Source organism: Nicotiana tabacum, chromosome 17 (assembly GCF_000715075.1).
Source record: "Nicotiana tabacum cultivar K326 chromosome 17, ASM71507v2, whole genome shotgun sequence".
Classification (NCBI taxonomy): domain Eukaryota; kingdom Viridiplantae; phylum Streptophyta; class Magnoliopsida; order Solanales; family Solanaceae; genus Nicotiana; species Nicotiana tabacum.
The window spans coordinates 129,738,852-129,810,586 of NC_134096.1; the positions used below are offsets into that span (position 1 = coordinate 129,738,852).

The 71,735-nt window shown below is 39.5% G+C and overlaps 5 protein-coding genes and 1 non-coding gene across 7 annotated transcripts; 4 read left to right on the plus strand and 2 right to left on the minus strand.

The window, feature by feature from the left end:
* Window positions 1-11,836: 11,836 nt before the first annotated feature.
* Window positions 11,837-13,535, plus strand: LOC142171447 (tetrahydroberberine oxidase-like). Its single transcript, XM_075233805.1, has one exon. The coding sequence runs from the start codon at window positions 11,839-11,841 to the stop codon at window positions 13,429-13,431; it is 1,593 nt and encodes a 530-aa protein (XP_075089906.1). The 5' UTR covers window positions 11,837-11,838; the 3' UTR covers window positions 13,432-13,535.
* Window positions 13,536-16,674: 3,139 nt separating this feature from the next.
* Window positions 16,675-19,598, plus strand: LOC107771118 (tetrahydroberberine oxidase-like). The gene is made up of 4 exons (XM_075235888.1): window positions 16,675-16,695; window positions 16,764-16,821; window positions 17,343-17,689; window positions 17,975-19,598. The coding sequence occupies exons 1-4, from the start codon at window positions 16,675-16,677 to the stop codon at window positions 19,478-19,480; spliced, it is 1,932 nt and encodes a 643-aa protein (XP_075091989.1). The 3' UTR covers window positions 19,481-19,598.
* Window positions 19,599-19,781: 183 nt separating this feature from the next.
* LOC107771116 (DEAD-box ATP-dependent RNA helicase 16) lies at window positions 19,782-26,780 on the minus strand. Of its 2 annotated transcripts, none has more exons than XM_016590441.2 (15): window positions 26,429-26,780; window positions 26,196-26,357; window positions 26,019-26,108; window positions 25,775-25,903; window positions 25,443-25,543; window positions 25,138-25,252; window positions 24,350-24,481; window positions 23,759-23,824; window positions 23,463-23,642; window positions 23,200-23,295; window positions 22,642-22,779; window positions 21,912-21,994; window positions 21,098-21,135; window positions 20,805-21,019; window positions 19,782-19,968 (listed from the first exon to the last, which is right to left on the minus strand). In XM_016590441.2, the coding sequence occupies exons 1-15, from the start codon at window positions 26,576-26,578 to the stop codon at window positions 19,879-19,881; spliced, it is 1,785 nt and encodes a 594-aa protein (XP_016445927.1). In that variant the 5' UTR covers window positions 26,579-26,780; the 3' UTR covers window positions 19,782-19,878. The 2 variants fall into 2 exon arrangements, with proteins under 2 accessions (XP_016445927.1, XP_016445928.1); XM_016590442.2 differs by having other exon boundaries at window positions 26,196-26,353; window positions 26,429-26,567.
* A 3,879-nt stretch (window positions 26,781-30,659) lies between these two features.
* LOC107771115 (berberine bridge enzyme-like 8) lies at window positions 30,660-32,497 on the plus strand. Its single transcript, XM_016590440.2, has one exon. The coding sequence runs from the start codon at window positions 30,720-30,722 to the stop codon at window positions 32,319-32,321; it is 1,602 nt and encodes a 533-aa protein (XP_016445926.1). The 5' UTR covers window positions 30,660-30,719; the 3' UTR covers window positions 32,322-32,497.
* A 6,266-nt stretch (window positions 32,498-38,763) lies between these two features.
* Window positions 38,764-38,870, minus strand: LOC142172242 (small nucleolar RNA R71). The gene has a single exon (XR_012701616.1). It is a non-coding gene; the product is annotated as a small nucleolar RNA R71 (small nucleolar RNA).
* A 1,168-nt stretch (window positions 38,871-40,038) lies between these two features.
* On the plus strand, window positions 40,039-40,758 carry LOC142172113 (uncharacterized). Its single transcript, XM_075235889.1, has 2 exons — window positions 40,039-40,192; window positions 40,301-40,758. The coding sequence occupies exons 1-2, from the start codon at window positions 40,039-40,041 to the stop codon at window positions 40,756-40,758; spliced, it is 612 nt and encodes a 203-aa protein (XP_075091990.1).
* Window positions 40,759-71,735: the final 30,977 nt, after the last annotated feature.

Consider the following 71,735-nt stretch of genomic DNA (forward strand, 5'->3'; position numbering starts at 1 on the left):
TATGCCGTGATTACAGGTATTATTTCTGTTTGTGGCAAAGGTGCCTATGTATTATTTGATCCGGGATCTACATATTCATATGTGTCATCTCTATTTGCTCCATTCTTGGGCGTTTCTCGTGAGTCCTTGAGTACTCCTGTTTATGTGTCCACTCCTGTGGGCGATTCTGTTATGGTGAGCCGGATCTACCGGTCCTGTATTATTACATTTTGTGGTTATGAAACTAGAGCACATCTCCTATTGCTTGAGATGACCGATTTTGAAATTATTCTGGGCATGGACTGGTTATCTCCATATCATGCTATTCTAAATTGTCATGCCAAGACTGTTACCTTGGCTATTCCAGCATTGCCTAAGCTGGAGTGGAAGGGTTCGCCTGTTAGTTCATTTAATCGAGTTATTTCTTTTATAAATGCTCAACACATGGTTGAGAAGGGTTGTTTGGCTTATCTAGCCTATGTTCGGGATACTACTGCAGAGACTCCTGCTATTGATTCAGTGCATGTAGTTCGGGAGTTCCCCGATGTATTTCCGTCAGATCTTCCAGGTATGCCACCTGATCGTGATACTGATTTCTGTATTGACTTGGCTTCAGATACCCAGCCTATATCTATCCCACCGTATCGTATGGCACCGAAAGAATTGAAAGAATTGAAAGAACAGCTTGAAGAGTTACTAGCCAAAGGGTTTGCCAGACCGAGTGTGTCGCCTTGGGGTGCACCAGTATTGTTTGTGAAAAAGAAGGATGGAACAATGTGGATGTGTATTGATTATCGTCAATTGAACAAAGTCACTATTAAGAACAAGTACCCGTTGCCGTGTATTGATGATCTATTTGACCAGTTGCAGGGTGCTAGGGTATTCTCTAAGATCGACTTGAGGTCGGGGTACCATCAGTTGAAGATTCGGGATTCAGATGTTCCGAAGACTGCTTTCCGTACTAGATATGGTCATTATGAGTTTCTGGTAATGTCTTTTGGTTTAACTAATGCACCGGCAGCATTTATGGATCTGATGAACAGGGTATTCAGGCCATATATTGACTCATTTGTCATTGTCTTCATTGATGACATTTTGATCTACTCTCATAGTAAGGAGGAGCATGAGCAGCATATGAGAGTGGTGCTTCAGACATTGCGGGAACAAAAGCTATATGCTAAGTTCTCTAAATGTGAGTTTTGGCTAGAGTCTGTAGCATTTCTGGGAAATATCGTATCGAGCGAAGGTATTAAAGTTGATCCCAAAAATATTAAGGCAGTTCAGAATTGGCATCGTCCTACTTCGGCGACGGAGATCAGGAGTTTTCTGGGTTTGGCAGGTTATTATCATCGGTTCGTGGAAGGTTTTTCATCTATTGCAGCACCTTTGACCAAATTAACCCAGAAGGGTGCTCCATTCCGATGGTCCGATGATTGTGAGGTGAGCTTTCAGAAGCTCAAGACATCATTGACTACAACACCAGTGTTAGTGTTGCCTTCTGGTTCGAGGATGTATACAGTGTATTGTGACGCTTCGCGCATTGGCTTGGGTTGTGTATTAATGCAGGAAGGGCAAGTTATTGCATATGCTTTACGTCAGCTGAAGCCCCATGAAAGGAATTATCCGGTACATGATTTGGAGTTAGCTGCGATTGTTCACGCTCTTAAGATTTGGAGGCATTATCTTTATGGGGTGTCTTGCGAAGTTTACACTGATCATCGCAGTTTGCAGCATTTGTTCAAGCAGAGGGATCTAAATTTGAGGCAGCGCAGATGGCTGGAGTTACTAAAAGATTATGATATTACTATCTTGTATCATCCGGGCAAAGCAAATGTGGTTGCAGATGCCTTGAGCAGAAAGGCGGAGAGTATGGGTAGTTTGGCTTTCATTTCAGCAGAGGAAAGACCATTAGCCTCAGATATTCAGTCTTTGGCTAACAGACTTGTGAGGCTAGATATTTCAGAGCCCAGCCGAGTTCTTGCATGTGTTGTGGCCCGGTCTTCACTATTTGAACAGATCAAGGCTCGCCAGTATGATGACCCACACCTGGTGGTTCTTCGTGAAACGGTACTACGAGGTGATACCAAGGAAGTTACTATTAGAGCGGATGGTGTTCTGCGACTCCAGGATCGTCTGTGTGTTCCTAATGTAGATGAACTGAGGAAAAAGATCCTAGAAGAGGCACACAGTTCTCGATATTCTATTCATCCAGGTGCTACTAAGATGTATCATGACTTGAGGCAACATTATTGGTGGCGACGAATGAAAAAGGACATAGTTGAGTATGTAGCTCAGTGTCTAAATTGCCAGCAAGTTAAATATGAGCCTCAGAGGCCAAGTGGCCTACTCCAACAGATGACCATACCAGAGTGGAAATGGGAAGGAATTACTATGGATTTTGTAGTTGGGTTGCCGCGGACCTTGAGGAAGTTTGATGCAGTTTGGGTGATTGTTGACAGGTTGACCAAGTCGGCACATTTTATTCCTGTTGTGACTACGTATACTTCAGAGAGGTTGGCCCAGATTTATATTCAAGAGATAGTCCGGTTGCACGGTGTGCCAATTTCCATCATATCAGATAGAGGCCCTCAGTTTACTTCACATTTCTGGAGAGCAGTACAGAGTGAGTTAGGGACCCGTGTAGAGCTCAGCACATCTTTTCATCCGCAGACCGATGGACAGTCAGAGAGGACAATTTAGATTTTGGAGGATATGCTCAGAGCATGTGTGATTGACTTTGGAGGTCAATGGGATCGTTTCCTGCCTTTGGCTGAGTTTGCTTATAATAACAGTTACCAATCCAGCATCGAGATGGCTCCGTTTGAGGCTTTATATGGTCGGCGATGTCGTTCACCTATCGGATGGTTTGAGCCAGGTGAGGCTAAGTTATATGGTACTGATTTGGTAAGGGATGCCTTGGAAAAGGTAAAGTTGATTCAGGAGCGACTTCGTACAACACAGTCCAGACAAAAGAGTTACGCGGATCAGAAAGCGCGTGATATATCATTTATGGTAGGTGAAAAAGTTCTCTTGAAGGTTTCGCCGATGAAGGGAATTATAAGATTCGGGAAGAAGGGCAAGTTGAGCCCAAGGTTTATAGGCCCATTTGAGGTGTTGAAATGAGTTGGGGAGGTTGCTTATGAGCTTGCCTTGCCTCCCAACCTATCGAGAGTTCATCCGGTTTTTCACGTGTCTATGCTCCGGAAGTATCATGCCGACCTATCACATGTGTTAGACTTCAGCACAGTTCAGCTAGATAATAGCTTGGGTTATGAAGAGGAGCCATTTGCCATTGTTGATAAACAGGTTCGCCAGTTGAGGTCCAAGAGGATTTCTGCAGTAAAAGTCCAGTGGAGGGGCCAACCAGTCGAGGAAGCGACTTGGGAGACCGAGGAAAACATGCGGAGCAGATATCCAGACTTATTCAGCACTTCAGGTATAATTCTAAACCCGTTCGAGGACGAACGTTTGTTTAAGAGGTGGAGAATATAATAACCCAACCGGTCATTTTAACTTTTAGAACCCCGTTCCCTAAAATAAAACTTTCTGTAGGTGCTTGTAATGATTTATGACTTGCGGGGATGGTTGGTTCGGGATTTGGAAGTGTTTGGAGTGTAACCGGAACATTTGGTTCCTTAAGTTGGCCTTAAAGTTCTAAGTTTGACTTCGGTCAACATTTTGAGAAAACAACCCCGGAATAGAATTTTGATAATTCCAACAGCTCCGTATGGTGATTTTGGACTTAGGAGCATGATCGGAATTGTGTTTGGAAGTCCGTGGTGAAATTAGGCTTGAAATGGCTAAAATAGGAATTTAAAGTTTGAAAGTTTGACCGGGGAGTTGACTTTTTGATACCGGAGTCAGAATTCAGTTCCAAAAATTTTAATAGCTCCATTATGTAATTTATGACTTGTGTGTAAAATTTGAGGTCAATCGGAGTTGATTTGATGGGTTCCGACATCGAATGTAGAAGTTGAAAACTCTTAGTTTTATTAAGCTTGAATTGGGGTATGATTCATGGTTTTAGCGTTGTTTGATGTCATTTAGAAGTTTGACTAAGTTTGTATGATATTTTAGGACTTGTTGGTATATTTGGTTGAGGTCCCGAGGGTCTCGGGTGAGTTTCGGATGGTTAACGGATCAAAAGTTGGACTTAAAAAGCTGCTGCAATTTTCTCTTCTACTGCATTTTCTGGGATGTGACCGAGCCTCAGATCGAGCCCCAGATATCGAGCCTCAGATCGAGCCCCAGATATCGAGCCTCAGGTCGAGCCCCAGATATCGAGCCTCAGATCGAGCCCCAGATACCAAGCCTCAGATCGAGCCCCAGATATCGAGCCCACGATCGAGGCCTGAGTCGAAGTCAGGGACGAGACTCAGTATTGAAGCCTCTATCGAAGGCAAGGCTTGAGGGCATGATCGAGGGTAAGGCTCGAAGGCTCAAGCTCGATGCAATGATTGAGGCTATGATCGAAGGCCCAACCTCGATACCCTGATCGAGGCCATGACCGAGGTCCAGACTCGAGCATGTGATCGAAGTCGCGGTCGAAGGTAAGGCTCGATGGCATGATCGAAGGTATGGCTCGAGGGCTAGGATCGAGGCCCAAACCTCGATGCCCTTATCGAAGGCACATGTTCGATGCCGCGATCGAGGTCATGTTCGAGGCCCAGTTCCGAAGTGCTGGGCAGTGTTATAAAAAGAGGGCATTCGTCCCATTTTGCCATTTTTGCCGAACTTGAGCTTGAGCAGAGACGACTTTTGGCAGATTTTCAAGGGAAAAATATTGGGGTAAGTGATTCTAACTCGGATTTGATCAATATACAAGAATATATCATTGTTTTCACAATTTAATTAGTGTTTTGAGATTGAAATTTGGAAAAGTTTAGAAATCTCATAGAAACAAAATTTCGAGATTTCGGTATCGATTCGGAGTCGGATTTGAGTGAAACTGGTATGGTTGGACTCGTAATTGAATGGGTTATCGGATTTCGTAACTTTCTCTGGATTTCTGAGATGTGGGCCCCGCGGGTGAATTTTTAATTAATTTCGGATCTTTTTTTTAAAATGTAGTATTTTCTTATAGAATTGATTCCTATAATATTTAGTGATTGTATCGAATTATTTTGGCTAGATTCGAGCCAGACAGAGTTGGATAATCGTGGAAAAGGCCTTATAGTGGATTAAATTGGAGCAAGATGAGGTAAGTCTCTTGTCTAATCTTGTGAGGGGGAAATTACCTCATAGGTGATTAAAATTAAATAATTGTTGCTAATTGTGGGGGGCTACGTACGCACGTGGTGACGAGAGTCCGTGCGTAGCTACTATTAATGCTAAAGTCCAGGTAGTTTAGGACTCAAAGCATGCCTCACTTGTGTAAATTGTATTCTTTGATTTATTTATATTAATTAATATCTATATGAATATATTGTGAATTGTTAGATAAAGATATTAAAGGATGGAAATCTCATAGGCTTGATTGTCTGTTTAAATCAATTAATTGTCAAAAGAAATTGTTCTCCTCCCAAATTTATCTTATAATAAACATATTGTCCTTCCGGAGGCATATAAGAAAATGCCCTCCTTTCTTGTGGAGCGGGCCGAACGCCTCGGCAGGATAGATGCATCTATGGAGCGCACCGCACGTCCCTCGGCAGTGTACACGACACTCTGGATCGGGCCGTACGTCCTCGGCAGAAATCGTGCTTAATAATATTAATAATTACACGATGCTTTAATAATTTATTTCAGCTTGTAAAGCTAATTAGTAAATTGAAAAATCTTTAAAATTTAATGAATTATTATTCTTGCTTGTTAAGGAATTAATTGTTACTCCTTTAAATGAGATTTAATTGATAAATTGGAATTTATTTGAATTAAAGAAATTTAATTAATATATTGAAAAATTGATACATTTGAAGGAATTTGATTATTTCCGCTGATTAAATAAATTCTGTAAATCACATTGATTTAAATATTCTAGATATATTTCAGTTATTGTTATTGACCTATAGTGAGTGTCAAAGTCGGCCATCTCGTCTCTACCACTTTGAGATTAGGCTTGATACTTACTGGGTACATGTTGTTTACGTACTCATACTACACTTGCTGCACTTTTTGTGCAGGATCTGAACAGGTACTAGTGGAGGACCTATCATCACATACCCACGTCATCCAGAGGCATAGTGGTGAGCTGCCTTTCTGAGCCGTTCTGCAGATACTAGTGTCTCTTCTTCTGATATTTATATTCTGTCTATTTTATTTCAGACAGTATTTGGAGTTTTTGTATAATCTACTAGATGCTCATTCACTTGTGACACCAGGTCTTGGCACACACATTGGTAGAGTTTGGGTTTATATTTTTTTGGTTTTAAATTTTATCAATATATACTTAATTTATTAGTTGGCTTGCCTAGCTGGAGTGTTGGGCGCCATCACGACCTACAGGTGAATTTGGGTCGTGACAAACATCAATTTGATACTTGTTTTTTAAAAGTTATATTTGCTCAAGATGTCAATTATGGTATTCTATAGTTTGATTATGCTTAGTCATGATAAAATATTAAATATTGTGGCGATAGAGTGAACTAGTTTGTAAGATTCCCTTGAAAAAAATAAGGAAACTAGATATGTTTTTTGCCATGCTCTGAATGAATACATTTGTATAGTCATTAGTAAAGTGTATAAATTATAATATATATTCGTATTCTGTGATATACTCTTTCTAGTTTCTATCTATAAGTACTCTTTTTTAGTTTATTTTTTTGCTATATGTATAGGTTATTCTTAATGGATAAGAGTTGGATAAACATATTGAATAGGAATGATCCTCTATATGAGAATGGAGCCAAAAAGTTTCTTCACTTTGCCTCATTAGATAGGCCTAATGCATCTGAAATCTTGTGTCCATGTCGGAAGTGTCGTAATATGAAATTTATCCCGAAAGAGTTGATTGTTGAACATATTGTGGTTGATGGATTTCTACCTAGTTACGTTAATTGAATTTTTCATGGTGAGACATCATCTTCATCAATGTCTGTGGATATATTAGATAGAGGTGATGAGATACAAGGCTTGGTGCATGATGCTTTTGGAGTTCTTCCTACTAGTGACTTTATTAATATGGACACTCGTGATGATATTTTTGGTGGGTCAAATCAACATAATGTGGGATTTGATAAGAAAACTGAAAAGTTTTTTAACTTATTGAAAGAAGCTGAGCGTGAATTATATCCTGGAAGCAAATATTCACTTCTTTCTTTTCTTGTTCGTCTATTACATTTAAAGTGTCTCAATGGGTGGAGTAACAATTCATTTTCCATGTTGTTAGAGTTGTTAAAAGATGTATTTCCTGAAATATTACCTAAGTCCTTTAATGATGCAAAAAGAATTATTAAAGATTTAGGACTTGAATACAAAAAAATACATACGTGTCCAAATGATTATATGATCCATTGGAGTGAGACAAAAGATCGAACTGATTGTAAGTTTTGCAAAGCTCCAAGATACAAACAATTTGTAGGTGAATCTGGTAGTTTGGAAACCTCAAAAATTCCAGCAAAGGTGTTTAGATACTTCCCATTGATACCGAGGCTTCAAAGATTATTCATGTCATCTAAAACATCTACTGATATGAGATGGCATGCAGAAGGTCACACTAAAGACGGGGTAATGCGGCATCCTGCTGATAGTATTGCTTGGAGAAAATTTGATGAATCGCATCAAGATTTTTCTCAAGATCCTCAAAATGTTAGACTTGGATTGTCTTCAGATGGATTTAATCCATTCAAGTCTATGTCTATCTCACATAGCACATGGCCAGTTGTCTTGGTTCCATATAACTTGCCACCTTGGTTGTGCATGAAGCAACCATACATGATATTATCAATGATTATTGATGGCCCTCATGCACCAGGCAACGATATTGATGTCCATCTACGACCGTTAATTGATGAGTTAAAAGAATTGTGGGTTGGTGTTGACACTTATGATGCGTCAAAGAATCATATGTTTCAAATGCGTGCTTCATTGCTTTGGACAGTCAGTGATTTTCTAGCACTAGGTAACTTATCAGGATATGGTGTGAAAACTAGATATGCTTGTCCATGTTGTCTGACCAAGACTAAATTTCTGAGATTGAAATATGGGCGAAAATATTGCTTCATGTCGCACAGGCGTTGGTTACCCCATGGGCACAAGTTTCGAAAAGATAAAGTTTCGTTTAATGGTTTTAAGGAGTTAGAGGCAGCATCTAAATATTTGTCAGGTATTGAAGTTCTTAAGCAATTGAAAGGTATTAAAAATAAATTCGGAAAACATCTATCGGCCAAATCCAAGAAAAGAAAATGGAAGAATTCTGATGATGTTGACGATGCCATGTTGCAATATTTATGGAAGAAAAAGAGCATATTTTTTGAGTTAGACTATTGGAAAGACAATATGATTCGTCATAATCTTGACACAATGCATATTGAAAAGAATATATTTGACAATATATTCTGGACATTACTAAATATTGACGGGAAAGAAAAAGACAATCTGAATTCTCGTTTGGATTTACAAGAAATGGGGATTCGAAAGGCTTTGCACCCTAAAAAAAGAGCTAATGGCAAATACTATCTACCTCCGGCATGTTTCACTTTGAGCAATGCACAAAAAGATATGCTCTTACAAGTTTTAAGAGATGTGAAAGTACCAGATGGATATTGTTGCCCTCTTTCTTTGAAGAATCAAGGGTGTCACAAGCCACTGAATCTTAGGAGCTTTGCTCGCCTTTTTCCCGTTTTTGGTAGTGAAATTTCGGCAGTAGATGTTGACATACTTCCTGATATCATCTTCCTTGGAAAGGTTGAAGAGCTTTCTCATCTTTGAGGCATGTTCTTATGAAAAAGCATCACAACTCTTCAGGCTCTTCTGCAGCTTACACTTAATCATGGAGTTCTATTTTTTAAACTTGTGTTTGACGATGATGGTGGCATTCTTGTTGCAGCTGTGAAGAAGTTAGCTTCTTTTTTCTTTTTGTTAATTGATAAGATTCTCATCAAGCATGATTTTACCCTCCTATATAAGGTATTTAGCCTATTGTAGAACCTGGAAGAAAGAGTAAGTTGAAGACTCTTGCCTACATGAGGGAAATAAAGATCTATGATTGAAACGCCATCATATTAGGAAAAAAAAATTATTATATGACTTTGTCCTGTTTTTTTATATCTTGTATTCACAATTTTCTAAGTTGTAAATTTTGTAAACTACCAGAGTAACCAATCTAATATTTCTTCTCAGGTTAACATAATCAAGAAGACTGGAGTTAGTGAAGTTGGCACCAAGAAAAAGAAGCGGGTAAGTTTGAAAAAATTACAAGGTTCTTGTTCCTCCTTTTCAAAGGGAGAAACCCTTCATGTTATAGTTTGCAAAACTTATATAACATTCATTAGTTTTTATCTCAGTATACCATTTGCGGAAACTAATATTTCAGAATTCAACCCTCCCATCTCCCACCCTGTTTCTGCCTCAGTCTCAAAGAAAAATTAAAACTAAAAGAGTAGGGAATGGTTTTCTTAAGTGCAAGATGAATTGAGAATAGCTGAACATTTTCTTTTCCTTGATAAAGGGTGAAATTGTAGTTTGTATTGAACACCATTTTTCTAATATAGAATCGGTGCTGAACTCTGATATGAAAGTGCATTATTGACTATTGATATAGCATTTGTTGCAAAAAATTTATTATTATCATAGAGGTAAATAGATTCTCCTAAGTGAGCTATCTCATTTAGATTTTGTTTCAACCTTTCTTGGACAGGTAGCTTTATGTGTGCTTACTTGTATTTAGCTTTTTATGCCTGATCGTGTTTATATTTATTTAAATCTTGCAGAACCTCCATCGGGTGGAGTTATGTTTTCTCCCTTCCTCTCACATCCCCCACAACCAAAAAAATATCAACTGCATTATGATATTACAATATTTCAGTTGTTGTTCGGTTTGGGCGGTTGCGTTCACTTTCTTGGATTTTTTGCTTTATATTATTTGTTTCTTTCTCTCTTCAGTTGCTAGTATTACATTGATTATCAATTTGTTTCTCCTTTAGAATATGAATCTGTTATTATTTTTGGTATTTCAATTGTTTTAGCGGAGGAAAGAATTCACTTTATTATAAAGATATAATTCTTTTTTTTCTTGTGACTTCTTGTACAACATTCCTGAAGGAAGCGATGTCAATTACTGGGAGTGAAAAGCTTGACTTGTGGAGAGTTGGTTTTATAAGATTTAGTCTAGAAGTTGAGAAAAATTAATTCGAATTAGGAGTGATCTTAAAGTACTTACACATTGATATTACTATCTTTTATTATTTAGTTACATTTGAGTTTTACGTGAGAACAAATCATTTGATTTGACATTATCTATCTTGTACTAAGTACGTTTTATATTGCTACTTTGTTCTTTGGTTAACTTAAGGAAAAAGATATTTGCTTTACATTTATTTCATGTTTGTTATAAAAGTTGATATTTGTGAATGTAAATGTGTTCATGATGAAAATAAACAAAGCATTATTATTTACATTCTAAAAAATATGATACCGACATTAATTTAAATGTCAAACATTTAATGCGACATTTTACTATGTCATAAAAGATATGTCACTAATTTTTTTAATGACATTCACATAAAGTGGAAACGACATTTTATATATGTTGTGAATTTTCTTAGTGGCATTTACCAATATGTCGGAAATTTCAATACGACATTTTATGATGATCATACGTAAATGTCGTATTTTTTTAGTAAAATTAATCTAATTGTCGAAAATTTTAAGTGACATTTCCTATATGTTGTAAACTAAATATCGTAACATTCTTACCGATATTTACCTAAATATCGTAAATTAAATGTCATAAATTTCTTATTGATATTTACCTAAATGTTGCAAAGTGTCGTAAATTTCTTATAGACATTTACCTAAATATCGTAAAATAAGTGTCATAATTTCTTATTTACATTTACCTAAATATCGTACAGTAAGTGTCATAATTTCTTACCGATATTTACCTAAATGTCGGAAAATTACCGACATTGAAATTAACGACATTTGATGCAAATGTAAATTAAATGTCGGTAAATAAATTTGTGACATTTAAACAGCTTAATGCGACATTTATTAAATGTCGTCATATCTCCACTTTCTTGTAGTGTACGTTGTCGATGTTGCTCAGACCATTTGTCGTTTCTTCCAAGTTAGATGAATTTTGAGATTCTGAACTTGATTTTGAAAGTTTGAAAGATGCTTTAGGATAATCTATTAAAATTTAAGTTGAATTATAAATTAAAATATCTATTTGAGAATCCCGAATAATTGAGTACACTTATAAAATAAAACTATTTTAAGAAGTTCTAACAAAAAAGTAAAAGAATTAAAGAATAAAAAAGTAACAAAATAACTTAATTGACCCCAAGATTAAAAAAGAAACAACAAAAGTAAAAGTGTGTAAAGCCGCTGAATGAAACAATCTCCAACGAATGTTCTATCCCTCGATCTTTCGTAAAGAAATCAAGCGCTATACCAACTGGCCAAGAAGCGCTTGATTGCAAATGATGTCACACTTAATGATTTTTGTAGCTTATATAGTACTTTGCAGATTATTTATATATACATTTAACAAAAATTTACGACGACCGCTTCACTCTTACTAGATCCGCCCATGTATGCATGCATGCTGAACTAAACTTTGCGCCTACAAGAAAATAAATTTTTATACCACGTGATCCTAGGGTTTGAAACTTATAAGCTTCTTTTCTCCCAAGCCAGAACTATAAATAGAAGTTCTTTTGTTTCCAATTTCACCATCAAACTTTGCAACAAGAAAACATGACTAGTTTCAACAAGTTAACAATCTTTCTCTTTTTTTCAATTTGCCTTTTATCATCATGTGTTCCCTCAGCAAGTACTCATGATCACTTTGTTGAATGCCTTTCTCACAAAACTATGAACTCAAGTTCAATGTCACAAGTCATCTACGCACCTACAAACCCATCATATTCTACCATTTTGAACTCTTTTGAGAATAATCTTAGGATAAGCTCCGACGTCAAACCATCAATTATTGTCACTCCTTTGGACGAATCTCAAATCCAGGCAGTTATACATTGTTCCAAGAAACATGGCATACAAATCAGAATTAGAAGTGGTGGACATGACTATGAGGGCCTTTCTTACATTTCTGAAACCCCTTTTGTCATCATTGATCTTAGAAACCTAAGATCAATCTCCATTGATACCGAAAACAAGACTGCTTGGATTCAAGCTGGCGCGACCTTAGGGGAAGTTTACTATAGAATCGCCGAGAAAAGTAAAACATTGGCCTTTGTTGCCGGGGTTTGCCCTACTGTTGGTGTTGGAGGACACTTTAGTGGCGGAGGCTATGGAATGATGTCTCGAAAATTTGGTACTGCTGCAGACAACATTATTGATGCTAAGCTAATCGATGCCAATGGAAGAATATTGGATAAAAAAACAATGGGGGAAGATCTCTTTTGGGCTATTAGAGGAGGTGGAGGGACTAGCTTTGGCCTCATTATTTCATGGAAGGTGAAATTACTTGATATTCCAGAAAAGGTGACGGTCTTCAACGTGAGACGAACATTAGAACAAAATGCAACTCAACTTGTCTACAAATGGCAACATATCGCGGACAAAGTTGATGACAATCTCCTCCTCAGACTCTTCCTAAGCAGGAGTGAATCTCCATTTCGGCGTGGGCAAAGGACTGTCCACGCCTCTTTCACTACCATGTTCGTTGGAGGAGTCGATGAACTCCTCCACGAAATGCAAAAGAGCTTCCACGAACTAGGGTTGGCAAAAGAAGATTGCATTGAGATGAGTTGGATAGAATCTATACTCTATTTTTTTGGTTTCCCAAGGGGCACATCACTTGACGTGTTACTAAACAGAAATATCACAGATAAAAAGGGATACTTCAAACGAAAATCAGATTATGTCCAACAACCAATTTCTATAAATGGTCTCAAAGGTATATGGAAACTGTTCAACCTAGTAGATGAAAACTTAGCCGAATTACAATTCAGTCCTTACGGAGGAAAGTTGAATGACTTGTCAGAATCTGAAACCCCTTTCCCACATAGAGCTGGAAATATATTCTCAATCCATTATGAGGTGATTTGGGAAAAAATGGAAAGTTCTAAAAAACATATAGCTTGGATTCAGAAGCTTTATAGATACATGGCTAAGTATGTTTCAAAATCTCCAAGAGCTGCCTATTTCAACTACAGAGATCTTGACTTGGGAGTGAACAACAAAGGAAACACAAGCTATGCACAAGCAAAAATCTGGGGAGAGAAATATTTCAAGAACAATTTTGATAGATTGGTACAAGTGAAGACTAAAGTTGATCCAACAAACTTCTTTAGGAATGAACAAAGTATTCCTCCTCTATCATCTTAATTAAGCTTAGTGGTAATTTATGCAGTCTGCAAAGCCATCATACCGTTCTCTTATGTACTAAAACTAATAGTGAAAAATAAATGGAGCCATGATGTTCCAAAAAAAAAAAACAATTATGTAACTATTTTTCGAATCATGATTAATACATTTTATATTAAATGTTTTCATTTTAGGATTTGTGAACTTGGACATACATATGTATTAATTTGTCACGACCCAAACTAACCCTGTCGTGATGGCGCCTATCGTGGAACTAGGCAAGCCGACTCATTTTCAAAACAAACCGATATTTTTATTTCAAGGATAAATTCCAAGGCCATTAACATAAAAATCTTCGTAACGGAGTTCAAATCAAAATAAAAGTGCGGAAAGAAAAGCCCGACATCGGGGTGTCACTAGTCATTAGCATCTACTACAATTTGTCTAATAATATCAAGGCTAACTCAGCCTGGAAAATAGCTAAATACAACTAGAGGAAGATAAGAGGGAGAAGAGCAGGGGCTGCGATCGCCAAGCAGCTACCTTGCTATCTCCGAGAAAAAAAATCTGCAACCAGAATGATCAACAACTGCTATCGTGCCCAGTTACACCTGGATCTGCACACAAGGTGCAGGGAGTAACGTGAGTACGCCAACTCAGTAAGTAACAATAATAAATAAAGACTGAGCAGTAGTGACGAACAATAAAGCATATAATGTTCATATCAGAAAAATCTCAGTAGGATATCTCATGCTTTTAAAATCAGGATTTGAATCAAAACATCTCGTTTAAACCCAGTTTCAGAAACAAAATCATTTAAAGATATTTTTCAACAGTTTTCAAACAGAGAAAAAATACAAATGTGAGCAAAAATGATGAAATCATAAACAGCCCCTCGGGCAAACCTCACAGTCACTCGTGCCACTCGGGCATACCTCACAATCACTATTGCCACTCGGGCATACCTCACAATCACTCATGCCTCCCAGTCACTCAGCACTCGGCACTCGGCACTCAGCACTCGCACTCAGTAGGTACCTGCGCTCACTAGGGGTGTGTACAGACTCTGGAGGGGCTCTTTCAGCCAAGCGCTATATCAAGCCAAATCATGGCATAAATCACTCAGGCCCTCGGCCTATATCAAACATGCTGTGGCGTGCAACCCGATCCCATAAATATCCTCACAAATTAGGCCCTCGACCTCACTCAGTCATAAACCTCTCAAGCCACTCGGGCATTCGGCCCAAAACAACATTTATATGCATCAAAATAGAGTCATAAAACTGAGTTATGCAGTAAACAAGTATAACCATGACTGAGTATAGATTTTCAATCTAAAACAATGAGAGGATAGTAAGAAAAGGAGCCTAAGGGTCCAAACAGCACTGGCAAAAGGCCCAAACATGGCATTCAACCCAATTTACAGAAACTCTTTCGAAAACATATAAGTATCATATAATTTCCAAAAATATGCAAATTTACAGTTGCTACGGGACGGACCAAGTCACAATCTCCAATACTGCACGCCCACACGCCCGTCACCTAGCATGTGCGTCACCTCAAAATACTAGAATGATACAAAAATCTGGGGTTTCATACCCTCAGGACTAGATTTAGAATCGTTACTTACCTCAAACCGGTCAAATCTCCACCCCGCAATGCTCTTGCCTCTGGACTCGGCCTCCAAATGCTCCAAATCTATTCACAATCAGTACAATACCATCAATATACGCAAATGGAATGAATTCCACAAGAAAAACTATCAAATTAGACCAAAACCCGAAATTGGCTCAAACCCAGCCCCCGAGCCCACGTCTCGAAATCCGACAAAATTTAAAAAACTAGAAAGCTCATTCACTCACGAGTCTAACCATACCTAATTCATCAAAATTCGACATCGTTTGGTTCCTCAAATCCTTAAATTAAACTCTTAAAAATTCCAAGCCCTAATCCCTCATTTTCACTAATTACATGATTAAACAACGGGGAAATCACCATATGTACGAGTATTAGGGCTCAAGTAACTTACCTCAATAAAAAAACCCCTTGATTCCCTCTTCAAATCTCTCCCAAAAGCTCCAAAACCGAATAGAAATGGTAAAGAATGCCCCAAAATTCGCAAAGTGTGCAATATGTACCTTTTGCCCAGGCTTCTCGCACTTGCGGCCTTTTACTCGCACTCGTGCGACCGCACCTGCGTAATTCACTTAAATATCCAGGTTCCGCATCTGTGGCAAACCTATCGTACCTGCGCTTGTGCACCTGCGCGTGGTGCGCCGCATCTGCGAAGCCAGCCTTCTTCCTTCTTTCCACATTTGCGCCCCAGGTCTCGCACCTGCGGGCTCGCAGATGTGATAGCCTTCTCGCACCTGTGCATCCTACCTAGCCCAGCATTGCCCACACCTGCGAACCCACATGCGCACCAACGGCCCCGCACCTGCGATCCTTCCTTCCGCAGGTGCAGAAATAGCAGAAGCAGCAGCTTCAGCTGTATTTTCCAACTTTTAGAAATCTGTTAACCATCCGAAATCACCCCGAGGCCCTCGGGACCTCAACCAAAAATATCAACAAGTAATATATCAACATACAAACTTAGTGAAACCTTCGAATCACTCAAAACAACATCCAAACACCAACATCCAACATTCAAGCCTAAGAACTTCTAAATTTCCAAATTCGGCAACCGATGCCGAAACCAACCAAACCACGTCCGAATGACCTCAAATTTTGCACACACGTCACAAATAACACTACAAACCTACTCCAACTTCCAAAATTCCATTCTGACCCCGATATCAAATTTTTCACTGCCGACCAAAAATCGCCAAATTTCTAATTTCGCCAATTCAAGCCTAATTCTACTACGGACCTCCAAATTACATTCTGGACGCACTCCTAAGTCCAAAATCACCTAACAGAGCTAACGGAACCATCAGAATTCAAATCCGAGATCGTTTACACATAAGTCAACATCCAATTGACTTTTCTAACTTAAGGTTCTAAATAAAAGACTAAGTGTCTCATTCCACTCCGAAACCACTCCGGACCCAAACCAACTAACCCGGTATATCATAATATAGCTTAAGAGCATAAAGGATACAAAAATGGGGAAAACGGGACTATAACTCCCAAAATGGCCGGTCGGGTCGTTACATAATTAATAACAAATGTATGGTATTTGCTATCATATTACAAGGGTCAATTAGTTTTTTATCTCTTTACAAACTTGTTTTTAGTTTTATGACGTTATCTCTTCTTTTATACATGGAAGATTTACTTTTACACGTAAGAGATCTGCCTTTTACACATAAGAGATTTTAAAAAGTTATTTTCTTAAATTCAAAATTGTAAAGGAGAATGATGTACAAATAGCACCATATTACAATCTCCAAGCTCTTGCAGAAAAGCAGGGTAAGGCAACGTTACAACAGACCCTTGTGGTCCAACCCTTCTCTGAACCTCGCGCATAGTTGGAGCTTATGATGCGAGTTGAAAGGAGCTCAGTTTTGGAAGATGATACTACAAACTACTAAGGTTGTACGTAGCCGTTATGTTAGTTAAAAGAGGGTAGGAGACACTTTTAGTAATAGTACAGTTGAATCCTAGGGGGGTTTTATAATAAGTCTTAGTTAATACACATTAGTCTCTTACATTTCAATTAGTGAGCACTATTAATCGTGTCAGAGTTAGTTATTGAGTTTTGTTTTGTAGTGAATAGTGGAGAGGCATACATATACGTTGTAATCAGCTGTTTGCAGCTTATGCTTAATCAATCTATTCCAATTTTTCCCTAGTTCTTCATTTTCCTTTTTCTGCATTTTCTTCCTTGCTTTGCCTTTGCAACAGTGGTATTAGAGCAGTCTCTGGGACTGTGAAATCCATGGTGATAGAGATGACTGAAGTGATGAATATGCTTTAGAAAATTTCTACAGATGTGTCTAACTTTGGGGTTAGGCAAGATCTATTGGAAGCTACTCAAGAACAAAGTTGTAGAACTCAAGATGAAGCTTTGAGTGAGCTACGAGAAGTCATTAACGAGGTTGTCCATGGAGGAACCAGATCGGAAAGGGACAAGAGCACAACTTTCAGCGAAGGTGAGATCTATTCTCCTCATGATAGGCCTTTTGAGTTTTCTGAGCTTGTGTCGCCTGTATCAAATGGGTTTACTGTTGGGTTCTCTTTCAGTAGAGCTCAGAATCCTCATGTGAGCTTGCCTTCCAACCCCAGATCTCATGTTGGCCTTAGTGGAACATTTGCACCATTTCCACCTCTATCTCAAGTACCTTTATTGAACCCTAGTCGACAAACACCCACACAAGTTAGCTACCACCAAACAACAATGCCTTTCCAGCAGCCTGTACTTTCAGACCCAAAGTTTCCTAAACACCTCATCACATCCTCCTCCCACATCTGCTAATTTCCAGTCTCAAACACCCTATGCACCTCCCGCACAACCCAAAATTCAACCTTCATTATCATACCCCTATCAAGGATCACCAATGGGAGGAAGTCTTTCCTTTAACCACTACTATCAACACACTCAGTTCCCTACTGCTTATGGCAGTCAACCAATGCACATCTCCCCACTAATATACCACCATATCCCATATATTCTAACTTCATTCTCATACCAAACCCATCATATTCCACCATTTTGAACTCTTTTGAAAGTAACCTAAGGATAACCTCCGACTTCAAACCATCAATTATTTTCACTCCTTTAGACGAATCTCAAATCCAGGCAGCTATACATTGCTCCAAGAAACATGGCTTACAAATTAGAATTCGAAGCGGTGGACATGACTATGAGGGCCTTTCTTACATTTCTGAAACCCCTTTTGTCATCATTGATCTTAGAAACCTAAGATCAATCTCCATTGATACCGAAAACAAGACTGCTTGGATTCAAGCTGGCGCGACCTTAGGGGAAGTTTACTATAGAATCGCCGAGAAAAGTAAAACATTGGCCTTTGTTGCCGGGGTTTGCCCTACTGTTGGTGTTGGAGGACACTTTAGTGGCGGAGGCTATGGAATGATGTCTCGAAAATTTGGTACTGCTGCAGACAACATTATTGATGCTAAGCTAATCGATGCCAATGGAAGAATATTGGATAAAAAAACAAAGGGGGAAGATCTCTTTTGGGCTATTAGAGGAGGTGGAGGGACTAGCTTTGGCCTCATTATTTCATGGAAGGTGAAATTACTTGATATTCCAGAAAAGGTGACGGTCTTCAACGTGACACGAACGTTAGAACAAAATGCAACTCAACTTGTCTACAAATGGCAACATATCGCGGACAAAGTTGATGACAATCTCCTCCTCAGACTCTTCCTGAGGAGGAGTGAATCTCCATTTTGGCGTGGGCAAAGGACTGTCCACGCCTCTTTCACTACCATGTTCGTTGGAGGAGTCGATGAACTCCTCCACGAAATGCAAAAGAGCTTCCCCGAACTAGGGTTGGCAAAAGAAGATTGCATTGAGATGAGTTGGATAGAATCTATACTCTATTTTTTTGGTTTCCCAAGGGGCACATCACTTGACGTGTTACTAAACAGAAATATCACAAATAGAAAGGGATACTTGAAACGAAAATCAGACTATGTCGGGCATCCTATTTCAATAAATGGTCTCAAAGGTATATGGAAACTATTCAACCAAGTAGATGAAAACTCAACACAAATGCAATTCAGTCCTTACGGAGGAAAGTTGAATGACTTGTCAGAATCTGAAACCCCTTTCCCACATAGAGCTGGAAATATATTCTCAATCCATTATGAGGTGATTTGGGATAAAAAGGGAAGTTCTAAAAAGCATATAGCTTGGATTCAGAAGCTTTATAGATACATGGCTAAGCATGTTTCAAAATCTCCCAGAGCTGCTTATTTCAACTACAGAGATCTTGACTTGGGAGTGAACAACAAAGGAAACACAAGCTATGCACAAGCAAAAATCTGGGGAGAGAAATACTTCAAGAACAACTTTGATAGATTGGTACAAGGGAAGACTAAAGTTGATCCAACAAATTTCTTTAGGAATGAACAAAGTATTCCTCCTCTCATGGTAATTTAATTTATGCAGTCTGCTAAGCCATCGCCAGTTTTCTATAAAATAAGGCTTTTGATACTGTTCTCTTATGCATGTGTACTACTAGTGAAAAATAAATAGAGGCATGATGTATCCAGGAAAATGGTGTAAGATGTTTTCTGATTTATAAATTATTTTTTCAAGTAATATACTTTCTATTAAATGTTCTTCATATTGAAATTTGTGAACTTGTACGTACATGTGATTTGAAATTATTAATCTTGAATGGCGAGAACATGGAGAGGCAAGGCCAGAGGGAGAGCAAGCACCAAAAGTAGGTGGAGAGTTGATAGTATCTCAGAGAAAGCATTCAATAAAAAATTGATTAATAATTCGTTCAATTATTATACTAATAAACTACAAAATTCCCTATACTAAAAAACTTAAGAAGAGTGTTTCTTTTTGTATTTGTGGCCATTATCAGCATCTTTTGCCTTTCTCTTCATCCCACCTTTTCCTGCTCGCTTCGGTGCCTGCAATCAAAGAGACATTTTTTCTATTAAAAACCTCAACAGATTTTCATAAAATAGCAAATGAAACGCCGGCCAACATCCCCATAATAAAGCCGATGTACAAGTCCACATCTTCGTAGCAAATGTTGGTTCTCAAGTCAAGGATACCAAAACTAAAATAACAGAAATTATGTAGAAGCAAAATTCTTCTTTTTTATAAAGTAAGAGATTATACAATCATTTCCTTCAGAAACCTGATATCGTGATTAGATCTATTTATTTTTTTCTTAATTTTTTATCATGAGAAACATAATAAATACAAGTAACTAGAAAACGCAGCAAAAGGATGAAGAAGATCCAAGTAAATCTCTGGTCATATCTGTATGAATAAACATAACTTTGCCAAAACACTCTTAAAGTTATTTTATAATTATTATTAGTAAGAAAGAAATAAACTTCGTTGATAACTCGGACAGAGTATCAAGATACATGACAGATTATCTGCATTCCACAAGTTTTACGTTCCTTGACATAGCAAGGAACCCATTAGACTATATCATCGTGTTGACAAGACACGGTCAGTAGAATCTTTAGTTTGTGACTACAACTATTCCTATTTCTAGAAACATGAATGAAACTATCAGGAACTGAAACATCAGAATATGTACGGGTTTTTTACCTATCTACAATCAGTATGATTGTTTACACCATCTTAAGACCATAGTTTGATGACTACAATAATGGCAGAAGTACGATGACCAAATGTTAAGCTAAATTTCTAGTGGTACACAGATAAGACATGAATGTAAAATCAGCAACACTTGCAGCTAGTGCAAGTAAAGGTTGGGAAGGTATACCTCAGCTGAAAATGTTTTAAGAGGGTCTCTGCTTTTTTTGAACCTTCCCTTTGATCCTTTGCCACGAGATGCATTAGTATTGCCCATTGCAGCTCTGGCAAGCTTCACAATCTTGCTAGCTTCCTGTGTTGTTGGATCCACTAGGTAGTCAGGTACATCACGTAGGTGCGGGGCAGGAGCCTTCTTACTTAACATCTTATCATGCTTCAAGAGATCTGCCACAACATTTGAATATAATGAGTCCTATGATTGTGTTCACTCACAGTATATTCCACAAACTACAGCTTAATTACCTAAGTCTTTTGGATTATCTTGAAAATGCGCCTTCAACCTGATTAAGACCAGTGGAAAAAACACTTAAGTCAATCAAGATTTCAAGTCAAGCACAGTAAAATATAATGAAGGAGAAATCATACAACAGTAAGAAGAGACTTGGGAAGTGCCTCCTAACAATGTAGGTGAAGAATAATAACAAACAAACAAACAACTATTTTCTAGCACCCTTTAATCCTCACACTATAACAAGTCTAGTAGGGGCCTATACAGCCAAATACCAGATGACAAATATTTTAACTTCTTCCCGCAAGTATATTTTACTGCAGCTTCTACATATTATGAGTCATTGAAACCTGTTGATAAAGTATAAGCCATTCAGGTTCATTTGATAAAGTAGGAGTATTCAAATCTTGAAATTCCTGGCAAAGAAATCTGACAAAATTTTCAGCAGATAGGCATCATACAATCAAGAGTCACGTAACCTTTTGTAGCATCAAACCATCCCTTTTTTAACTGGAAGAACATCAATTCAAGTGATGTCTTAATCAGTACAATCAGATTTCATCACGTTTTAGAACATCTTAAGGTGATGAAGAATGGGATAAGGAGGTCCTTATCAAAAAAGAATGGGATGAGTAGGAGAGTAACACCTATTTTGGACGGAAACATGACAATTATTCTTGGACAGAAAAACATGGCAATTAAATAAAAGAATCAGGGCCATATTTTCAGTACTAGTTAGAATAACCCCAATAAGCAAGAATATCTGTGACCAAAAAGCAAAGGAAAATAAGCTATTCTGAGGAGAAAATGGAAAAAAGAGTAGCTTACTTTTCAGAATTAAGAATTTCATTCCTCAGATCCTGAGCCCGTGATTCTCTTACAGCAATTTTTGTGACACTCCTTGCAACATCCTACATAAAAGATGCCAGTCAAGCTATCTAGACTTTTGAAACAAGGATACCGGCAGGACTGCACCAGTATAGAATTCGAAGTATATACTCCTTTCTAACTTTTGAATGTTCTTTTCTTAACTTCCTATTGTCCTGGCGATGTGGGAAGGATGAGGGAACTGCAGCAATAACCAACTTCCTAAAAGCTTTCAGTAGTCATGCGAGCTAGTTTTACTTGCATGGATCTTCTGTGTAGTTTTTGCATGCTTGTGCATCAAGAAGTTGACAAAATATGGACTTACTAATAATCTATTGACTTACAGCTTGGAGCATCTGGGCTGCATTTATCTAAAGGACGCCAAGACAATAACTCCAAATCATTTATGCTTTTAACTAATAAACTTCACTAGTTAAGCAGTTCTAAAACTGAATGAAACATCACAATATTTGTTTGTTTCTTTTCCCAAAAGCGTACTCAAGATAACTAAAGCAGGAAGCCACATATATCTCGTAAGACACTCCCCTCTTGATAACCTCAGTTCCACGAAGCTCACTGCAACTGGGACTAGGTGACACTCTCCTAACTTTGCAAGGCTCCCAATTGATACTTATCACACAATGACTACTGAACCGTCTTCTAATACAAGTATAATTGATGAAACTTTTACCTCGGCTCGGTAACGCAAAGACTCCACTGCGTTCTTACTCAGCAACGGGAATGGGGCAATAAACTGTGACACCTTATCATCATTTTCCCCAAGTAAAGATTTAATCTCTTCAAATATTTCTGTCTCTTCAGCAGAAACCTGTAGCAGAATAAAGATATGGTTGCTAAGGTAGAAAACATATAGTTCTCTACTGTATTCCTCATATGAGAATTCGTAGGAAAAGAAGAATAAGTAATGTTAGAGAAAATGTACGAAAATAGATCATTAATTCTACAAACTCATGGCTCCCTCCAATGAAAAGTAAATTCAACGATAGTACAAAATAAGAACTTCGGCTTATTTGTTAATGCCAAGAGCTAAATTATATATAAATCAGCAGTTTAACACTTAAAACTAAACAACATTTAAACACATAATCTATAATCTGATATTGAGAAGTTGTCAACTAGATTATATGCTAGAAATCACAATTGCACATCAATAATCTCAGCAATGCCTTCAAGGTTAGAAATCACAATTGCACATCAATAATCTCAGCAATGCCTTCAAGGTACTCACAAGAGAGACAGATGCTCCAGTATTATATGCTCTTCCAGTACGTCCAATTCGATGTACATAGCCTGCAGCTGTTTGAGGCATCTCAAAATTTATCACCTGTTCAAAATAAGCCATAGAGAGAATGTGGAGTATTAGGTCTATGAAAGAGCAGATACTGGGAGTATATCCTCTATCACTAAATGGCTCAAGGGGAAAGATAAAAGAAAAAGAACATCAGCTGCCAAAAAGAGGACAAGATTCCACAAAGAACACAACAAACTTACAGTATACACATTTTTGAAGTCTATCCCTCTAACCACGCCAAACTCTGCATCCAATTTATGTTTTCGGTGTTTTTTCGATTTCTTCCGCTCACTGCCATTTTGATCATCGACCTGTTCCTTTCCATCTGATTGACTTTCATCAGTCGCAATCAAGTAATCAAACAGCCCAGCATTGAATTCCTGATATAAAAGAAGAAAATTAGATGCAACATTAGACTTCAGAGAGAAGGAGTGAACAATAAAAAAAACATACAAAGGGTGTGCATTTCTTGGCATTTGATACTCATATGACAGACCTCAAGGATGTGTAGACGAGAACTCTGAGGCAGCTCCGCATTTAATACTGCAGACTTGATCCCAAACTGCCAAAAATAAACACCGATGTTAAAAATACTATCAGGAACACCTCAGGCCAGCAGTAAGTATAGCATCTGAAACATAGACCAATAAGTTAATAACATACAAGCAGAAGATTACAGGTCGTAAGATGTAGCCTTATAGGAAATAGTTAAAATAGAGGCCTATTGGGTTTTGTGCAAGCAAAAGCTACACTTTTGCATACCCAGCGCATCCACGACTCCCTAAAACTTTCAACTATGAGTGTATGACTGAGCACAAACTAACGAAAAGAATTCCCCTCTCTGTGGTGCACCATCCACAGACTGGGAGGTATAATAGAACTAACTTCATAATTCCTAAAGAGAGGTGTTTTGGAAAAATGTTAATATAATAATAATAGAGAAGAAAATAAGTTTCAAGCAATAAAGAAGTTTTGGTGCTTTCTAAAAGAGGTACAAGAAGATAAAAGTGATATTTTACTTAGTAAAGCATTTATATATTGATCACATGTCCTACGATAATTAGTGGCACCTTGTACATGAATATACCTGCTCAAAGAATAGTTTGAGTCTAAAACTCATGTCAATTGAATTTGTAAATATCAGCACTTTTTTCTGAACCAACTCTAGCTTCAAGAGGGCAAGGATATGGACAAGCTTATCACGAGCAGCACAAGAAATCTGAACAAACAGTAAAAGTTTGTCAGAGACAATAAAGCTATAAAAGAAAACAACATTACAATAACAAAAAACACACAGTTGTTGAGGTGTATTTGTTTTAATGAGATGTCTAGAACACAATAAAGTCCTGTAGACAGTGCCACTGCCTACTGGAAATTAGTGTCAAAATGTGGCACTTATCCACCACAAGTGGCTGAAAAATGTGTGATGATTGAACATGTATGATAATTTACCATTGTAGATGTATCCTAAATCCACGCATTACAACAGAAGCTGCGGCTTCTTAGTCAGTATTACAGAAGCCAAAAGTATGAGGATCACAGTACCGAATTTAAACATATCTATCAGATGATAAATAACAATTAAAGGCACCAAAATTCTTAATGTAAACTGTTGAAGAAAGGACAGATTACGAAATCAGTAAATGGAAAACCTTACAAAAAGAAATGATTTTCTACAAAAGCCAGAGTCTTCTATACATACAGGGATCTCATGTGTGCACCAAAAGGAAATAAGGGATAAGAGGCTACTCCTCAACGGTACATAATTCATTTGCACCTTCAAAATCTCTCCCATCAAAATTCTTAATGTAAAAATGCTGAACAAAGGACAGAACACTAGGTCAGTTAATAGAACTATTGAAGTCGTATACTTACATAAAATTGCTGAACATTTTTTGGTATAATGTCATCCTTTGTGTCACCGACTTCAGGCAAAGTTAAGATGTAGGGATTGTGTAAAATAAGCTTTTTCAGCTTTTCAACGTCAGAACTGCAAAGTTAACATGATTAAAAAAGTTCATACCGAAACCTTGAGACGGAGGAAAATGGGAAGTGAGATGGTAAAAGTGAAGGAGACAAAAGAAGTCAAGAACTTTGTGATGGATAAAATCAATATATGCAGCATTTAAGGAATGCAAGAATTTGCTTTTAACATATATGATGGAGTAAGGCGAGCATACCTTGAGGTTGCAGACATCAAAAGGCACTGGCAACGTCTTGGTACGTGAGATGTAAGAGCTTTCAGATCATCTTCATATCCGTATGACAAAAGAAGGTCTGCCTGATACAGAAAACATAATTATTAACCTCATGTCATTTCAAACAAATACAGACAATGTGTGGTTACACTTAAAAAGATTTATCGCATTATTACTGTCCAACCTTTACAGTGGAATTTTTGAGATTTTGAGCAATGCAACTCATTAAATGCTATCTCATAACAACAGTAAAAAGTCCTTTTGCAACTAGAGGAAGTTCCAAGGAACAAAGTTTATTATGTAAACTAACCCACCTCATCGAGAATGAGAATGGAGAGAGAATCCTGAACAGCTTTTGCTTGAATAATTCCATTCTTCAAGCATGTCTGTATACAAGCAGGAGTAGATACAACAATTTCAGGAGGCCCCGCCAATGTAGTTCTCTGAAACAAAAAGTTCATAAATTTACCATCTCCACACCATTTTATCACGTATACATAAAAAGATCAGAAACTAATAGTAATAATCAGCAAATCAATAGTGAGTAAAAGAACCAACCAATTCAGAAACAGACATGGAACTAGTCAATTGGACAAGCCTCAATTGCACTCTACATAATTCAATCAACGAATTGGCCTCTGAACAAACCTGAACCAATAAACACAAATAAAACATACACACAAACTTCAAAAAAAAACCGAAAAATCCCAAAATAAAAGCAGAAAAATATTTCACCTGTTGGCACAGTTCCCTAGTGGGTACAAGAATTAAAGCAGTGGGTGCAAGATTCATGTTTGAAGGTGACTGAGTAGTAAAGAGCTTCTGAAGTAAAGGAAGGAGATAAGCAAAGGTCTTTCCGGAGCCAGTCTTAGCTCGGGCAACCACATCTTTGCCTTCCTAAGAAAAAGAGCTAATGAAATCAGTAAAATTGTGAGAAAATGTTAGCATTATAGGAGTAATAAACTTACGAGGATAAGGGGAATAGCAACACGCTGAATAGGGGTAGGTTTTAGGATAGATTTCTTGGTTAAGGCACGGATAAGACGAGGATCAACTCCTAATTCCTCGAAGCTCTGCTCCTCTTCTTCCTCCTCTGCTCTTTCTTCTACTTTGTTCATATTTTCTGATAACTTTGGTGAAGGTGGAAACAGAGGAGAAGGTAAATGGAGGGTTGAGGAATTCGGCTGGCACGATGGTGGAAAGAGGCGAGGGTTTTGGTTGGGTTTTAGCTTTGGGAGTTAACTGGCTGAAGATTCTGAACTTGTTTTTGCGCACACGTCGAATTTTGGTTTGGTCTGAATACATTGAACTCGTTTTTGCAAGGAAAAAGGGAGGAAAGATTTAGGGCTGGGCGATAAAGACCTACTGATGTGGGCTTCTATATCAAAACTGGCTATTTGGGCTTCTAACTAAATTGCAAAAAGATGGAATCATAGTTGGCCGGATACACTATTTACTTTCTCGGACCGATATTTATTTACCGATTAAATATAATTATACACATATTATATATGAATTATACATTCATGGGCTATTTTTAGTATAAGCGATTGGGTAGCGGCTATTTAGTTTAATTTTTCAAATAAATTTCAATCAACTTTGCAACCAAACCCTACTAGACTAATTCAAAATAAATATTAGTAAAAAGAATAGTTCCTTAAGTTAGTAGGTAGGTCTATTTTGGTCCGTGATATATCACCCTAGACATTAACAGTCCTCTAAATATATAAAATTGAATCACTTTTAGTACATGACTAAAGGAATCATAAATGTATAACGGCATAACACAAATCCGTCCATCATGAATTCTAATGAGAAAGATAATGTTATAAAATTAATTATTTAGGATGTGTTTGGCATGAAGGAAATTGTTTTCTACGGGAAATGTTTTCCTAGAAAATATTTTCATAGAAAATTAGTGATTTTTATCACTCATTTTTCCTTGTTTGGTTGGTGAATGGAAAAAAAAATTCGAAAAATATTTTATAGTGTTTGGTTAGAGTGTATAAAATAATTTTTTATGCTACTCTCTTCAACTCACATTCCTCAAAATTCTCATATTTCCGGTACTCCTCCTCCCCCCCCCCTCTCCTCCTCCCTTCTAGGACTCTATTTTCTTCAAGAATTTAATTATTCTTTTTAAAATTTACACAAAATCAAAGAAACTAATGAACTACTTTACTTTTTCACACAAGAACAATGTTGAAAATTGAGCTTGATAACTAAAAAAATACTACTTATTTTTGTTAAAAAGAAAGTATTCTTTCTGCAACATAAAAAGAAATTACTCATTTTGTTGAATGAAAGAAAATGCTATTTGTACATCATGAAAAGACAATACTCAGTTTGTTGAAATGAAAGAAAATATTTTTTCTACATCATAAAAAGAAAGTACTCGTTTTGTTAAAAATAAAAGAATATATTTTGTGTGCGTCAAGAAAAGAAAAAATTTAGTTTGTTGAAATGAAAGAAAATATTTTTTCTACATCATGAAAAGAAAGTACTCGATTTGTTGAAATGAAAGAAAATATTTTTTCTACATCATGAAAAATAAAGTACTTATTTTGTTAAAATATTTTTTCTACATCAAAATACTTAGTTTGTTGAAATGAAAGAAAAAAATACGTTTCTACATCATGAAAAGAAAATACTCATTTTGTTGGAAAAAATACTTTTTCTATTTCAGAAAAAGAAAATACTTAGTTTGTTTAAATGACTCGTTTTGTTGAAATAAAAGAAAATGCCTTTTCGACATCATGAAAAAAAAGGTATTCGTTTTGTTGAAATGAAAGAAAATATTTTTTTCTACATCATAAAAAAAATATACTCATTTTATTGTAATAAAAAAAATACTTTATTTACAAATGAAAAGAAAATACTCTTAATAATACTTCTATTTAGGGTGGGTAGTGGGCGAGGTTGGGGTAGGTGGGGTAGGGGTGGTTTGGGGGTGGGGATGGATGAGGTGGGTGGAGGTTGGTGAGGATGAGGAATAGTGTGAGGAATGTCGAAAAGGAGTTTTGAAAAATGATTTCCTTTCTTTTGATAGGGAAAACATTTAGAGAAAAATGAGTTAATGAGTAAAAATATTTTTTAAAACATTTAAGCTAACCAAACATGAGAAAATCAGGGGAAAAAAAATTCTTTCGTACCTAACACACCCTTAAGATGACCGAGTTTTACTTCCCGCAACTCTGCGTATGAAGATGTGGAAGTGCCTCCGGATGACTTCAACCTTTGATTTGCGCTTTGCAGTAAGAGGATGGCGGTAACAAATTAAAGAGCTTGTGGAGCGAGCGTGCATGGCTTGTTGTACTTTGACTAGTCATTATATCTTCTATCTTAGCTAGCGTTTAAACATAAATTTTTAAATTTATTCAAAAAAATCTAATTTTGGTGAAGTTTGGTTTGAAAATGAAAATGTGTTTGGACATCTATTTTGGGTGAAGTTTGATTTAAAAAAATATGAAACATGACTTATACTCACAAGTTCTAAAAACTATCACAAATACCCAATAGTATCATTATCAATAACATTTATTGTATTATCGCAAACCATAGTCCTGAACATAAATAAATTTGATGCAAATTTATCATTTTTATAATGAACTACATGATACACTATTAGATGACCGAGAAGACGAATCAACATCGTTACAAAATAATAAATGGTGGGCTCTTTTATAAAATACAAAAGTTGGGGGCAATTTTTAAAAATATAATAATAATATTTTGGCCCAAAAGCTGGTTTTGAGATTTAGGATTTGGCCAAAATGTAGGTAAAATCTATGACCAAACATGTGTTTGCCAAATAAAATTCAAGTTTATTTTAAAAAAATCTATAGTCAAACGCGCCATTAGTTTCAAGTTCTAAATACGCAAGTGATAACATCAAAATCTAAGTCTGAATTTGAGTTGGAGGTCAACAAAATACGCCATCCACCACAAAACTTTAATAGATCGTGCCGTCAATACTCAATAGGGGTAAAACTTCGACCATAATTAAGTAGACTACTTCTAAAATCGATCCAACTTTTCATAGGACAAGTTTTTTTTTCTCCTTTGACGTATAAAGGATATGTACTGGTGCTATTTGGTTGAGGTTAATATATCCTTGTGTCATTTCATAAGCCATTCATCTTTACGCCATGAAATCTTCTTCTTTCACCATGTTACATTTTTTCTTATTAATCTTAGCCAAACTTTGGTGTTATTAATTTTTAGAAATCTTAAAGCGAACATCGGCTTCTCTAGGGAAACCATATTTCGGTTTTTGAGCAAATGTGACTACAGAATGTCGTAATTCTTTGCTAAAAATTATAAGTATGATTGTTAGAATAAGCCTTCAGAAAGCTTACACTAAAAAGTACTATATGAGATCATAAAGTTGAGTCGAGAAATTTTTTAATCGAATAATAAGACCATTTTTGCACATTTAAATAATTGAATTTTCACTAATATATAAGATAATCTTAAGATAAGTTGACAAGAAAGTGGGACACGGATCAAATGTGGAAGCGTTTGTGCACGATACGTTATAATATCAGCAAGTTGGCATTTGTGTATAAGTACAGTCGAGATATACACTAATATTTCCCAGATAAATAACTAAATTTTACGTTGAGAATTAAAATAAACTAGAAAATTGACTATTGAGCTTCGTCATGACGTGATCGTGCTGTCACCTGATTCCCATTGCACCATTTTGACTTTTTCTTACAATACTCTATCTTATACAGTAGTAGTATAGAAACGTGTCCAAGGTCAGCAATATAATTAATAACACAATCGAACATTAGAAAGATGAGCAGGGGCGAAGCTATGTTGGCCCAAAGGCGATCAAATGACCATCGTTCGCTGAAAAGTTATACTACGTATAAGGTAAAATATTGTTTGTTATTGATTAAAAATAGACTTTGAACACTCTTGCATAGCTTACTAGCAAAGGGTGTTCAAAATTTGAACACTCTTATTGAATTTTCTGACTTCGTCACGGAAGATGATGATGAGAAAGTAAACGATGTATCTACAAGAATGTCAAAGACAAAAATAATACGATTCTTCAATCTTACTTTGAATTTTCTTTGGTCAAAATGGTAGCAAATTTGATCTAACATATTATATCTGTCTAACTTTTTTTTATACCTGTTTCATTGACTTATTAGCCTAACGTTTGCCTATAAAATACCACATAGCAAATCATTTTTATCACATCAAATTCATCCAACCAGTCCACCAAAAAAAAGAAAGGAAATTCCAATGACGAAAATTCCACTATTCTGCTCGTCCCTTGTTATTCTTCTTCTTCTTGCAACTTCAATTAGTCCTTCCCAGGGAAATCAAACTTTTCTTGAATGTCTCAAAACCAATTCAAACCCTTCTTATCCAATCTCCTCACTAGTATATTCTCCCAACAACTCTTCATTTCCAACCGTTTTACAAGCTTACATAAGAAACCTAAGGTTTAACGAGTCCACAACAACGAAACCTCTATTCATACTCACTGCATTGCATGAATCCCACATTCAAGCAGCGATTGTATGTGCTAAAGCACAAGGTTTACAGATGAAAATCCGGAGTGGTGGACATGATTATGAGGGTCTATCTTATATCTCCGATGTTCCCTTTTTCATCCTTGACATGTTCAATTTCCGATCTATTAACGTTAACATTGACGATGAATCTGCTTGGGTTGAAGTGGGTGCAACTCTTGGCGAAGTTTACTATAGAATTGCTGAAAAAAGCAACGTTCATGGCTTCCCCGCTGGAGTTTGTCCCACCGTCGGCGTCGGCGGCCACATCAGTGGAGGTGGGTACGGTAACATGATGAGGAAATACGGCCTTACTGTTGATAACATCGTTGATGCTAAATTAATCGATGTTCAAGGCCGAATCCTCGACCGAAAATCGATGGGAGAGGACTTATTTTGGGCTGTTACAGGGGGTGGAGGAGCTAGTTATGGAGTTCTCTTGTCGTATAAAATAAAGTTGGTTCGAGTCCCACTAAAGGTGACAGTTTTTCGAGTCCCAAGATTTTATGACCAAAATGCTCTCGAACTTGCTTACCTATGGCAACGTCGTGCAGACAAGTGGGACGATGACATGTTCATGAGAATGATTATCGATGTAGTAAATAGCACTACACGTCCTACAGAAAAAACTATAAGGGTGTCTTTTTTTACATTATTTCTTGGTGACTCGAAGCAACTTGTCTCATTTATGAACGAAAATTTTCCAGAATTAGGGTTACAACAAAAGGACATTACTGAGATGTCTTGGGTAGAATCTGTTCTTTACTATACAAGTTTTCCTATTGCCCCAATTGACGCTTTGCTACGTAGGCAACCTCCATCAGTTACATATTTGAAAAGGAAATCTGATTACTTGAAAAAACCAATGTCAAAGGAAGGGTTGGAGTACATATTCAAGAAAATGATAGAATTACAAACGCCAACAAGTTTGACATTTAATCCATATGGTGGAAAGATGAGTGAAATCTCACCTTCGGCTAAGCCATTTCCACATAGAGCTGGGAATATAGCCAAGATTCAATATTCAACGAATTGGAATGAAGGTGGAGTTGAGGCTGCAGACCATTATCTCAACTTGACAAGAGTCCTTTACGATTATATGACTCCTTTTGTGTCAAAATACCCAAGGGCAGCATTTTTTAATTATAGGGATATTGATTTGGGTGTTACGCACAATGGAAAGTTGAGTTATTTGGAAGGGCAAGTGTATGGGATCAAGTATTTTAAGGGAAATTTCAACAGGTTGGTGAAGATCAAGACAAAGGTTGATCCTGATAATTTCTTCAGGAATGAACAAGGCATCCCAGTTTACCCAACTTGGAGGAAGTAGATATTATAGGGGGGAAATATGGATTATTATTATTATTATTTAATAGGTCGTTTTATTTGATTTTTAATTGTGAATTATAATTGTTGATTGATTCTTAAAATGTAATATTCACACTTAGTGATCCGTTTGTGAAGATAATGAATAATATATTTATAAGGGTTGAAAATTATTCAATATGATTCGATTACCTATCAAGAATAAATAATTCAGCTTTATTAATTAATTAACTCTAATCTTGAGTTTTTGTTAGTGATTCGATCGGATCTTCAAAATTATACGTGAAACAAAAACAATAATATTATTTGTTTCATCATTTTGGTTAATTAATGGACCGTATAATTCTCGACTGCGTGGTCGAAGAGGATTAGAGAAGAAGAGATCAAGAATTGATTCTCAAGCTAAGCGTGAAATAAAGACCAGGGATATATATGTTGACATTCTGGAGTTGAGTACCAAGAGCTGGGTCAGAACCTAATATAATGAGGACGTACGTCATTGTCAACAATCGAGCTGGGTCAGAACCTAATATAATGAGGACGTACGTCATTGTCAGCAATCGAGGTACCAAGATCGTTATGACGCCTAATATTTTACTTGCTAGGCAAGCCAACGTTAAAATAGTTTATCCATTTTAATAGTTCAGATTAAATAATAATAAATAAACTGAAATAAATCTGAAGTAAAATGCGAAAAATCATAACAACTGAAATATCTAATACAACCCCGAATCTGGTGTCACGAGTGCACGAACTACTAGAATAATACAGATAAAGGTCTGAATGAAAGTAAAGATGTCTGAATGAAAATACACAGCTAAAATAAAGCAGAAGGAGACTTGAGGGCTGCGAGCGCCGAGCAGTTGTACCTCAAGTCTCCGTACTGATAGTCAACCCAAGCAATTTACTGACCGCCGCTGGGACCGACTCCAAAATCTGTATAAGTCCAGAGTATAGTATGAGCACAACCGACCCCATGTACTTTGTAAGTGCCGAGCCTAACCTCAACGAATTAGTGACGAGGCTAAGGCGGTCACCTACAGTATAACATGTATGCAGTATAAAATAATGATAGGAAAGGAAAATACGGAAACAAAATAAGGCAGTTAACTCATGAAAATAGCTCAATCCTCAAAGAAAACCAGTAAATACCAGATATACCAATCCTTAGAGTTTCGTATGAAAGTACTGCGAATAGAAAACACATAAATTGTTACTGCGCGTAACTCGATCCCACTGTACAACACTATCCTCCCTTATGCCACCATATAAATGTCAATAATAACAAGTAAATATATGTTATGACGCGCAACACGATCCCACCATATAATCAGAGTCAATATCATAATTCATCCTTATTTCATGTGTTACGGCGGGCAACCCGATCACACCATATCAATATGCATTCTCCCTTATTTCACCATATCAATCCACCCTTATTTCACCTGTTGCGGCGCGCAACCCGATCCCACCGTATCAATATAAATAAATCAATAAGTACAATCAATTTAACAACTCGATGTTATACCCTATTTTAAACTGGTTAAAGTAAGGTATAACATATAGGCGATTCCGTGTTTGATTAAAGTTAAAGAGTCGCCACCTAATTATTTCTAAGATGAATTAGGACACCTAAATTGATTGTAGTAATTTAAAGTAAAACTTATTTTATTTCGAAAGCAACAAGTAGCTTGATGTGAAGAATTAAAAGTTAGGAGTAATAGCTCAACTTAGTGTAAAAAATGTTACTTTAAGAGTTAAACACCTTTAGGCGGTAGCAAAATCTTTCTGCCACCCCATCTGCTTAAGTAATCCAAGAAAATCTGATTGGCCTTTTTTTGTATTAAAAATAGCTCTTTGACTTAGAGAGGGATCAAGACTTAAAGTCACTTTAACTCTTAAAACTATCTAAAGTGGAGAAAATCAAAGTCAATTTGAATTCTTGAAATAACAAAGGAAACTATAGAAAATAGTTTTCGTATTTTAAAAGTGGTGCCGACTTCGGTCCTTCAAGCTTACAAAAGATTCCAAAACTTATCAGACATTAAACTTGAAAAAAATCCCACTTAGCAGACAAAGTAACGGACATGGGTTCTGATTTTAGCTTATAAATTAAAAATGATTGTTAACTAGAGATAGATGGCCTAGTGAAACTCAATTAGCAGGAAGCATGCCTAGGTTCAACATACAACTGAAAATAAACATGTTAGTCACAATAGGGGATAGTACAAGAATAAATGAAAATATAGTAAAATGGTTCGGAGCCATCTTCCTTCTGTATGTTTGCTGTCAAATGATAATAAGAGTGGGGAAAAAGTAACGGCGTGTGGACTCTATGCGGCAGCGACATTGAGTCTCAACTTGGGACTCTTCGGCTCGGGTATGTCATGCAAAAGAAAGAGAAGAGGAAAATGAAGAGAAATCTGATTCTTAAACAGAATGAAGTAATACTTACTGTTATTCAATTTACCATTAAATACATGCTAACAAGCTTCATCATTAATTCTTAAATAAGCATGGGCATCAAATGTATTGAAAACAAATCTACAACTCCGTCTCCTACCAAGATGCACCCACTGTCGATGATCACAAACAGGGAAGACCACATCTTTAAAACTTTACAAATGGAAAGGAACTAAGTACTATTTCCACTTCATATAAAGAGATATTCAAACTAACATACTAAAGTACAAGGTCATTTCGGATTTGGTAGTGTCATTGATCCTATAGGCATGATGTCTATTTTTTTTTTTCAAACCTAAAGTAATATTTCTAATTCTTCAAATGAGCGAATAGAAAAGCAGTCATACAAATACCCCGTTTTAAAAGAGAACAAGTAATGTAGTCAAGTAATTAATATTCTAACAGCAAAGCAAAACATTTTTTTATAATAGGTTTGAAAGTATGAAGGCATTCTTGATGTGTAAAAAGAAAATACAAGTTCTAATCAAGACCTTGAAACAACAGATTGTTACAAATAAATTCTAACATTCTGTTAACATGGATTATAAACCATAGACTTCTAAAGACACGAAACAAACAGATTTAACATAGGGAATTTACTAACTTCTTTTGTCAAGGTTCTAGATGCTCCGGTACGGAGGTGTGAGCAGCTGGTTGTGGAGGGCACCAGAAGAGGTAGAGGGCGGCGTAAGAAGTATTGGGGAGAGGTGATCAGGCAGGATATGGCGAGACTCCAGATTTCCGAGGACATGACACTAGATAGGAAGATGTGGAAGTCGAGTATTAGGGTTATAGGTTAGGAGGTAGTTGAGTCGTGCATTACTTCGTACCATTGTGGGACTAGTCATGTAGGGTTTTTATCTGAGATAGCTAGTGGCAATGTTGTAGATTACTATTTCGCTTTTCAATGCATGTCTTATTTACTAGCTATCACTTTTTCTTTGCATCTTTCTTCTAGATTTCATGGTGTTTCTATTGTTCTTATAATTGTCGTGGTGATACTAATATTTACTAATATTGTCTCCCTTTGCTTTGCATCCTTCTTCTGGATTTCATGGTGTTTCTATTTATCATATGATTGTTGTTGTGATACTAATATTGTCTCCTTTTTGTCCTTTTGTATTTTTGTTTCTTTTTGAGCCGAGGGTCTTTCGGAAACAGTCTCTCTACCCCGTCGGGGTAGGGGTAAGGTCTGCGTACACACTACCCTCCCCAGACCCCATTAGTGGAATTTTACTGGGATGTTGTTGTTGTTGTTGTTGTTTTGTCAAGGTTCTAACATAAACGACTTCAAGCTTCTTAAGTAGAAAATCTATTCGTAAGTCCTAGTGTTCATTCTCTTCTGTATTTAATCGTCAATATCAAACACATAAGTCTTAAGCAGAACAAAAATAAAAGAACAGGAAGTCGAGATTACGCGCTGAACTTGAGGAATGTCAATTCAGAGCAGATGCTTTGAGTGGCAAGGTTGCCGAGAAGGCAGAGTTGGCTCGGTCGGGGGATATGAGAAAGGCGGAGGCTTTGGAGATCGTGATCCGTATTCTTCTTTCCGAGCGAGAGAGTGCTTTAGAGACATCCAGGCTCAAAGAAGAACGTCTTGATGAACAGATTGAAGAGTTAGAGAAAGAGGCTTCTAGCCTTTGTGATCGAGTCATCCCTCTTGAGGCCGAGAAGGCCCAACTACTGGCTCGACCGTCCTCTTCTCGTACTTTTGATTTTCCTGATATTCCTCAAGATTTGTACAAGGTGTAGATTCATACCGAGGCCCAGCTGGATATATTTAGAGATCTAATGAGGGCGGGCACCGTTTCAGAAGCCGTCTTCGAAGATGCTCGTGTTAAGGCGCGAGAAGCTCGGGTCGCTTGTGGTTATGATCCTGCTACACCGGAAGCCGGTGACAATGAGAGAGATGCGGGCGTGGACCGGATTGAAGAAAACGTCTGGTATGAGGATGCGTATTGATAGTAGCCTATAATTATATAGTTTAGCTACTATTTGCACTCTAACTTAGCTACACTTTATTGATATTTGAATATTAAATGATAACAAATTTCTCTAATTAAGAACTTTATGCTTTGCAGGAGCAATTTCGGGCTATGAGGACGTTAAAGAGTGTTTTGGAGCTAATATGGAGCATTGAAGCTCAATTGGAGATTAGTGCGCTTAAAAAGAAGAGAGAGAAAATGCTGCAAAAAATCCTCCAGGTGCGCGGTCTATGCGCGGCCGCGCACTGGCAGCGCATGTCAGGCAGAAACTGGCCAAAGTGCGCGGGTGATGTGCGATCGCGCACGTGCTTCCGAGAAAAAATCATCCAAGGCCAATTTTGTAATTTGAGAGGTGACTAACCTTGACCTATATGAAGCCCAGCTCGCCCAAAAAGAGGGTATCTCTATTTTTAGAAGCATTTTGGAGGCAAGAACACAAAAGGAGCAAGACGGAGAATTCTCCTATAAGTTTTTCATCTTCTTCTTCTTCTTAATTCCATTGTTGGTTATGACTTTTTATATTGTAATCTTGCATAGTAGTATGAGTAGCTAAACCCGTCATCTAGGGTTGATGGAACTAATTGTTGGATGAAGTGTTGATTACGTTTTGATATAATTGAGCCGTTTTTACTCTATAATTGTTCAACTATGTGTTTCTTGTGATTAATTGAAAGGGACCTTGATTAATCATGTCTAGTTGTCTAGTGTTGCTTGAGAAAGAATACTTGATTAGATTATTGTTGAACAACGTCACTTTCGAGTAAGTTAAGAGATTAATTACTTGAATTTAAAAGTGAGATTAGAGATAACGAAGCTTTGGTGTGATATTTATGAGTTGTACAAATTGTCAACTAGAGTATTTAGAGAGAATGCTTCTAGTAAATTATTGTAATTGATCGAGAGGTAAGTACGGTAAGCAAGAACTCATCATCTTTATAGAGTGCTACGTCGAGATTATAGCTAACGTGTCATGAATTAATCCGACAATTGGAGAAATAAAAAACCCTAGATTCTTTTACCCTTGAATTCAACTTCATTCTTGCTTATTGATTGTTTTTATTGTCATTTTCCTTAGTTAAATAATTTCTGTTAATCATCAAATAAAATCTTGAACTTTGAAAATTGTCTGAGCTTATCATTAGTGATACTAAAAGTTGTAGCAAATAGGTTAGTTCCCTGTTGGATTCGACTCCGGACTCTTGAACCGGATTATTTTTGCAGCGATCGCTTAGTTCTTTTTATAAGGCATAGTTGGGCGTGATCAAATTTTTGGCGTCGTTGCCGGGGAACTAACGATGTTATTTATTACAACTTGGAAGAATTGCTAGGATTTTTAGTTTAGATCAATTTTCTGTGGTGTTAAAAATATTTCCATTGAAATTCTCACGTTTGAACTCTTCTGTGACTCAAGTGCATGCCTAGAAGCTCCTTGAGAACTGGTGAACTTTTTGAAGGACTCTTAGATCCAAGAAAGCATTCAGGGAATTGGATCGGGCTAACAAGATGGGCAAATAGCTAAAACAAGACGAACATTTCGAAATTGAAATGGACGACGTCGAGAACGTCAACGAGAACAATAGAAATGATCGAGTTGACCCAAACATCGGAGTGGTAATACCTCTTGTGCCGGAAGCTGCTCTATATGATTGGGCGCAACCAACTGCTGATAATCTGGCCACTGCAATTGTAGTCCCTTCGATACAAGCGGAGACATTTCAGATTACCAACAACATGTTGCACTTGTTGCAAAATAAAGGGTTGTTCTCTGGGTCGTACATCAAAGACCCACAACAACATCTGAAGAACTTTCTATCAATTTGTGTCACTCAAAGACAACCGAATGTAACTCCTGAAGCAATCAGATTAGTACTGTTCCCATTCTCAGTGACTGGGGAGGCTCAAACTTGGCTGAATTCGCTCCCAATAAACTTCATTGTTACTTGGGAGGAACTAGTCAAGCAGTTCTTAAACAAGTTTTATCCACCCAATAAAACTGCGAGACAAATTGATGAGATATTGTAATTCAGGCAGAAACCGACTGAAACCTTGCAGGAAACCTGGGAGAGGTTTAAGGGTATGCTGGTGAAGTGTCCACACCATGGCATCCCAGATCAGATGCTTGGACAAAGATTCTATATGGGTTTGGCTGACGGTCTGAAGGCCAATGTAGATGCTTCAGCTGGGGGTGTATTCTTGAGCGAAACATTCACATAGTGTAAGATTCTTCTTGACAAGATGGCTCAAAATTCAGGCCGGATGACGAGAGATACAACACTCACTCCAATAGTACATTCTGTTGCTCTTGACCCAAATAATACAAATGCAGAAAACATAGCCACTCTCATGACCCAGATGAGCTTGTTGACAAAGAAAATTGATGAGATGGGTACGAAACCGGTGCACATTGTTGATACGACAAATGGAGGCCTATGCACTCCCTGCATAAATCAGTCATATGTTTGCTCGTGGAGTGGAGAGAATGATAACCAGGGCTTCAGAGAAGACATGAATTACGTCAATAATTTTGGGGGTCAGAGGCAAGGTGGACAATAATGGGGACCTCAAAATCAGTAGTACAGACCAACCCAGCAACAATATAATACCATTCCAGGGGGAGCACGACCACAAGGCCAAGTTGTGCCTTATCAAAGGCAGCAAGGCTACAATCAGCAACACTAACAACAGTTGGCTTACCAATCGCCTCATCAACAGCAGGACAGTAATATGATAGAAATCAAGGGCATGCTGCAACAACTCATTGGGACAAATGGAAAGATGCAAGAAAAGTTAGCCGCACATGATTCGGCTATTAAAGGCATTGAAACTCACTTAGGCCAGTTATCTATGTCCTTGAACAGTCGCTCACAAGAAACGTTACCTGCAGACACAAACATCAATCCAAAGGAGCAGAACCCAAATCAACTAATGGCAGTAAGTCTCAGGAATGGAAGGAATTTAGACAGAGAGCAAGAAGTTGCTCAATCTAGGAGAGACGAAATGCCAATTACTCCAGTGACATTAGAGACCGACGAGTTAACGAAGCTCATAGAAGTTGTAATTGAACAGGCACAAGTAGACAAAGACAAGGAGAAGGAATTTGAACAACTCCCATAACAGGTGGTGGAAAAGGCTCCTAATAAAGAAAAGACACCAAGCAGTGGGCAGAAGCTAACTCCTGCACCATTCCCTCAAAGGTTGGCAAAGCAAAAGAAAGATGATCAATACAGGAAATTCATGGAAATGCTTAGACAAATTCAATTGAATATTCCGCTGATGGATGCTTTGAGAGAAATGCCAGGCTATGCAAAAATGATGAAGGATTTGATGTCTCGAAAATTTGACTTCCAGGACCTATCTACTGTAACTCTAACTCAAACCTACAGCGCGGTAGTGACAAGACCTATGGCTAAAAAATTATCTGATCCCGGTAGTTTTACTATCCTATGAACAATTTGAAGTTATGCTTTTGCTAAAGCATTGTGTGACTTGGGAGCGAGTATCAAGTTATTGAATTTGGCAATCTACACAAAATTAGGCATTGGCAGAGCTAGACCGACCTCAATGTTGCTGCAACTGGTTGATCGCACAGTCAAAAGGCTGACAGGAATTTTGGATGATGTGCTCGTTCAAGTGGGGAAGTTTGTATTTCCTGCCGACTTCGTTATTCTTAACTGTCAAGTTGACGAAGAAATACCAATAATTTTGGGGAGGCCGTTCTTAACCACTAGGAGAGCATTAATCGACTGTGAGACTGGAGAGTTAAAAATGAGGTTGAATAATGAGGAAATAATATTCAATGTTCAGCAATCTATAAGGAGGCCCAGCGAATTTGCAAATTGTTCACTAGTGGAGGCGGTGGATGTAATAATACAAGAGGAGGATGAGACCCTTAACGTCAGAGATCCGTTAGAAGCTTGCTTGATGAATTTGGAAGATGTGGATGGTGAAGAGTTGGCAGAGTGGGTCATGGATCTCGAAGGTCAAGGGTACTAGAAAAGGGAACCCCGGTTCGAGCCATTACACTTAGAAGAATGGGCAACACCACCTGCGAAGCCATCAATAGAGGAGCCACCACAGTTGGACCTGAAACTGCTTCCAGCTCACCTCAGGTATGATTTCTTCGGGCCTAACTCTACTTTACCTATTATTATCTCATCCGCTTTGTTAGCTGTGCAGGTAGAACAACTCATACATGTGTTACAGGAATGTAAGATTGCTATTGGTTGAACCATGGTAGATATAAAGGGTATCAGCCCGGCCTTTTGTATGCACAAGATTCTCTTGGAAGAGGGGCACAAACCTTCCAGAGAACATCAAAGAAGGCCGAACCCGAACATGAAAGAAGTGGTGAAGAAAGAAGTGATCAAGTGGTTAGATGCGGGTATAATCTTTCCCATCTCTGACAGTAACTGGGTCAACCCAGTTCAGTGTATACCAAAGAAGGGTGGAATGATGGTCATGCAAAATGAGAATAATGAGTTGATCTCGACTCGTACGGTAACGTGTTGGCGAATTTGCATGGATTATAGAAAACTGAACACAGCCAAACGGAAAGACCATTTCCCCTTTCCATTCATTGACCAAATGTTGGATAAGTTGGCTGGGCGGTCTCACTTTTGCTTTTTGGATGGATATTCGGGGTACAATCAGATCTCAATAGCCCTTGAATATAGAGAGAAAACATCCTTTACTTCTCTGTATGGCATCTTCGCCTTTCGGAGAATGCCGTTTGGCCTATGCAATGCATCAGCTACATTTCAGAGGTGTATGTTAGCCATTTTCACTGATATGGTTGAAGATATTATGGAAGTCTTTACGAATGATTTCTCAGTGGTGGGGGATTCATTCGAAGACGGTCTTCCCAATTTAAGGAGAGTGCTAAAAAGGTGTGTGGAGACAAATTTTGTGCTGAACTGGGAGAAGTGCCATTTTATGGTATAAGAAGGTATAGTGTTGGGGCATCGAGTGTTCAGTAAAGGTATTGAGGTTGACCATGCTAAGGTTGACGTGATTGAGAAGTTTCCACCACCCACTTCGGTCAAGGCAGTGAGAAATTTCCTTGGGCACACCGAGTTCTACAGGCGATTTATAGAAGATTTCTCTAAAATTGCTAACCCCCTATGTAAACTCCTTGAAAAGGATCATCCCTTTGTGTTCTCTGATAATTGCAGGTTGGCATTTGTGGAGCTGAAGAAGAGACTGGTGACTGCACCAATCATCATTACACCCAACTGGGAGTAGACATTCGAGCTCATGTGTGACGCGAGTGACTATGCTATAGAAGCAGTCCTGGGGCAGCGAAAGGACAAGCTGGTGCACCCAATTTACTATGCAAGCAGAACGCTAAGCAGTGCATAACTCAATTATACCGTGACTAAGAAAGAGATGTTGGATGTCCTGTTTGCATTCGACAAATTAAGGTCTTATTTGATTGGTTCAAAAGTGATTGTTTATACTAACCATGCAACACTTAGGTACTTGATAGCAAAGAAGGAGTCAAAGCCACGCTTGATCCGTTAGGTTCTGTTGCTACAAGAATTCGATTTGGAGATCCGCGATAGGAAAGGGACAGATAACCAAGTGGCAGACCACCTTTTAAGGTTGGAGGGAGCTGAAAAGAAAGTACAGGTTGAAGATATAACTGAGACATTCCCGGATGAATAATTACTAGCAGTGGCAATGAAGGAGACGCCATGGTATGCTGATATTGCTAATTATTTGGCAATCGGTATTGTACCTTATGAACTTTTTTCGATTCATAAGAAAAAGTTCTTTCGCGGTTGTCGGTCTTATTATTGGGATGAACCTTTACTTTATAAAATATGTGTAGATAACATGATTCAGAGGTGTATCCCCGAGAAAGATCAATCTTCTGTTTTTCAGGCTTGCCATGCTTCACCATATGGTGGGCACTTTGAAGGAATTCGGACAACGGCGAAGGTGTTGGAGTCGGGTTTGTATTGGCCGACTTTATTCAAGGATGCCCATGCTTGGGTGAAAAGTTGTGATGAGTACGAAAGGACATGCAACATATCTCGCCGTGACGAAATGCCGATGACTACAATTCAAGAGGTGGAAGTATTTGACATGTGGGGGATTGATTGTATGGGACCATTTGTCATCTCGTATGGTAACAAGTACATATTGGTAGCAGTTGAATATGTCTCCAAATGGGTTGAAGTTGTGGCCCTTCCAACAAATGATGCCAAATGAGTGACAGGCTTTCTAAAGAAAAATATTTTCACACGTTTTGGCACTCCGAGAGCTATAATCAGTGATGGTGGTACCCATTTTTGCAATAGAGAATTCACAAGGATATTAGAAAAGTATGGAGTTAACCATAAGGTTGCCACACCTTACCACCCACAAATGAGCGGGCAAGTGAAAGTGTCCAACAGGGAAATCAAAAGTATCCTAACCAAAATGGTGAATGCGACAAGGACTGATTGGCCAAAGAAGTTGGATGATGCATTATGGGCGTACCGCACAACATTTAAAACTCCAATTGGTATGTCTCCAAATAAGTTGGTGTTTGGAAAAACATGCCATCTTCCGGTGGAGCTTGAGCATAAAGCCTTATGGGCACTGTGGCAGTTGAACTTGGATATGGAAACCGTAGGCACAAGTAGAGTCACAGAGCTACATGAGCTCGAGGAATTCCAGTTCCATGCATTCGAGAATGCAAGATTGTACAAAAAAAGGTTGAAGATGATGCATGATAAGCACATTCTAGATCGGAACTTCAAACCCGAAGATCTAGTGTTGTTATACAACTCGAGATTAAGATTGTTTCCGGGGTAAGCTGAAATCTAGATGGTCAGGACCATTTAGAGTTGTGCAAGAGTTCTCAAGTGGATCAGTAGAAATTAAGTCCGAAGATGGAACGAATAGGTTTAAAGTGAATGGGAAAAGGTTGAAACACTACCTTGGAATGGTTGAAGAAAAATGGGAGAAAGTTGTGATGTCTTTGGAAGAGCCCCAATATGTAAGCGAAGTGCAATCATGAAAGCATGCGTCGTGCCGCGACGTTAAATCAGGCGCTTCTTGGGAGGTAACCCAATATTTTTTCTTTGTTATTATTTTTAATATTTGATTTTTAACGGTGAAAGTATTGACAAGTTTATTAGTCTGCAGGGATGAAATTGTGCGCGACGGAAGGACTCGGGGTAAAGAAATCCATCCGGAGATAGGTAAAAAGTGGCTAAAAGGGAGAAATTTCGAAGGACAAACGTGCGTGGCCGCGTACTGACCGTGCACAGGTCACGCACTTTTGGACCCCTACTGTTTCATATGCGCGGTCGCGCACTGACCGTGCATGGACCGCGCATTTGTCGACCTCCACTGCCCCACGTGCGCGGCCGCGCACTGACCGCGCACTGGGCTCCATTTTTAGGTTATTTCATTAGTTAATTTTTTTTTCTTCTTCTCCCTTACTAATAAACCCCCACTCCTATTCATCCCCTAAAATCTGAATAAAAACAAAACAAACTTTTCTCTCTCACAACAAACACACGCTCAAAACCCTCCCTTTTCCCCAATTTCAAAAGCAAAAACCTACCTCCTTTTCCTCTTCTTCCCTACTCAATCACTCCCCAATCTCTATTCTTCACAAGCTTCTTCAGGTAAGTGCCATGGCTTCTATTTTCCTTTTCCTTCAATTTTTATTTTTTTACTTTTTCCAATTTGTTTTCTTTTCTTCTTCTCTTTTAATTGTATGGTAATAGAAGTCATTGGTGTTCTTTTCTTTGCTTTGTATTATTAAGTATACTTGTTGGTATGTGAGGATAGTGGAATTTCATCTTGTTGGGTTGGATTAGACATTGTTAAGATTGTGGTGGAATTGAGGTATAATTGGGTGTTTGGGGAATTTGGGGTGAATTTGCACATCAAGTGTTTGTTTAAATGCCACAGTGAGTTCGTGAATGTAATTTATGACTAATTGTGCGGGTGAAGTCTGAATAACAGCTATTGGTTCACACATCTGGCCTTGTACTGATAGTGGTATTTGTTTTGTAGCTACTATGACACCCTCAAAGAAAAGACGAACCACACGTGCCTCTTCTTGTGGTCATGCAGGCTCGTCCCGAGCACGGGCCTCGACTAATGCACCTCAGTTTGATAGCACAAGGTTTGTATCAAGCTCAACCCAAGAACGTTTTAGTCAGAAGGCTCCTGAAAAGCCCATATGATCGATGCCAAACCTACACCACTATAGAGTAGCGAGGATGGTCGATGCATTTTACCCAACGAGGTTGGGATCGATTTCCACAGGGAGTTAATTTGGCTTGGAGTTAGGTATCTAGCTAATATAGATGTGCGTGTTGTTCCTAATTGCACTTCTAAACATTGTTGTGATTGATTTTCTATTCTAATTTTATACTATTGTATGCTGAGTGTAAGCTAAGTACAATATTTTTTGTGAAAGTTTTCAAGTGTTAAAAGGCACTAGGGAAGTGACTTCCGTCTAGGTGAGTATCTAATGGATATCAAGAATCTAGGACAAGCTTGTTAGGATTGGGGTCGTAATATAACCATCACACATAAGTGCTCACTTTATACCTTTCGGTAGTTTGAGTGACTTTGCCCGATTTGGCTTTCTCAAGCCCAAATAGGAGTTCATACAATACAAGTAAAATTGGCTCAAATCGGGTATTACTATCTCTAGGTTTAACTCTTTAATTGGGGCTATCAATCTTTTGAGTTCACCCCAATTCCTTGTTAGCCTAATTTTCCTAGACTTAGTCCCTCTTTCTCAAGAAGAGCCTAAGTCATAAAGGCATGAGTCAGTGTTTGCAACCACTAATTATACAATTTTAGCATGAATTAGGCTAAATATCACTAACCCATAAACAATTAAGCCCTAAAATTTAAGACCCATTAGATACCCACACTAGGGTTGGGTCACAACCCTAGCTATGGGGTCTAGCAACTCATAAACAACAAAAATCAAAGATAAAGATGAAATATAAGCCATAATATTAAAGTACAAGATGAAAATCTAAAGTTTGAAGGTAAATCTACTCTAAAATTGTCCAAAAGGGGAAAAACCAGCCGTTCACGTGATCTGCTAAAAAGAACTTTCCCTAAAATTGATAAAAGGATCTATTTATACAAGGCTGAAAAATTCGGACAAAAATGCCCCTACGGAGGTTTCGCGGACGCGTAATTCTGATCGCGTCCGCGCTTGGGCTTTCGCGGCCACGTAATAGTGAGCGCGGTCCGCGTTTCTTCATAGCTGGGCCTGGGTAGATCTTCGTTTCGCAGACCGCGTAATGTTCACCGCGTCCGCGTGAGATTCCTTCGCGGCCGCGTAATTTGGACGCGAACCGCCTTCTTCATTTATGCCCATCTTGCAAAGTCTCTGAACCTCGACAAACGTTGTCCGCTAAATTCCAACCGCAGCCGCGCCAGTCACTTCGCGGGCGCGTCTTTCTGCCACTCTCAGCGCTCAATTTTAGTGCTCAAAACAACCTCTCTGAATCTCTATTTCGCGGTCCGCGGAATAATGGCCGCCTCAACGATGATAATTTCGCGTCGCCTTTTTTTATACGGTCTGTATTCCACAGTATTGGTCAAGACTTGGTTTTTGTTCAAGTTTGACTCCTTTATGAGTTGGTTATGGCTTCTTTGGCTTATTTCGAACAAAACCCTGCAAGCAAGCACATTAAGTTAGTTTCCGGGAATACCTTCACGCACTTTTGGCCCAAAACCTAAGTAAAAGAGAGTAAATAATAGGCTAAAATCCCTACTTATCAACTCCCACAAACTTAAGTTTTTGCTTGTCCTCAAGCAAACAAGGTAATTCCCACCTCCACAAGAAAAATAAATGAAAATTTCAACTGTCCTAAGGTGACTTCATCAAGCATCAATTGGGACTAACAATTACCCTCAACACAAATGCATTATTAACAACATCATGCTATGACTTTTTGAGTTCCATAGTTCTAATGTGACACAAAAGTATCAAGAGTTGACTTAATTCATCAAAGAAGCTTGCTCTCTCACTTAGGTCATTGTGGATCCCAATTTTCTCCTCCTCTACTCTCCATTAGAAAATCTCACTTTATAGAATGTGACACTCAAAACAAGGATTGTAAAGAAGTGCGCTCATCACTCTCAAAAGAATGCCACAAGTTCGGCTCTAAGTACCATAAGCTTTTCCCTTATGTAAATCACCACTAATGTAAGCTCACCCAACTTGAAATCCTATAGGGCTTTGGCGGGATGTAATGAAGGCTTTTTGGATCAAGGTAGGATATAATGAACTATGATGGTTTCATCTTTCCTTGAGCACTCCATTTTCTCATTTCGGTTCATACTTTCTTGACTCTTTGAGTCATTTTCTTCTTTCTTAGGGGAACTAGAGAGACACATTGTCACTCTTTCTTGTTCATGACAATCATTTTTCTCCTTTTCTCATCATTCCATGCCTTTCAAAATTGTTTTCTTTGAATTGCTAATTATTCCATGCCCTTCTCATCATTCCATGCCCTTCTCATCATTCCATGCCTTTTCTTTTAACTCTTCATCCTTTTCTTTGCCTTTCCTTTTCATCAATTCTTTTTGTTCTTTGTACCTTTCATCACTTTGAAATTCCTCATCTCTCTCCCAAAATTATGTTTTTGCTAATTGCTCATCATGAATGCTAAGGAAAGATTGGGTGCCAAGAGAGGGTCATTATAAAACGGATGAAGGCTTGTAATATGGCTATTGAATGAAAAAGTCTTAGGCTCAAAGGGGTTGACTAGGGATATCATATTGGTAGGCTACAGAAGCTTTCACAGTTCAAATGGGACCAAGGATAGCCTACAATCACTTCTCAAGTGGAGCTACACTTAGAATTTCGCCTAGACAAACATTCAGGGCAAAGTCTAGACTTATTGGCACGGGACTTGGACTTGCAATTCAATACCTCACCTCTTTCTCAAGCTAATAGATTGTTAAAGAGAACAGAGTCGAGGGCCCATAACAACCCTAGCTAAGATTGAAGATCACAGATGGCTCAAAGAAACCACTTGATGATAGTTTTAGTCAACTCAAGAGTCTAAAGGTCACAACTAGAGCTATTCTTTGTCAATCAACTTGTTTCTAGCCATGAGGTCGAAGGTAAATATGTTAGTACGAAGTGAAGCCTGCTTGAGACACTTTTATTCATTACTACTACATATCATAGCAAAAAGAAAAATAGACTCAATCCCTTAAGAAGGTTGCCACGCCATCCATCGTTGGGAAGAGCCACCCGGTTCACACAATATGCACCTTTGGAAAGAACAGTGGCATTAAGAAAACCAAAGGCTTATTCATCACGCAAAAAATATGAAAAGAAGCTAAAAACTCAAAAAGAAGCTACTAAAGGAAATAAGAAGCTAAGCTATTAAGGAAAAATACAAAAGAAGTATAAAGTAAACTACGGAAAGTAAAATGAATATGTACAATAATGGAGTGAACCGAATATATACAAAATGGAGATGAATATATACATGGAATGGTAAAGTTATATACATACCAAAAGTAAAAAATAACGAAAGTGAAAATAACGATAAGTAAAAATAAAGGAAAATAGTATCATAATTATCAAATCAAAATAAGACCACCCCCCAAATAAAAGATAGCATTTTCCTCAATGCTAAAAGCAAAAATAAGATTAGGGAAGGGATAAAGAGTGAAGACAACTCCTTATGTGGTCTCTGTCTGCATGGGGTCAGGCTCACTAGTGGGGACCTCGGACTGCATAGGATCATCAACTCCCTCCGGGTCCTCCAACTGTATCTCCAGGTCCTCTGACTAGGTCACCACAAATCCTTTCACCGGCTCTCTGTCAGCCTCCTGGTCTGATGCCTGTGCTGTCAGTGTTGCAGGGGCAGTCTCCTCCATAAGCAGGTCCAGTGGAATATCTCCGGTAGAAGTGAACTTCTATACCTCCTTCTTCAGCAGCTCCACTGACTCTTTTGAAGCTTGAGTCTTCTTCATCTTTTTGACCTGCTTGCCCAGCTCCTTGATCACCTTCCCATGAGTATCTAATGTCTCCGGGATTTCCTTTTGGTTGTCCAGGAGCTTCTTCTAGTTGTCCAGAAGCTCCTTCAATGAATCCTTCACTGATGGAGGTACCTGAAGCTGTGCTGGGGCTGCTTGTGCTGCGACTGCACTGGATAAGATAGACAACTTTGATGTAGCTGCCTACAACTAGTAATTGATGCTGGATAGCATCTGAGAGACCCGCGGTGAAGTCTGAGGATATGCGGAAGATGAGGGCACAAATAATGGGGCTGTGACAGATGGCCCGGATGAGGGAGGTGGCATAGCAGCCGAAGAACCCTCCGCTGTGGAAGGCTTGGAACCAGTGGCCACTACCCTTGGCTCTTCAGACTGGCCAGTGGAGGTAGTGGCTTTGCCTTTGTACTTCGGGTTGTCTGCTCCCTAAAGGTTGTACCATGAGAAGGGCCTTTTCGACTTCACCTTCGTGTCAAAGTGTCTCCCCTCAACCCTTTGTTCCTCTAGGTACATAGTGATGAAATTGGGGTAAGGGTAGGACCTTTCTTCCTTCCCGATTGCCTTAGATATGTTCTGGACCATGAGGTTCCCCAATTTTATTAGGTGCCCCGCTATGATGGACGCTATGAGGATCGCCCGAGAGAGTGGAATGTCACTGTCATGCTAGCACGGATCAAGGCGGCTGCAGACGAAGGTGCACCACCCTTTGGCTTCAAAGCTAAGGATGTTTCAGGCAATTGAGACTCCCGGTGTAAGCCAGGCCGATGTTGTCCCTGGTATGGCTATCACCTCTGCTACCCATGGACGGGTTGCTTCATCTAATACCAACTTCTGTATGTATAAAGCAGCGTCTACATCATCAAACCCAGCATATGTATTCAAAGTTTTGCCATCGAACCAGGTCTTCTTATTTCGTACCTTAGTCACATAGGTACCCTTTTTGATGTGGGCAACATTGGCGTAGAATTCCTTGACTAGGTACTCATTTACTTCCGGCAACTTGCTAGTGAAGAATTTCCACCCCACTTTTTCATCAAATTGTCTCTTCACATTCGGGTTGTGAGGGAGAAGGTCTCTTTCTATGAAATGTCTCTCAAGGGTGAGCGACCTTTGTGGCCACCATTCCCGAAATTTGTGGTAGGCCTTCTTACTCACAAACCTATCTTGCCACACTGCCGGCTTCCTTGATCTAATTAACCCCCCCTCATGGGTTTCACCTCCTTTCCCGTCATCCGGAACCTCTTATTCATCATCAATTACAATAGGAACAACTGTTGAGGCCGGAGTTGCAGCAGGTGGGGGAGATGGTGCTGAAGTCTCACTACCTCCTTCTGAACCATCAGATGACTCAGATGAGGAGGTGGGTTGATTGACGAGATGGAAAGGTTGAGATTGAGCCTCGGGTTATTGTGCAGATTCTCCCTCGGAAATCTCCCAGGAAGGGAGGTATTCACTAGTGTTCGAGGAGTCAGCCTGAGGTCTCACAGATGGGGCCTTTTGCTAATAATCTTCTGAGGTGCTAAGGGTGCAGTCTGCTTCCCTTTACCTCAGCCTCGGGAGGATTCTCCCCTCCCTTTTGATTTGTTGGGACCACACGAGATCGCACCATTATCTGCACACACAATTAGTGAAAGATCATTAGTATTGTGGTTCAATGAATCCTTAAAGAAATGCAGATGAAATGAAACAATGCTTCCCAAAATAGTGCACCGTGGACCGCAAAAAAATGGGCGCGGGCGCGTAAGGGCCATCGCGGACCGCGTAAAAATGGGCGCGGCCACGAGGAGGTTGGACTTAGACTACCAACTCTCTGATCATGGTCTTCCGCGAATCGCGAAATTTGGGACGCGGCCGCGAAAGATCAAACGCGGACCGCGTAAAAATGGGCGCGGCTGCAGAAGCAATTTCCAAACTCTCTGAAACTCATGAGCGCGGACGGCGAATTTTGGACGCGGCCGCGTAAGTTCAAATGCGGACCGCGGAAAAATCACCGCATCTACGAACATGCAACCATACTGAGCTCTCATAATGTAAAGAATGCGGACCGCGTAAAATGGACCGCGGTCCGCGGAATTCAAACAAAACGGGCACTGGCACATTTGAAACCTAGGGTTTTCACTAAGTGCTAAAATTAATGCAATTAACATGCATAGTTAATAAAAATATCCCCCATTAGGCATGTAAAACAATTACCCACATGAATTTAAGCATCAATTAAATATGATTTTGAGATTGTGGCATGTATTAAACCCTAACAAAAAAGAAAAATTAAAACTAGAAGAAAAGAAAAGAAAGAGATAAAATCAATGCAAAGATTTGAGCATACCAGTTGTGAAATTGTAGAGGAAAATGGATTCTTGATTGATATGAAATGAGATTGCCAGTCAAAGAAAAGGAAGATGAACAATGCTCTAATGTGGTGAAAGTTTGAGGTTCGAAAAGTGTAAAAGTCCTAAGGACTTTCTATTTATATCAAACCAATAGGAACCCACCGACTAACCTTAGCACGGTCTGCACAATTCTAACGCGATCTGCGCTTTTTACCTTTCGAAGAGCTGCTGCAAAATCTTGGGCGCGGTCCGCGGAAAACTGGGCGCGGCCGCGAATGTTACCACGGTCCGCCAAATTATGAACATGGACGCGAACTCAACTTCAGAGAGTTGATATTTTTGGCTCTTCAAGTACGCGTCCGCGGATAAAATGTGCCACCGCAAAATGCTAACGCGGACCTCAAAATTTTGAGTGCGGTCCGCGAAATTCCCACACTTAGTCATATTTTTCTCCGTCAAAGTCCTGTACTGCACAACCAATTCCTACACAAACTTCACAACTAGTTAGTCCAAAACAATGCCTAATCTAAGAAGAAAATCAAAAAGAAAGAAAAGAAAAAGAAAATGCCACATGGGTTGCCTCCCAAGAAACGCCTGATTTAACGTCGCGGCACGATGCATGTTACCATCATCATGTGAAATTGATCAAGGCCACCACGTGGCTGTCATCAAACTTGCCGAGGTAGTGCTTCACTCGGTGCCCATTAACACTAAAGATTTCAACATTTTTGTTTTTCAAATCAAGAGCACCAAACGGAGTTACATGCACTACTTCAAAAGGGCCACTCTATTTTGACTTGAGCTTTTCCGAAAATAGTCGTAACCGAGAGTTGAATAGAAGAACCAAGTCACCCTCCTTGAATTATTTGTTTCGGGCATATTTGTCATGTAAGTACTTCATCTTGTCCTTATACAAGGACGATCTGGAATAGGCATGAAACCAAAATTTATCAAGTTCATTGAGTTGCTTTACCCGGAGATTGGCTGCTACATCTCATTCAAGGTTTAACTTCTTGAGCGCCCACATGGCCTTGTGCTCTAACTCAACCGAAAGATGGCATGCTTTCCCAAATACCAATCGGTATGGAGACATACCAATTGGGGTCTTGTACGAAGTTCTATAAGCCCACAAAGCATCGTCAAATTTCCTTGACCAATACGTCCGATTTGCATTGACAGTTTTTGATAATATGCTCTTTATCTCCCTGTTGGAGACCTCAACTTGTCCACTAGCTTGGAGATGATATGGGGTTGACACCTTATGATTGACACCATACTTGGAGAGTAAAGTGTCGAAGGCCTTGTTGCATAAATGAGAAGCCCATCACTGATGATCGCCCTAGGAGTGCCAAACTTTGTGAAGATATTTTTCTTTAAGAACGCCACCACACTCTGTGCCTCATTGTTGGGCAAAGCTACAACTTCAACCCACTTGGAAACATAATCAACAGCAACCGGAATGTAAGTGTTACCACAGGAACTCACAAATGGCCCCATGAAGTCTATGCCTCACACGTCAAAAATATCGATCTCAAGAATAGTGGTGAGAGGCATTTCATCCTTCTTGGAAATTCCACCATCTCTTTGGCATTCATCACACCTCTTAACAAGCTAACTTGCATCTTTATACAGGGCAGGCCAATAAAATCCACAGCTAAGGACCTTTGAAAAAGTTCCAGCCCCACCATGATAACCACCGTAGGGCGAGGAATGGCAAGCATCAATAATATTCATTTGCTCCTCTTCTAGGACACATCTCTGGATCACACCTTCATTACAATTCTTGAAAAGATAGGGCTCGTCCCAATAATAATCCAAGCTGTCCCGTTTAAGCTTCTTCCTTTGGTTAGAAGAGAGCTCACTCGGGACAATGTCGGTCACAAAAAAGTTAGCCACATCGACGAACCAAGGCATACCATTCAAAGACATGGAGAGGAGTTGTTCATCCGGGAACAAATCATTAATTTTGAGGCCATCATGGGGCTCCCCTCCTCTTCTAAGTGGGACAAGTGGTCCGCCACTTGATTATCACTTCCTTTTCTATCAATGATTTCAAGGTTAAACTCTTGAAGCAGAAGAACCTAACTCATCAACCTAGCCTTCGAGTCCTTTTTGGTCATCAAGTAACGGAGTGCAATGTGATCGGTGTGCACAATCACTTTGGCACCCATGAGATATGGCCTGAACTTTTCCATAGCGAAGACAATGGCTAATAACTCTTTATCGGTCACCGTATAATTGACTTAGGCGTCATTCATCATTTTGCTTGCATAATAGACTGGATGAAATATCTTGTTGACCCTTTGTCCCAAAACTGCTCCTACCGCAACGTCACTAGCATCACACATGAGCTCAAATGGTAAGCTCCAGTTGGGTGCGATAATGATGGGAGTGGTGGTCAATTTATACTTGAGAAGCTCAAAAGCTTTCATGCAATCTTCATCGAACATAAACTTTGCATCCTTTTCTAGCAGCTTGCACAAGGGGTTCACCACTTTTGAGAAATCCTTGATAAACTTTCGGTAGAACCTCGCGTGCCCAAGAAATCTCCTAACTCCCTTGACGGAAGTAAGAGGAGGGAGTTTTGAAATAATTTCAATCTTCACTTTGTCCACTTCAATACCGTTCTTTGAGATCTTATGGCCGAGGACAATGCCCTCCTCGACCATAAAATGACATTTTTCCCAATTAAGCATTAGGCTGGTCTCTTCACATCGGACCAACACTTTGTCAAGATTATCCAAGAATTCTTCAAATGAGCCCCCCCACAACACTAAAATCATCCATGAATACTTCGAGGAAGTCCTCTATCATATCCGTAAATATTGCCATCATATACCGCTAAAAGGTTGCCAGTGCATTACACAAACCAAACGACATCCGTAAGAATGAAAATGTGCCATACGGACATGTGAAGGTGGTTTTCTTTTGGTCTTCCGGTGCAATGAGAATATGGTTGTACCCTGAGTATCCATCCAAAAAGTAATAATAGGCACGCCCGGCAAGTCTGTCCAATATTTGATCAAGAAAGGGCAATGGGAAGTGGTCTTTGCGGGTCACTTTGTTCAGCTTTCTGTAGTCCATACATACCCTCAATCTGATGACAGTACGAGTGGGGAACAACTCATTTTTCTCATTTGTGACCACAGTCATAACCCCCTTCTTCGGCACCACATTGTACCGGTGAAGTCCATGAACTATCCGAAATAGGGCATACAACCCCTGCATCAAGCCACTTGATAATTTCCTTCTTGAAGTCCTCTTGCATAGCCTAGTTCAACCTCCTTTGATGTTCCACGGAGGGTTTGTCATCATCCTCTAGTATAATTTTGTGCATGCAAAAGGCGGGGTTTATACCCCGAATGTCAGCCAAAGTCCATCCAATTGCCTTTTTCCTTCTTTGAAGCACCGCAAGGGTGGAGTCTACCTGCACGTTAGTTAGGCAAGCAGAAAGAATAACAGGTAATATGGAAGAAGGGCCTAAAATTCATACCTGAGGTGTGAAGGCAAAGACTTCAACTCCAATGTTAGTGGCTCCTCGATTGAGGGCTTTGTTGGTGGAGTCTTCCGGTTTTCCAAGTCCAAGGAAAGTTTACGGGCCCCATATGAGTAGGATCCCATTCCTTGCAATGCATTTGCATATTCAACCAAGCCTTCCTTATCATCATCCTAATGGTTTAACAACACACCTTCCAAAGGGTCTTCCACATTGATCATGGCACTCGTGTCATCAACTATCACCTCTGTCAGAAGATCCACAAAAGAGCAAACTTCATTGCTATTTGGTTGCCTAATTGATTTGCACACGTGGAATATAACTTTTTCATCGCCCACTCGGAAGGTGAGCTCCCCTGCTTCCACATCAACCAATGCCTTCCCTGTTGTTAGGAAAGGTCTCTCTATTATTATAGGCACCTCATAGTCTACTTCGCAGTCGAGAATCACAAAATCAGCAGGCAAAATAAACTTGTCGACCCAGACTAGAACATCATCAATAATACCAAGCGGCCTTTTCATTATCTGATCCGCCATTTGTAATCTCATGGAAGTAGCTCTTGGTTGCCCAATACCTAGTGTCTTGAACAAGGACTATGGTATCAAATTAATACTTGCTCCCAAATCATACAAGGCTTTTGCAAAATCGGCGCTACCAATGGTGCATGGAATTGTAAAGGCACCAGGATCTTCAAGCTTTGGAGCCATCGAGTGCACAATGGCACTCACTTGATGAGTCATTTCGATGGTCTCACAATTCATAGATCTCTTCATAGTTACCAAGTCCTTCATGAACTTGGCATATCCCGGCATTTGTTTGAGAGCTTCCACCAAGGGCACATTGATTGACACATGTTTCATCATCTCAATAAACTTCTTGAATTGGTTTTCATTATTTTGCTTTGCAAGTTTTTGAGGATACGGTAGATGAGGCCTTAGCAAAGGGGCCTTGGCTTTGGGCACTACCATTTCTGGTATGTCTATCACGTGTTCCCTAGACGGGTTCACATCATTTTGAGTCTTCTGCATGTTGTCATCAATATCGATCCTCACTTCATCATTCACATTCTCATCATTGGCTTGAATCTCATCATCTTCTTGCAACACAACATCATCACTCACAATCTTCTTTGGATTAGAGGTACTTGCATCTCCACCTCTACCGCTTCTTGTGGTCACCGCCATAGCATGGCCTGTATTGTTCCCACCCTTCGGGTTCACTACCGTATCACTTGGTAGTGCCCCCTTAGGGTGAGTATTCAATGCTTGATAAATTTGACCCATTTGTACTTCCAAGTAGCAAATAGAGGTAGTATGGGAGGCTATTTGGGCATCAGAGTCAGCATTCCTTTCCATCATTTATTTGAACATACTCTTTATCTGCCACATCTCATTGTTTGAAGAACTTTGCCCTTGAGACGAATATGGAGGCGGATTGTTGGGTTGTTGATACATCGGGGGGCTTTGAAAGCCAGACCCTCGGTTGCCTTGATTATTATTATTCCAACCCCCTTGGTTTCCATTGCCGCCCCAATTGTTATTGTTGTTCCCCCAATTGTTCGAGTTGTTGTTGTTGCCATTGTTCCAATTCCCTTGGCCTTGGTTGCCCCAATTTTGATTGTTCCCTTGCGATCTCCATTGTTTATTTGGAGCATTGCTTTGTTGACCTTGGTCGTTATTAGCATATAACACTTCCTCACTTTGATTATCATAAGAATCGTCTTGATTGTAACCACTACCACTTTGCTCATATTGATCTTGATTGTTTTGCACTTGTTGACCAAGTTGTCTCCTCTTGTTGACCATGACATTTACCCCTTTCATGGCATTTACTTGCTTTGTCCCTTGAACTTCCTGAAGCTGGGCCTTTGCTAACTGATTTATAGTAGTTGTCAACTCGGCTATGGGTTGTCCGTGATCATGAAGTTCCTTGTGAAGATGGATGACATTAGGGTCACCCTGTGAAACATTTGCCCGACTCTGCCAAGCTGAGGATGTGTCAGCCATCTCATCAAGTATGTCACAAGCATTGGCATAAGGCATTTTCATAAAATTTCCCCCAACTAGCTTATTTACCATACACTGGTTGGTCGTGTTGATGCCCCTATAGAATGTTTGCTGAATCATTGCTTCAGTCATATTATTGTTTGGGAATTCGTTGACCATTGTCCGGTATCGCTCCCAGATTTCATGTAGGGGTTCATTCGGTTCTTATTTAAAGGCTAAGATCCCATCCTTCAATGCTGCCATATGACCCAGTGAGAAAGACTTGGCTATAAACTTTTCTGCCAACTCATCCCACGCGTGTATGGAGTGGTTGGGTAGCCTCTAGAGCCAGTTCAAAGCTTTCCCTCTAAGTGAAAATGGGAAAAGTCTCAATCTCAGAGCGTCCTCCGACACGTTCGTCTGTTTGCTCCCCCAACATGTGTCTACAAAACCCTTTAGATGCTTGTATGCATTCTGATGAGGAGCTCCAGTGAGAAAGCCCCTTTTCTCCAATAGGGTCAGCATGACATTTGTAATTTGAAAATTGCCCGCCCGAATCCGATACGGGACAATTGCACTTGCGTAACCATCATTGGGTAGCACCCAGTGTGATACCCGTGGAGGAGGTGGGGGAGAGTTTGGAATGTTGTCATTATCCTGATGGCCTCTTCTTTGAACTTGAGGTTCTAGATTAAACTCATCCTTACCATTGTCATCTACCTCCTCCCCCGGAAGAAAATGTCCGAGAGCATCATGATGAGCCATTTGGTACCTTAAGCGATTGATACACAAAAGTTAGAAAAATAGAAGGAAAGAAAAATAAGACACACAAATAGTTAGATAGATAGCCAACACTGTCTAACTCCCCGACAATGGCGCCAAAAAGTGATCGAGGCCAAACCTACACCACTATAGAGTAACGAGGATGGTCGATACAGTTTTACCCAACGAGGTCGGGATCGATTTCCACAGGGAATTAATTTGGCTTGGAGTTGGGTATCTAGCTAATCTAGATGTGCGTGTTGTTCCTAATTGCACTTCCAAACATTATTGCGATTGATTCTATTCTAATTTTATATTATTGTATGCTGAGTGTAAGCTAAGTACAATATTTGTGGTGAAAGTTTTCAAGTGTTAAAAGGCACTAGGGAAGTGACTTCCGCCTAGGTGAGTATCTAATGGATATCAAGAATCTAGGACAAGCTTGTTAGGATTGGGGTCGTGATATAACCATCACACATAAGTGCTTACTCTATACCTCTCGGTAGTTTATGTGACTTTGCCCGATTTGGCTTTCTCAAGCCCAAATGGGAGTTCATACAATACAAGTGAAATTGGCTCAAGTCGGGTATTACTATCTCTAGGTTTAACCCTTTAATTGGGGCTATCAATCTTTTGAGTTCACCCCAATTCCTTGTTAGCCTAATTTTCCTAGACTTAGTCCCTCTTTCTCAAGAAAAGCCTAAGTCATAAAGGCATGAGTCAGTGTTTGCAACCACTAATTCTATAATTTTAGCATGAATTAGGCTAAATATCACTAACCCATAAACAATTAAGCCCTAAAATTCAAGACTCATTAAATACCCACACTATGGTTGAGTCACAACCCTAGCTATGGGGTCTAGCTACTCATAATAACAACATAAATCAATGATAAAGATGAAATATAAGCCATAATATTAAAGTACAAGATGAAAATCTAAAGTTTGAAGGTAAATCTACTCTAAAATTGCCCAAAAAGGAAAAAACCAGCCGTTCAGGCGCTCTACTAAAAACAACTTTCCCTAGAATTGATAAAAGGATCTATTTATACTAGGTTAAAAATTTCGGACAAAAATGCCCCTGCGGAGGTTTCGCGGACTTGTAATTCTGACCGCGTCCGCGCTTGGGCTTTCATGGCCGCATAATAGTGAGAGCGGTCTGCGTTTCTTCATATCTGGGCCTGGGTAGATCTTTGTTTCGCAGACCGCGTAATGTTCACCGCATCCACGTGAGATTCCTTCGCGGCCACATAATTTGGACGCGGACCGCCTTCTTCATTTATGCCCATCTTGAAAAGTATCTAAACCTCGACAAACGCTATCCGCTAAATTCCAACCGTAGCCGCGCCAGTCACTTCGCGGTCGCGCCTTTCTGCCGCTCTCAGCGCTCAATTTTAGTGCTCAAAATATCCTCTTTGAATCTCTATTTTGCGGTCCGCGGAATAATGGCCGCCTCAACGATGATAATTTCGCGGCCGCCCTTTTCTATCGCGGTCCGCATTCCACAGTCCTGGTCAAGACTTGGTTTTTGTTCAAGTTTGACTCCTTTATGAGTTAGTTATGGTTTTTTGGCTCATTTCGAACAAAACCCTGCAAATAAGCACATTAAGTTAGTTTCCGGGAATACCTTCACACATTTTTGGACCAAAACCAAAGTAAAAGAGAGTAAATAATAGGCTAAAATCCCTACTTATCACCATACCAGAACGGGGTGTTGATAGGGGGTACCTCTAGATTGATTGCCCCAATATATATCAGGAATTGGTTCGACGCAGGCTGGATATGTTCTTTGAAGAACTTGAGGAGGCCAACTTGATGGTTGTACGAGAGTTCTACGCGAACTGCTCTGAACATGAGGACCATATTTGCACTGTGCGACAAAAGAGTGTTGATGCATCGATAGACGCCATTAGGAGGGCGTATCGGCTGCCAGTATTTGGTGGGGAGGAGGACTATTATGATACGTATAGGCGAGAACCAACCTTCTGGAACCTGTTTTTCAGAACAATCTGTGTGCCAAACAAAGACATAGTGTAGGTTACGCCGGGCCGGAAGTTTCACTCGGCCTCACTCACCTTTGAAGGGAAGTATTGGCTTTATGTCATCAATAGCCACGTGTTGCCTTCCTCCAACACCACTGAGGTGAATGGTCCTAGAGCTGCATTGATATGGTGCTTCATGAATGGCCACGATTTTGATGTGGCTAAGTTTATTCACGACGAGATGTTCATCCGTTGTCCAGTGCAGAAGTATGGGTTCTTCTTCCCTTCACTAGTCACTAGATTATGCCGGACAGCATGGGTGCCGGAGAACAAGAACGTGGATGGAAGAGTGAAAAAAGAACCAAAGTTTCGGGTAGATAAAGTGACCATTGGGAATCCTATGGTACATGGCAGAGCTAATAGTGATGAGTCTGATGCGCCAGAAGAGGGAGATGAGGGCAGGCTGAGGCTATGGCTGAGTCACCCCCCACACGAGCAAGTTGCTGAGGCTGAGGGAACCTCTTTGGTCAGATGGGATACGCGGATGACGGCCTTAGAACATGAAATGGCAGGGTTATGCACTTCTGTCACGGATTTGGGGACTCGAATTGATGCACTGGCCACCCAAAATGCAAAATCTGAGAAGAAGATCATCGCTTGGCTGTGTGCGTTGGGGAGGGCATGCCATCTCTACCCCGGCACTGTCTCCGATCAGTATTGATGTACCAGGGAAGTTTCCTTTACCTCGTATTTTTTTTATTTGTGTGGCATGGGGACATGCCAGCATTTTAAGTGTGCGGTGGGGGATATTTTGTATGTATGTTTTATGTATAGAGTTATGTAGAGTAGTGTAGTTTCGTTAGTTAACTGAATATAAAAAATAAAATAAAAAAATCTTTAAAAGTTTTGATTTGTCCCGACGATGGATATCATTCGACGGGTTTCTTGAGGGATTCAAGTCGAAGAAAAAAAAAACACAAAAAGATTTTCTTTTATTAGGAGTGTATCAATTTCCCCTTGGTTTTTCTTTAGGCCACAGTTCTTTTCCAAGGGTTTCGTTTGAACGAGGTGTAGTTAGTTTTTTAATTTTTTTTTTAAGTTAGTAACCCTTGGGCTATGGGCTGAATTAGAAATAGGATCTCTTAACTTCATTATGCCTTGAATATAGCGAGTACTTTAGTGTGACGCTTAGGCTCAATTGTTGATTCTTGTAAGAGTGCCTTAAATTGTATGTTCTTAACTTTTCTTAAGTATCCTGACTAGAGTGTTTTGATGATCCAACCTGGAGTGACTCTTGTGCCATGTGTGTGTGAGGCTTGTTGTATTCCGTGCACTACATTTGATGCCTAGAACTTGCCCCGTGTGTTTGCAAAGAGAAATAGTAGTCTTGTTCAGTCTTGGAAGTGATATAGGCGTTTCTTTGTTGAGCCATATATATATATTCCACCTAATTGTTATGTATCATATTTAACCCCTTTGAGCCTATAATCCTATTTCTTTGGCAACCACATTACAAGCCTTACCCCTTTGTTTGAATTAACTATCTATTTGAACCTGTTCACCTCTCATGAGCACTTGAATTGCTATGAACTTGCAAAGGTTAAAGTGTGGGGTGGTTGGTGGGGCTTTTGAGTGGAACTAATGAAATAAGGAGAAAGGTGCACTGTGTTAAAAAAATAAAAAATAAAAAAACAGTTGTATTGTGGTGAATAATATTCCTTTGGTGGCTTTTGATGTAATTGTGCTTAAAGAAGTATGGGGTAATATATGTTGATGTGAATGTGGAGTGTTGGTTTGACATAAGTATGGACTTGAATGTTAAAGTGTATGTATTAAAGTGCTTAGGGAGGTGTACTCACTCTTATATCAAAATATATCCTACCCGACCCGCAGCCTACATTACAACCAAATAAAGTCCTACTTGATCTAGACTGAATGAGCTCGACTGGTAGAGTAGTACACTACGGGCAAGCCTATGGATCATCTTTTGTGACACAAGAATATCATTTTTGAGGGTGAGTGAATTCTGTCTATTTTGAAGTCCCTCATTGTGCGTGAATTTTATTGATTGTGGAATGAATCTCTTTTGTTGTGAGCAGGCACTTGATTCATGAAGGAAAGATAATTCTTGACCTCTGCATTATAGTAAGTGAGTAAGTTAGGAATATTTGCGTGGTGCGTGAGAGTCAACTCTTGAGGTGAAGATGTTATACTATTGTGCTCAATCTATGCAAAATATTCTTGGTGTGATGAGTTAGGGAAGTCGCTTAGTGAAGTTAGGCCTCTGTAGAGTGTGGTTTGATTGCTCGGGGACGAGCAATGATTTAAGTGTGGGGTATTGATAGTAGGTTATAATTATGTAGTTTAGCTACTATGTGCACTCTAACTTAGCTGCACTTTATTGATATTTGAATATTAAATGATAACAAATTGCTCTAATTAAGAACTTTATGCTTTGCAGGAGCAATTCCGGGCTATGAGGACGTTAAAGAGTGTTTTGGAGCTAATATGGAGCATTGAAGGTCAATTGGAGGTTAGCGCGCTTAAAAACAAGAGAGAAAAAATGCTGCAGAAAATCCTCCAGGTGCGCGGTCTATGCGCGGCTGCGCACTGGGCCGCGCATGTCAGGCAAAAACTGGCCAAAGTGCGCGGTCGATGCGCGGGTGATGCGCGGCCGTGCACGTGCTTCCGAGAAAAAATCGTCCAAGGCCAATTTTATAATTTGAGAGGCGACTAACCTTGACCTATATGAAGCCCAGCTCGCCCAAAAAGAGGGTATCTCTATTTTTAGAAGAAGTTTGGAGGCAACAACACAAAGGGAGCAAGACGGAGAATTCTCCAACAAGTTTTTCATCTTCTTCTTCTTAATTCCATTGTTGGTTATGACTTTTTATATTATAATCTTGCATAGTAGTATGAGTAGCTAAACCCGTCATCTAGGGTTCATGAACTAATTGTTGGATGAAGTCTTGATTACGTTTTGATATAATTGAGCCTTTTTTACTCTATAATTATTCAACTATGTGTTTCTTGTGATTAATTGAAAGGGCACTTGATTAATCGTGTCTAGTTGTCTAGTGTTGCTAGAGAAAGAACACTTGATTAGATTGTTGTTGAACAACGCCACTTTCGAGTAAGTTAAGAGATTAATTACTTGAATTTAAAAGCGGGATTAGAGATAGCGAAGCTTTGGTGTGATATTTATGAGTTGTACAAATTGTCAACTAGAGCATTTTGAGAGAATGCTTCTAGTAAATTATCGTAATTGATCGAGAGATAAGTACGGCAAGCAAGAACTCATCATCTTTCTAGAGTGTTACGGCGAGATTATAACTAACGTGTTAGGAATTAATCCGACAATTGGGGAAATCAATAACCCTAGATTCTTTTACCCTTGAATTCAACTTCATTATTGCTTATTGATAGTTTTTATTGTTATTTTCCTTAGTTAAATAATTTCTATTAATTATCAAATAAAATCTTGAACTCTGAAAATTATCTGAGCTTATCATTAGCGATACTAAAAGTTGTAGCAAAAAGGTTAATTCCCTGTGGGATTCGACTCCGGACTCTTGAACCAGATTATTTTTGCAGCGACTGCTTAGTCCTTTTTATAAGGCATAGTTGGGCGTGATCACGTATCCTGAGGGTGGTGGTGATGGTGAAAGGGAAGATGGGGATGGTTCAAGTGATCAAGCCGATGGCAAAGCTGTGCCCGACGACAACCAGTAGTTTTTATTTTTCCCTCATTTTGTTTAGCCGTAAACTTGTACATTTTTGTGGGCGTCTTTACGAGCCTTTGTAAAAAATATTTTAAGTATGAAATGCCAGTTTTGTTATTTGTACCTGATTCCTTTTTCTTCGGTTCGTGCTAGTATGCTTTTTGATTTTGTCGCTTGGTTTTCTTGGTCATGATCACTTAGCTCGAATATGGTTGAACATATCCTTAGTTTAACTACGCCTGAGGTTCAGCAGGTGTTAGTTCAAACGAGGTTTAAGCAAAACCTAAGTTTGATCATGGACGAGGGCCAGTAGATGTTATTTCGAACGAGGTCGAACATATCATATGTTTATTTATGGCGAGGGTCTGATTGTTATCCGTAAGTCTTGTTTTGACCGCGGGAAGGTGAACTTTGCAAAAGTGCTTATTTGGTTGGGAAGAATAGGACTTCTGACTCCAAGCCTACCCTACCCGAAAAAAAGTTTCAGCTATTGATGTAAGGCCGGTTAGGTTTTCATTCAAACGAGGTCAAATATAACCTCTACTAAGTTATGGTCGAGGGCCAGTTAGGTGTTAATTCGAATGGGGTCGAATTTAACCTATATTTAGTTATGGTCGAGGGCCAGTTAGGTGTTAATTCGAACAAGATCGAATATAACTTCTACTTAGTTATGCCCGAGGGCCAGTTAGGTGTTAATTCGAATGAGGTCAAATGTAACCTATACTTAGTTATATATGCCTCTAGGTATGACATTTTCCGACGTTGTGAACTTTAAGGCAACATATTCTTGGTTGTACATTTGGAGAAATAGAAATAAACTTCATGCATTTGTGATTTGTTCATACACTTAGAGAAATTTACATATTTTCTTTTGTGTTGGCTAGTGTTTCAGTCCCAGTCACAGTCTATCTAGTCCCTTCATTGGTCGATTTGGAGAAGTATTGAGAGGTCGAGCAATGAACTAGCCATCCTGTGTTTCTATCTGTGCGCACTTCAACCTGAAGTGTACCCTCCGTCGCCTCGTTAAAAACCTCCTTGAGAAAACCCAATTGGGATAAAACTCAAGTGAGGGAAAAAAGAGTATGACTTTGGGGGTGCTTTATCTCTTAAAAGTTGAAGTACTTGAGGTGTGCAATATTCCAGTTATTTGGTAGTAGCTTTCCTTCCATTGTTTCTAGTTGGAATGACCCTTTGTTTGATGTTGCTGTGACTTTGTACGGGCCGTCCCGATTTATTCCTTGTTTACCTTCCTATGGGTCTTTGCTCGCTTGTGTTTTAGCTTTAAGCACGTAGTCCCCAACTTTGAGTGACCTAATCTTTACCTTTTTGTTATAATAGCGTTCTGCTTGTTGCTTTTGGGCGATCATCCTTACATAGGCCATATCTCTTCGTTCTTCGACTTCATCGAGCTCCTGCCTTCTGATTTCATCGTTATTAGATCCGCTTTTGTAGGAGTATCTTAGGTTGGGCTCCCCGACTTCGATCGGTATTACTGCATCAGTCCCATAGACCAATGAGTAAGGCGTCTCTCCTGTGCACGTCTTCGGCGTTGTTCAGTAGGCCCAGAGTACTTCTGGTAGTATTTCCGGCCACAACCCGTTGGCGTTTTCAAGTCTTTTCTTTATGATGTTCAATATCGACTTGTTGGAGGACTCCGCTTATCCGTTTCCCTTGGGTGGTATGGCATTGAGAGTATTATTTTGATATGCCATTTTTTAAAAACTTCCGCGACTTTTTCCTACAAATTGGGGTCTGTTGTCGCAGCTGATTTCCTTAGAGAGACCGAAACGGAATATGGTATTTTTCCATAAGAAGGCGATCACTTCCTGTTCGCGTATTTGGGCGAATGCTCATGCTTCTACCCACTTAGAGAAATAGTCAGTTAAAACGAAAAAAAATCGTAGGTTACCTCGTCCTGCTGGGAGTAGGCCCACGATGTCCATTCCCCATCTGATGAATGGCCAAGGGGAAGTCACTGAGTGTAGGTGTTCGCCTGCTTGATGAATCATTGGGGCATACTTCTGGCATTGCTCACACTTTTTCACGAAATCCATGGCCTTCTTTTTCATGGTGGGCCAGTAATACCCTGCCCGTATGAGGCATCTGACCAAAGCCTGATTGCCGGAATGAGCTCCACAGTGGCCTTTGGGGACTTCCTCAAGGACGCACCACATCTTATTTGGGCCCAGGCATTTCTCCAGAGGGTCGCCGTACATCCTCTTGTACATGTTGTTGAGAATGATGTTGTACCTAGCTGCTTGCATTCGTAATTTCTTGGCTTCTTTTTTATCAGCTGGGAGTATTCCGTCCTGCAATTATGCACCAATACAGTTGCGCCAGTCCCAAGTCAGGTTTATGGTTCTTACCTCGATTAAGTCTATCGACGAATTGAGAAGGTGGACTACACTTCTGTCTCTGGTTGCAATGCTTTTGGTGGCTGTGGCTAATTTAGCGAGGACGTCCGCCTCTATATTCTGTGCTCGGGGGATCTGGTCGAGTTGACATTCGTCGAACTCGGGTAGTGTAAGCACGTAATTTTTGATCCGCGCAACTTTTAAAAGCAGTATTTTAAAAATATATACTTATTTTCATTTTAATAGGATTTCAGTCAACTTTTAATTTTTATTTTAAAACATAAGTTTAAAAACACAAAATATAGTTTTATAATATTTCTTATATTTTATTTTTATCCTTTTATTTATTTATTTAAGCTTATTAGTATTTTATTATGATAATAGTTTAATTTTTACCATTACTTTAACATAGTTTTCTCTACCTTTTTTATAACATTTAAAAAATACCAAAAATATTTTTATTTTAATATATAGTTTACATTAATAGTTTATTCTTATTAACTAAGATTAATTAGTATATTTTGGTAGTATTTTTTTTTTAATTTTCATTTTTATTTTTGTTCATTAAGAAAGAATTGAATTTGGGCTAATTAGGAGCTCATTTTCGAATTTTAGTGGCCCACCAAGATAAATGCTCATTCTTCCCAACCCATTAGCCCACTCTCCACTTAAAATACAAAATTTAATCTTAGCTATCTATTTTTCCTCTAATCCAATGGCCATCATCCCTTTCCACCTCCATATAAAATATCAAATTATGGAAACCGTATGGGAATTCCTCTAAGCTAAGAGCCACATGACCTCTCTTGACAAAAACCTAGCCGAACTCCACCCCAAAACTCGCCGGAATCACCCTTCAACACAATCTGCCAGAAACACGCACACACACATTGATAGCGAAAAAGAAAAGGAAAAAAACAGAGCTAAAAAATCAGAAAGAGGGAGTCTCAACAATTCTCTTTCCCTTCGGTGCTCATCCCCTGGTCTTTGCAATTCTCCTTTGCTAATCGCTACTCCTTCTCTGTTCCGAAGTGCCATTTATCTCTTCGGTTTAGTTGGAATTTCGAGTTTGATTGAATCCGTGTTTGGTTCGAATTTTTCGGTGCCGAATCGAGATTCCGTCCGGGTTCGTGTTTGAGATTTCTATCGATTTAAGTTCTGATCATAACTGTGTTATGTTCCTGTCCATGTAACTGTTAGACGTCTTCATCAATTGAAAATTCTAGTTTTCAGGTTCAACTCTTTCTCTTTTACTTTCATCTAATGGTGTTGATTTCTCGTTTTAGGATATTTAGATACTATTAATGAATATTGATGTTGGTTTCCATTCTTGAAATATTCTGTACTGTTGAGTTTCCTCTATGCCTTTGATTTAACGTGTGAATCCAAACTTTTGTTGGGATTTTGCACTTGAAAAATGACTAGGCTTAGTGTCACTTAATAGTAAACTATATGCTAGATAGAAACTTTGAAAAGAGAACGTTCAAATTGATGTCGCCAATTTGTTTATGTTTATCACTGTTTGCATACTTCGTTGAATATACGTGGGTCACGGGAATAGAAGAGGCTAAAGCTCATTAGTAATTAATTTGCTTTCATGTTATAGGGTTCGAGCTTAGTCAAATATCCAAAATGAAAAGTTAAAATATGGGCGTGAATTAAATTTTCTTTTATTTAGTTCCCTTTTATTCACTTTACTTTATTATATTATTTGTTAGGAGCATGCTTTAGGCCGACCACACTTGGGTAGGCAAACCTTTAGGACGTTCGTGTTTTCGTTTCTTTTAAGGTGAGAGGTCGCCCCTTTTAGTTAAATTTATCCGGGTAATGCCCCGTAGACTTTGTAAATATTTTATTCTGGGGAATGCCCCGTAGTATTCTGTAATTGGAGGTCGAAAGTAGAACTTGTAGTATTTTTATTCTTATTTCTATTTTTACTTTTATTTTCTTTATTAGGCGGGGATGACCTCGAGCCTCTCTCGTGTTTATTTTCCTTTACGTGTTTTTACCTTAATTTGAGTATCTATAAAAGCTAGCTAGATCATGTACGCAACTGTGATTTTCACGGGACTCATGGAATGCCTAACACCTTCTCCCCAAGTCAAATGAACCCCCTTATATAGAATCTCTGGGGCAAACTGGTTTAGAGTCAAATATGTTTTTAAGGAAAAATTGCTTTTAAATGGTGACTTGGCACACCGAGATTATATGCCAAGTGGAGACTTTGAGAAAATCTCTTTTAAACACAATTTTGTCACTTTTCAATTTTGAAACCCTTTTGAGCTTTAAAATCACTTTTTTCTATTTTAAAGGGGTTAGTGAGGTAAAAAAGGGGTGTGATAGGTAGCCACTTGTAGATTTCTGTCTGGTACTTTTACAACATTTGTTCCTTGATCTGGAAAGTCCCTGTAACTTGGTTGACTACAAGTTGAGAATCACAGCGGAGTCTTAGCCATTTTACCCCATATTTGAGTGCTAGTCTTAATCCTGAAATTACAGCCTCATACTCGGCCTCGTTGTTAGTCATGTCTAGGCATCTTATGGACTGGCGAATCACTTCGCCTGTTGGGACTTCGAGTACGAGTCCCAGTCCGGACCCTGATGCCTTAGATGCGCCGTCAGTGTACAAGACCCAGAGGTCCTGCATTTGGGGAGAAGCGTGGACGACTTCTTTTCGACTTCGGGCATTATTCTTGCGCTGAAGTCGGCGACAAAGTCTACAAGGACTTGCGACTTTATCATTGTTTGTAGACGATATGTGATATCGTGCTTGCTCAATTGTGCCCATTTGGCCAACCTACATGATAGCTCGGGTTTGTGCAAAATGCTTCTCAGGGGAAAGTCGTGACGACCGAGATGGGGTGGCATTGGAAATATGGTCTAAGATTTCGTGAAGTTACGACTAGGGCCAGAGCCAATTTTTTGAGGTGGGGGTAACTTGTCTCGGCGTCGACTAGTGTTTTGCTAATGTAATAGATGAGAGACTACGTGCCTTTATTTTCTCGCACCAGGACCACGCTCACAGCTACTTCGGATACGGCGAGGTAGACGAGGAGGCGCTGGTTTTGAAAGCAATGGTGGCGATGTCAAGTTCACCTTTAACTCCTTGAGGGCTTGGGCGCATTCAGAGGTCCATTGGAGGCCGTTGTCCTTTTTGAGTATGCTGAAGAATTTATGGCACCTATCAGATGATCGCGAAATGAACCTTGAGAGGGCGGCAATGCGGCCAGTTAACCTATGAACCTGTTTTTTGGTGGTCAAGTTCTCTGGTATCCCTTCAATGGCTTTGATTTGGTCGAGATTGACCTCGATACCTCACTGTGACACTAGGAAACTAACGAATTTTCCTCAGGCCATGCCGAATGCACACTTTTTGGGGTTTAGTTTCATTCTGTATTACCTGAGTATATCGAAGGTTTCTCTCAGGTGGTCGATGTGATTTTCTTTCCTTTTGGACTTGACCAGCATGTCGTCTATATAGACTGCCATTATTTTTTCGAGATGGTATTTGAACAACCTCGTCACTAACCTTTGGTAAGTCGCCCCGTATTTTTTAGCCCAATAGGCATGACCCTGTAGCAGTATGTCCCATGATAGATGATGAAGGTGATTTTCTCATGATCCTCTTCTTCCATAAGGATCTAACTATTGCCCGAGTAGGCATCCAAGAAGCTCATTAGTTCATGCCCGACCATGGCATCGATGAGTTGGTCGATATGGGGTAACAGAAATGAATCCTTGGGGCATGCTTTGTTCAGATCTGTTAAATCTACGCACATCCGCCATTTCCCATTCTTCTTTTTCACCATGACCACGTTGGCTACCCATTGGGGGTATTTTGACTCCCTGACGGAGCCATTTTCGAACAATATTTCCACATCCTTGCGTACTGCGTCATTAATTGTAGAGTTGAACTTATGCCTAACCTACCTCACCGGGGGGTAGAGTGGGTCGACGTTCAGTTTATGCGTGGCGATTTCCTTTGGGATACCCGACATGTCGGCGCAGCTAAAAGCAAATACGTCTGCGTTAGCAGTTAAGAATTGACGAAACTTACTCGGTTCCTGAAGTTTGCAACCGATGTAAGATTTCTTGTTGTGGTCGTTGTTATCTAATTGAACAGGGTCAAGGTCCTCTACGATCGATCCTGCAGCTTCGACCATATCGGGGTCTCTGATGACGTCTTCGCTGTCATCACATATCGACCTCGCCCCTGTTGATTGCTATGCCTCTTTTCTTTGTCCTTTATTTGTTAAGTGACCGTACAGTCTAGAGCAATGCGGTAGCATTCATGGGAGGTGCGTTGTTCCCCTCGTATACTAAATATTCCCCATGAAGTTGAAAATTTGATGACCTGGTACAAGCTGGAAGGGATAGCTCCCATGGTGTGTATCCATGGTCGCCCTATTATGGTGTTGTATACTGTGTCTTGGTCCATGATATGGAATGTGGTTTCCAGAGTGACACCATCGGCTAGGACAGGGAGTGTGATCTCGTCGGATGTTCGCTTAACTACAATGTTAAAACCCGTTAGTATGATTCAACTCGGTATTATCTTATCCTCGAGTTTCATTTGTGCAAGTACTCTAGGGTGGATAATGCACGCGCCGCTTCCATCGTCTACCATAATGCGTCTTACGTTGATATATAAATTTCGTAAAGTGATAACAAGGGCATCATAGTGAGGGAAAGCCAAACCATTGGTATCTGACTTATCGAAGATGATACTTTTTTCGAGTTCATCATACCATTTGTGGGTGATCGGCCGTTTGATCTTGTGGGCTGTGGTGAACTTCACACTGTTGATAGAAGCATTGTCGCCGCCGCCAATGATCATGTGGACGGTACAGGTTGGCGAGGGCGGTTTCCGCAGTCCTTGATGTTGTTCACGTCCTCTGGAAAAGTTCGTCCTTCCCCGATCGCTCAGTATCTCTTTGAGGTGTCCCTGTCGTAGCATGTTCACGACCTCCTGCTTTAGGGTGATGCAATCCTCGGTTTTGTATCCTCGCCCTTGATGGAACTCGCAAAGGGCGTCTGATTTTCTGGTATTCGGGTCTGACCTCATATTTTGTGGCCACTTCAACTTCGGTCCGAGCTTCTCCTATGCGTAGACTATTTCTGTAGGTGACACACAAAAATTGTGAGCTGATAATAAATGGGACATACCTCTTTCGTTCCGGTGAGTCCTTGTTCTTGATCGGGGCGGGCCCTCTTCATGGCGGGAGGAGGATGCAATGGCGGTTCTGACATATGGTAGATTCCGTTTCCGGTTGGGTCGTGAGGCTACGAGATCTCTCCTCATATCATTTCTTCGATCTTTTTTGAATTCGGCTTGCACCGAGGTCAGTCGATGGGTCGGCCCATTGAGGTCATCCTCGTCTGCTCGGACTTCTGCGCAATATGCGTTGTGTATTTCATCCCATGTAGTTGGGGTACTTCATAAGCCGACATAATAACTTTCTTGTTGCCCTCGAACTGTTTCTGCTCAGTCCGTTTTGAAAAGCTGTGATCGCCATCCCTTCCGATACATTCGGCAAGGTCATGCTTATTCGGTTGAACCGGGCAAGGAAATATCTCAACCCCTCTCCCGGAGACTGTTTAATAGAAAATATGTCGTTTACTCTCGCCTCTGCCTTTTTGTCCCCAGCATGGGCCGTTACGAACTTATCGGCCATTTATTCGAAGGTTTCAATAAAACGCATAGGTAGTTGTGAAGATCATGTTAATGCTTATCCCATAAGTGTCTCGCCGAATTATTTTTAACAAAATGGAGGATACTTGTTCCTTGGCGAGGTCATTGCCTTTCACGGCGGTGATGTAGTGTATCACATGGTCTTCGAGGTCGGTCGTGCCATCATATATTTTCTGATAGGGCGGCATTTTAAAGGTCTTTGGAATGGCATGTGGGGTGACATCACCACTGTACGGCTGCTCGCCGAACCGACCGACATCTCTCTTAGGCAAGAGCTTAGGGGTGCCCGGTATCTTATCGACCCTTTCTTGGGTTTCTCTCATTTGGTCCCGAAGTGTTTTGTTCTCATTTTTCATTTCCTCCATCCTTTTCAAAATGGCTGCGAGAGTGTCGTCACCTGCACTATTAATGACATTGTGAGTAATACCTATCGTTGGAGGGGGAGGAGGGAATTGACCGTGCTGCTTGTCCGCTGGTGGTATAATGCGAGTCCTTGCGTTCTCTGTAGCCATGTCCTGAACGGGCTTATGGAGGACGCCGGTCAGCATATCAGTTAGCCAGGCCTCAATGAGTTTTTTTACTGCTGGTGGTGCCTCTTCCACCATAGATGTGGAGGCTCCCTTACCAAGAGATTTTGTGATGCTGCAGTGGGGAGGG

Coding starts and splice junctions, on each gene's coding strand:
- LOC107771115 (XM_016590440.2), top strand. CDS start 30,720: ATGACGAAAATTCCACTATTCTGCTCGTCCCTTGTTATTCTTCTTCTT.
- LOC107771116 (XM_016590441.2), bottom strand. CDS start 26,578: ATGAACAAAGTAGAAGAAAGAGCAGAGGAGGAAGAAGAGGAGCAGAGC. Junction 23,296..23,462: donor ACTTCAAAAATGTGTATACT/GTAAGTTTGTTG, acceptor TATTTTGAACAG/GTGATAAATTTTGAGATGCC. Junction 22,780..23,199: donor CTGGAGCATCTGTCTCTCTT/GTGAGTACCTTG, acceptor ATTCTGCTACAG/GTTTCTGCTGAAGAGACAGA.
- LOC142171447 (XM_075233805.1), top strand. CDS start 11,839: ATGACTAGTTTCAACAAGTTAACAATCTTTCTCTTTTTTTCAATTTGC.
- LOC142172113 (XM_075235889.1), top strand. CDS start 40,039: ATGGATGCTTTGAGAGAAATGCCAGGCTATGCAAAAATGATGAAGGAT. Junction 40,193..40,300: donor TAAAAAATTATCTGATCCCG/GTAGTTTTACTA, acceptor ACACAAAATTAG/GCATTGGCAGAGCTAGACCG.
- LOC107771118 (XM_075235888.1), top strand. CDS start 16,675: ATGGAAGATTTACTTTTACAC. Junction 16,822..17,342: donor AGCTCTTGCAGAAAAGCAGG/GTAAGGCAACGT, acceptor AAATTTCTACAG/ATGTGTCTAACTTTGGGGTT. Junction 17,690..17,974: donor CATTTCCACCTCTATCTCAA/GTACCTTTATTG, acceptor TGCTTATGGCAG/TCAACCAATGCACATCTCCC.